Source organism: Vigna umbellata, chromosome 5 (assembly GCF_029865625.1).
Source record: "Vigna umbellata cultivar VRB3 chromosome 5, Vumbellata_1.0, whole genome shotgun sequence".
NCBI classification, from domain to species: domain Eukaryota; kingdom Viridiplantae; phylum Streptophyta; class Magnoliopsida; order Fabales; family Fabaceae; genus Vigna; species Vigna umbellata.
The window spans coordinates 43,797,141-43,869,229 of NC_142169.1; the positions used below are offsets into that span (position 1 = coordinate 43,797,141).

Here is a 72,089-nt window from a genome sequence, read left to right on the forward strand (position 1 = left end):
ATAACCATGGGTTTTCCTCTTTAACAACTAAACATGAAATATTTTTATTTAATACGTTTTCTAAATCAATTAAATAAATATTATTATGTCTAACTCCTTTTAAAGCAATGTCAGAAGAATCACTCTTAAAAATAGTGCAAGAATTCTTCTCAAAGGTTACCTTGAATCCTTTGTCGCACAGTTGACTTATGCTAATTAAGTTATGCCTTAGTCCTTCTACATATAGCACGTCTTTGATCATCAAGGTGTCTTTGCTTCCTATATCCCCTTTTCCAAGAATTCTTCCTTTGTTGTTGTCACCATAGGTAACGAAGCCTTGTTCCTTTTCTTTAAAGTTTGTAAATTTCGTCCTGTCTCTTGTCATGTGTTTTGAGCAACCACTATCGAGACACCACATGACTTTTCTTGATTTTTGTAATACCTGCAAAAGAAAGGAACAAACAAGCTATTTTAGGTACCCAACTTCTTTGTATGGGTCCTTTTGGGTTAGATTCAAATTATTTAGCAACCCAAACATATCTACCACTTGGAACACCATAATGCTTAATTTTACATTTATTTGAAGTATGATCCTTTTTCATACAATAAAAGCATGATACAACGTTTGTGTTCCTATAAGTTGTTCCTTTTTCTACCCATGTTCTACGGGTTCTATTATCCTGTTTGTTTTTAATTTTAGGAACATACTTATTTTTAACAACCTTATTTTCGTTATTTTTACTACATTCTCCTAAGGTTGTATTTTCAGAAAAATATTTGAATTGTGTGCAAGACTCACATTCATTATTAGCAATATATTTTTCTTTTTCATAATACAAAACTTTACTTTTTAAATTCCTCATTTCTTCTGCTTGATATAAAAATTTATTTTTCAAACTTCTGTTTTCTTCAGATGAATTTGTAAATTCAGTTTTCAAGACATCATTTATTTTAGTTAGATTTTCAGAAGTAAACTTCAAATTTTTATTTTCTTCAAGAAGGTTGTCAAATTCAGATTTTAAATTTTTAAAATCCTTTTTCAGCTTTTTATGAGAAATATTTAATTTTTCAGATTCAATTAACAATGTAGCATATGTTTCATGCAACTCATCTTCATCAACTTGACTATTATTATCAGAATAATGTGAGCTACTTACTTGGCTGACATTATCATCATCTGCCATTAAACAGATGTTTGCCTCTTCATCTGACTCGCTTGAATCTGAAATGGACTCATTATCGTCTTCCCATGCAATGTATGCTTTCTTTTTCTTGAAGAATCTTTTCTCCTTTTTGTCTTCACCTTTCTTTTGATTTGGGCAGTCTGCCTTTAGATGCCCCTTCTCTCCACAGCCATAGCATCGGTAATTTGAGGAAGATGCTTGATTATCTTTCTTTTCGTATCTAAACCTTCCTTTACCTTTAGACTTCATGAACTTGTTTAATCTTTTGATCACTAGGATTAAGTTTTCCTCTTCGTCTGAATCTTCATCTTCCGATTTAGCTTTGCTTCTTTCAACCTCTGATTTTAATGCCAAACTCTTCTTGTTGGTTTTTGCTTTTGCTTCTTCTTCATCAAGTCTTCCAAGATCTAATTCATGTTCCCTCAACTTTCCAAATAGTGTCGCCATAGTCATGGTGTTGAAGTTTTGTGACTCCGAGATTGCAGTCACCTTAGGTTGCCACGACCTGTCTAAAGACTTCAAGATTTTAATGTTTAATTCATCAGTATCAAATGACTTACCTAGTCCAATGAGATGATTGACAATGTTGGTGAAGCGTTTTTGAACGTCGGAAATTGTTTCTCCTTGCTCCATCCGGAACATTTCATACTCTTGAATTAGGGAGTTCTTTCTTGCCCTCTTTACGTCATCCGTTCCTTCATGTGTCACTCTGAGCACGTCCCACATTTTTTGAGCAGTTTTGCAGACAGAAACCCTGTAGAACTCATCAACAGTCAATGCTGATGCAATAATATTCCGAGCTTTTACATCATTCTGAATTCTTTTCTTTTCTTCAATGGTCCATTGACCACGGGGCTTTGTTTCCTGTATATTGTTAGTAGGAACAGAAGAACCAGATGCAATAACATCCCAAATTTCACAATCAATAGATTCAATAAATATTTGCATTCTTACCTTCCAGAATGCATAGTTCTCACCTGTGAATAGTGGGGGTCTATTGATTGATGCACCCTCTGCAAAGGTTTGATGTGATCCTGCCATTTGAATGACTATCAAAGCAAGCTCTGATGCCAATTGTTAGAATCGCTGCAACGGAATTATTAGCGTGGAACAAACCAAGAGGGGGGTGAATTGATTATATACTTTTATTGTGCCTTTTATTATTTTTCTCTTAATTTTTCTTACTGGGCGAATGATTAAATATAAATGACAGAGTAAGGGAAAGAGAAAAATTACACAGGTGATTTTATCCTGGTTCAGATCACTAGGATCCTACGTCCAGTCGCTTATCTCAAACAAGATAAACCTTTTTCACTAACACAAAACACTTACAAATATTAGTCACAAAGAAAAACAATTTGTAAGAGTTTAGAAATACCACCTCTCTTGAAACCACAAGAGATGAACTTACACTTCCTTTGAATCTTCACAAAGGATGACCACCTCCTTCGAATGCTTCACGAAGGATGATTCTCTTCCAGGCACTTCCTCGGACACACCAAGGATGAACAACCTATTCCTCTGTCACCGAGTAGCACTTCAGGACTTTGCAGACAAGAGTTTCCTTAGCTTCAACAATCTCACAGAGTTCTCAAAGAGTTCAGAGATCTTTAGCACAAGGGAAGAGTTATTTTTGAGATAAAGAGTGAGCCATTTTATAGACTCAGCCTAATACCCTTCCATTCTTCGAAAACGGGCCATCTAACGCATTTAATCGATTAACATAAATATTAATCGATTAATAATGAGTACAACGGCTAGTTTTTCAAATCTGAAACCCCAACGGCTAATGTTAATTGATTATTCTCAGGAATAATCGATTAACTAAATAAATCAAATATAAATTACAAGAATCAACCCTAATACATATTTGAGCACTATTACATCAACTTTGATTATTATAAAAGCTTTATAAAATACAGAGATCTTCAATTTGTCTTTATGAATCTTGACTTGTGCGAATCTGTTCATCATCAAAACTTCATCTTTGATATTTGCTAACAGGGCTTTCATGAGATAACCCATTGAATTGATTGCTCTTCACCAGTTGGATCAATGCTGGTTTGACCTCCATGTTAGCTGCATTGACTCTAGGTCTAGCTATACTGTTAAAGTGCTGAGGTCCAGCTGTATTGGTGTAATCAGCAAGAGTTCTTCTGATATTATTGTTCTCCATATTTTCTGTGCTATGGTCAGAACCTTGTGGTGATGGTTGCAACAGAGTTTCCGGAGGAGGGAAAAGTTCTCTAGATGTTCGGATTCTTCTCCTCCGTCTACTCTCGTCTAAACCTTCAACAAGAGGTTCTGCAGTTATCTTGCTCCTAGTTCGAATTGTCTCCTGCATACACAAGAACACAAAACCCTAGAATATTTGGTTAGCACAAAAAAATATAGGAGAAGATATAAGATTCAAAGAATAAAATAAAATAAAATAAAATAAAATAAAATAAAACAAAAACAGAAAAAATAAAAACAGAAATTCAAAATTAAAGTCAAAGATAATCAATAATCACACAAATTAACCAGTTAAACCACGAGTCCCCGGCAACGGCGCCAAAAACTTGATGACAAATTTATGAACACCGAAAAACGGCGCCACAAACTTGTTTAACAATCGGCAAGTGTGACCAAATCGTTTCAAGTAATAAACTCGGTAAGACCAAGTATCGTTCTCCCAAAGGACTCACGGCCTAGTTTAGTTATGTGATTCGTTGATTATTTAAGACTTAAGAACGAAATAAGTGGAGTTTAATATGCAAAACAGAAAATAAACATGTATGCATGAATTTGATCAATGGCTAAAACAAAATACAAACACTTCAATGGAATATATGGATGAGTATGTTGTTGGGGTTATCAATTTCATCTTATCCACTCTCATATACTTTAGGAATTCCACATTCTTTTCATCATTGTTAATGCCACTCTCTAAATTACCTTGCAAGAAGGCCTTTCCCTAATTACGAGTTCATACGGTTCCTAGCATTCCTAATAATTAGTTCTTTTAGTGCAGGAGCTTAACGGCAACCAATATACAATTGGGAGAAATTCCCCGGATCTAGACTTCCCCGTACGTTCCCGTATCGACAAAATCAATAATCATGCATTGAATGAGTTAAACAAAGCAAGCATTGAGCAAAGAGGAAAAACCCTAACTAATGATGCAAGAAAGCATAGGTCTTAAATATAGATGCAAAAACAAATTCCATATATGAGAGTTTCACAAGACTACATTGATTCCCCAACAACAATACAAGGTTTAGTTCACGATATTCATGGTGAAACTAGATGAACAATAATGAAAGAATGAAAGAGATAGAAAAACCCGAGAAAGAGAAGAGGAGAGCTGTCACCATCTCCCAATCTACCCCCAAGGGGTGAAAGAGAGAGTGTTTGCTTTGTTTCTGCCAAAGATACAAACCCTAGGACGTCCTAAAGCTTATATACTATTCTAAAATTACAGAAAATTTAGGCCCAAGCCCATAAGTGTGCCGCTCAGCGGTAAAGTACCGCTCAGCTGTAAAGTACCGCTCAGCGGTAAAGTACCGCTCAGCGGTAAAGTACCGCTCAGCGGTAAGTGCGTGAGTTGGTTTCCTCCCCTCAGCGGCCATTTTGCCCCTCAGCGGATCCCCCGTGAGCTTCTGAGTGCCGCTGAGCGGCAATTGCGGCTTCTCCTTTTGCACTTTTTGATGTCTTTTCTGATTTCATCTCTCTCCTTCTTCACTTCTTTCACCAAATTCACCTTAAAACCTGCACAAAAACATTGAAATCAAGCATAAACCTGTGCAGCTCTCTTATTTTTGAAAATATGAATAAAAGCATGATTTCAAGCTAGTTTCTAAGTGTTAAAGGTTGCTTTTAGTATCAATTTCAAGCATGAAAATAACAGTTTTTCAACTGTTATCACAAATCACATAATTGTTTAGGCCGTGAGTCCTTTGGGAAACGATACTTGGTCTTACCATTTATTATTACTTGATACGATTCAGTTACACTTGCCGAGGGTTAACAAGTTTTTGGCGCGGTTTTCGGGGAATCGTGGTTTAACTATTCTATTTGTGTGATTATTGATTCACTTTTACTTGATTTTTTATTTTTATCTTTCTATCTTTTTGTTTATTTTATTTATCTTTCTATCTTTTTAGTTTTTCTTTTGATCTTTTTAGTTTTTATTTATATCTTCTTATCTTTTCAATTCTATTTTTTTTATTATCTTTCTAATCTATCTTTTCTATCTTTTTGTGCTAACAATTGTTTCTAAGAACTTGTTTTCTTGTATATGCAGGATACAGTTCGAACTAGGAGCAAAATCACTTCGAAACCTCTTCTTGAAGGCTTGGAAGAAAGTAGAAGGAGGAGGAGAGTTCGAACTTCAAGAGAATTATTCCCTCGTCCGGAGATACTTTTACAACCTTCACCACAAGGGTCAAATCAAAGCATTGAAGATATGACCGAGGAGAATAATGGTAGACGCACTCTTGCGGATTACACCACTATGGTTGGCCCTCAACATTTTAACAGTATAGCAAGGTCGAAGGTCAATGCTGCAAACATGGAGGTGAAGTCGGCGTGTACAACTGGTGAAGAGCAACCAATTTAATGGGCTATCACATGAAAGTCCATATGAACATCTCACCACATTCAATGAGATTTGCAACACTGTGAAGATTAATGGGGTGCCGGATGAAGCAATAAAGTTATGGTTAAACTCTTTTCAAGAGGGTAGCTTTACTGAGTGGGAAGTTGTGGTTGCAAAGTTTTTAAACAAGTACTTTCCACAATCTAAAGTCAACAAAGGGAAGCAAGAGATTTCTTCTTTTCGACAAGGCATGGAGGAGACATTAGGTCAAGCATGGGATCGGTATAAAAGCTTATTGAGAAAGACTCCCACGCATGGCTTTGATGAAGCAACACTAGTCCTTCTTTTCCTTGGAGGTCTTGGTTCACAAACCAAGTTGATGTTAGATGCCTCAGCTGGAGGTAATATCAAATGGAAGACTCCAGAGGAAGCAACCGAGTTGATAGAGAATATGGCTACTAATGATAACGAGTTGCACAATGAAAGAGGAAGTCTAATTCAACAAAAAGGGGTTCTACAATTGCAATCAAATGATGCCTTGCTCGCTCAGAATAAGATTATAACTCAACAGTTCGAGAATTTAACAAAGACACTTGCTCAATTGCCAAAGGAGCTAAAGGGAGTTGCACAGGTTCAACAACAACAATGTGTGAACTATGTGGTGGTGACCATATCAATAATCAATGTGCTTTTCCAGTGGAGGCTTTAGAAGATGTAAATTTCATGGCCAATCAATTTCCATACCTCCAAGGCAATTACAACCAAGGGTGGAAACCTCACCCAAGCATGGGTCAAGGTCAAGGACAAGCTGGACAATCAGGACAATTCAACAGGCCACAACAGCAACCATCGCTATGGCAACAAGTGTCTGCACTCAATGAAAGATCAACAAAGTTGGAAGAGACTCTTCAACAATTTATGCAGGTGACTATTTCCAACCACAAGAGCACTGAAGCGGCCATTAAAAACTTGGAGATGCAAGTTGGCCAAATAGCTAAGAAATTGGAAGATATGCCTGATAAGAGTTTTTGGGCTAATACTGAGGTTAACCCTAAGGAAGAGTGTAAAGTTTTAGTGAGTGTGGATGTTGAAAGAGTTGAGTTAGAGAGAAAAGAAGAAAAAGGAGAGAGAAAAGAGAGAAAAGAAGAGAGAAAAGGAGAGGATGAGAGAAATGAAAAAGAAGAACAAAGAGGAGAGAAAAATTTTGAAATATTTGAAAAAATTCTTCCTTATCCAAAAGGTTGTGAGAGAATAGAGAAAGAGAGACAATATGGGCGTTTTAAAGATATCTTTAAGCAATTGGAGGTTGATCTACCTTTGAATGAAGCATTGCAACAAATTCCAGCTTATGCGAAACATATAAAGCAAGTCTCCACAAAGAAAAGATATATAGATGAGGAGATTGATGAGTGCAAAGCTATTAAGAAGAAGCCACTTCCTCCAAAAGTGAAAGATCTAGGAAGTTTTACCATTCCTTGCGTCACACCTTTGACCGGATATCACCATTCACAATTTCCAAATTGTGGTAGAACACCATAAATAGATCAGGGTACCAGTCACCCTTCATTTGAATCAATGTAGCGAGTTGTTGAGTTTCCAGCCATCCAGGAAAGAGAAAGCCTTCTCTTTCGAACAAACTTAAGTTTAGATACTTAGGGGGAACAACAATCTTGTTTCTTCCATCCAGAAATCTTATTCTTGTCTCATCATCACTGATCTAGCCTGAGGGATCAGGATCTCTGGCAGTTGCCACTACTTTTCCTCTCCTTTCACTTGAGCGAAGATTAGAGGATGCCATATGATATTGAACTCTTGAACACTCTTCTTCTGTTCTAGGGTTATGAAGATTACACAAACAAAACACACTAAATGCAAACACATTCAATCAGGCCTATTTAAGTTTTTCAAAATAGTAAAGCCCAAAACAGAGATTATTAATCGATTTCATTAAAGACAGAGTTGACTTGTGTTTGACAGAGTATTACCAAACATAGAGAAACACATTCGCAGATTATAATAGACTCAATTCATAACATAATCGATTAAATTTTGCGCAACTATATTTTCAAAGAATTCAGTCAATCAAACAACACACAATAAACATGCATATAATAGTCAATCATACAAATGGTTATGATGCATGATGCATAAGAAATTTGTTCTAGTTAGCTATGTCCAATAGTATTCCAGTAAAAACAAGCATTTGTAATATGCTTACTGAGATCAATAAACTTCTTTGAATTAATCCTATTACTCTTTGCTTTGTAGCCAATACCTTGCCTATTAATTGCTCTTCCAAATGATCTTAACACAACATCAAGATTTTCTTTACCTTGTGTAAATTTAGCTAACGTGCTAGTTAAGTAATCAATTTTCTCAATGTGTACATCACAATTATCACATTTTTCTCAACAATTTGTATTTTGGTCTTAATTGTCTTTGTAGATTTTAAAGCAATTTCAAGATATTTTCAAGCTTTTCATTATCCTCTACTAGATTATCAATTCTATATTCATAGTCTCTTCTCTCAAAGGATAATCAATTTACCTTATATTGGAATCGCATGGCCTCTGCATGTATTTCCTGAAATGCATCCAACAACATGTGGTACTTGACCTCTATTGGTTCATTATCAAATTCACTATCACTATCATCATCATAGTGTGCAGATCCTGCCATGAAACATAAATTTGACTCCTCTTCAATGCTACAATCATCATCACTTGAAGAGTCTCCATCACTGTTTTCCTAGGCAATATATGATTTCCTTTGCTTTCTGTTCTTGTCCTCAGGATACTTAATGAATTCTTTCTGCTTGTTCTTCAAGTCTGGACTTTCAGGCTTGATATGACCATCCTTTCCACATTCATAACATTGTATCACGTTGCTTCTTGAACTCTTCTTTCCTCCTTTTGAAAAGCCTGCATTGTTAGTTGCAAAATTTTTATTCTTCATGAATTTGATAAATTTTCTCACCATCATATTCATGATTTCCTTTTCTGGTACTTCTGCATCTGATTCAGCTTCAGAATCAGCATTCTTCGAGGATTTCTTGCTTGCAATCAATTTCTTTTCTTCAGCCTTCCAAGTTCCAGTCCATGCTCCTTGAGCTTGCCAAACATAGTTGCCATATTCATGTTAGTCAAATCTCTTGATTCATATATGGATGTTACCTTTGGCTGCCAGCTCCTATTGAGATTTTTTAGAATCTTTATGTTGATCTCCTCTTTATAAAACTCTTTACCAAGAGTCATGAGATGATTTACTATGTGTGTAAATCTTTTTTGCACTTTATAAATTGTCTCACCCGCCTTCATTCTGAATAATTCATACTCTTGTACAATGGAGTTTTTCCTGGCACGTTTCACTTTGTTTGTGCCTTCATGTGTCACCCCAAGAACCTCCCACATTTCTTTGGCAGTCTTGCATTGTGATATCCTGAAAAATTCATCCATTGTTAGCGCAGAAGCAATTACATTTCTAGCTTTAACATCATATTGTGCTCTACAGTTCTCATCTTGAGTCCACTTAGAAAAGTTTTTCAAAACAGTTTTTCCATTCACAATTTGAGTGGGTTTGATGGAAACCCATTTAGGGAATTCCATTCAAAGGAGTATCAACTTAATCTAAGGCTAGGAAAGGGAAGTTGAAGAAGAATTTTAAAAGGTTCTTTCTTGATTTTCTTTCTTTATGTCTTGGAAGGATTCCTCTTTTAATACTATATGGTTGTTTTGTTTGTAGGATACAATAAAGGTAAGAACTATGGCCAACCAATCAGATTTGGGAAAAACACTCTTCAAGGAATCAGCATCAGGGCCGCTCAAGCGCTCTAGCTCACGTGGGCTCCAGTGCCCTCAGACAAGGGGGGCTCTAGCGCTAGCGAAGCAGCCTGAAGCAAGTTTTGGCAGCACTGTCCATGTGACCCAGCATGCTTCTCGTGACCCAACTGACTTAGCCTCCAAGCTCGTTTTTTATTTTGAATTTTGGAGGGAAATTAACTTAGAATTGAGGCCCTTCACCTATAAATAAGAAGGCCTCCCCTTTGTAATTCTCACTTTTGGATGTAATGAAATGTTGCAGAATTGCTTGCTTAGCCTCTTATATCCCTTAGTCACCTCTAAATTTCGAATTCAGATACTCTCCTCTAGATTCCTTCCTTAGTAGGAAGGCTTTCTGAGCTTAGAGGCTCCAAACACACACCATACTTTCATTTACACTTTTATCAAACACCTTACATGCACCAACCTTCATTGCTTCATTCTTCATTCCGCTGCCACTTTGATTTTAGGAAAGTTGTCCTAGTGTGATGCCTGGACGTTCTTCCATCATGTGGTATCATGAGCTTAGGTAGTCCACGCACCAAGAGCTAAGCTATTTCATCCATTTTCTATTCCAATTCTGTTTATGTTTTTGCATTCTGTCCAGTTTTTGTTCCAACTCTGTTTCCATTTCTTTTTTGTTTCTGTTGTTCTTAATTTGGTGTGTTTAATCATTGTTCAGTGTGCTTCCATTTTGTTAGCATGTTTATCCTTTATTTAAAACGGTGAATTTTCTTTGTTTGAGTCATTTCCTGCTTTAATTTTCAATTTCAGTGTTGTCTTGGTCATGTGCAAGTGAATATTGCAGTTTTAATTTCTATCACTACTTTTGTATTCTTTTCTGCTGGTTTAATTCATTTTGCTTGAGCTCAAGTGCTAGATAAGTAATATATAAACCAATAAAGGTAATGAGAATCTGTTTTAGCCTTGGTGATACAAGCTAAAGCACTAGAAATCCATTTTGATTTCAAATCTGTGTTGAACTCTACTACAGAATTTCAATTCTGTTTTTAAATCATGAATCTGTTTTCCAGTTGATTTCTTTTGATTCTGGTGCTTTATACAAATTTGGTTGATGATATTGAATGATGCTAAAAGTGTAGCAGACCATTACAAGCAATGAAATGCAATTTGCATAGCTTGGTTGCTCACAATTAATAGCATTCCACTATTTCAGCTTTTAATCCAAGCTTTTCACCGTGCTAAGTTTCTTTGAATTGTCCAATCTGAGTTTGGTCATGCTAAGCATCTCAATTATATCTTAGTTCCATAGAGTAACATCATCTTGAGTCATTTTCTTTTTGTTGTCCATTCTTGATTCCTTGAAATCTGATTTCTAATGGTATTTTTTGTGCATTTTTGCTTCATAAATAGGCTATATAGCAAGGGTGAATTGTTGAATCTTGCTATTTCTATGCATTTACAAGGCTTGAGTAAGTTTAAATTGTCATTTCAAAGTTTCTTCACTGTTCATTTGGTCATTTTCCAGCCTATATGCAGATTTGCCTTTTAAACCTTCAAATTGTGCTTTAAATGGAAGTGAACCAGTGATTTTGCATTGAAGTCTGTTTTTGATTGGTTTAATAGTTTGCACATGCTTAAATTCATTATACAAAGTTGTTTGAAGAAGCAATTCAGTTGTTGAATCACTTCCACACAATCACTAATACAAAAATCGCATACAACGTCGAATATTTTGGGCTTTTAACGGCAAATTCGCGAACGACATCATATCAGGAGACGTTAAATTGACGTCGAATTTTAAAAAATTCGACGTTAAATTAACGTCAAATTTTGTCAATATACGCCGTTAACTTAACATCGAATTTTGTCAATATTCGATGTTAATCAATTTTTTTTAATTCTTTTTTAATTAATTGTGATCCTTTTTAACAATAAGAAAGTGATGTTGAGCACAAAGCACTTGTTGCCAAAGATTCTCATATGAGTGATGTTGGGTTTTCTTCCTTTAAACAGCTCATAAGGTGTAAGCTTCAACATTGATGTAATGATTGTTTTGTTGAGCACGTATCATATTTAATTTTTTTTAATTAATTGTGATCTTTTTAATTTTTTTTGTCAATAAGGTGTAAGCCTAAATGTAATCTCTTTCATTAAACTAGAATTAATGTTATTTTAAAATATCACATGTAAAAATCTTAATCATCTTCTAGTTAAAGTGTTTCATATGTCAAAATTAGAAAGTTCTAAGATAAAATATTTCAATTTTAATATATGACAAACATATATTTTGACATCTAACCACTTTCAATGTTAATGTCAATTTAATGAAAGATATTATACTGAATCATTTTACCAAAATAAAAACTCAATTAGATAAAAACAATATAAAAAACAAAAGAAATCAAAGATATAAATATAAGAATCATTAAACCTAATAAGTACGAAAAAGACTGTTATGTAAAAGTTTTTATTTTAATTTATAAGAGTTTGTTATATCTAATTTATATTTTGAAAGTTTTTGTTTTTCGAAAGTTGTAGTCATTCTTGGTAACCATTATTTTGTAAAGGTTTGCCACCTTATTTATTTGCAACTATTTTATTTATTTGGAGAGATTTAAAACCTCCATTTGTGTTTTTATTAAAATAATATTTTCTTCATATAACAATATGTTAGGAAGCTATAATATTAAAATAAAACTAAATTATATTACAATATCCTTTCCGTTCAAGGCCTTTCCAAATGGCACACAGTTCAACCAAAGAAAACATCTCCTTGAGGCACTTTAGAGACAAAAGCACATTGTTTTACCCCTATAATCACGAAGCAGCACTCCCAAACTAGCACTGTATCTGTTGATAGAACCATCAATGTTTAGTTTTGTAAATCCAAACTCTGGCTTTGTCCACTCACACCATCTTATGTATCTAGAAACTGGGTTGAGAATGTTAGCAATTTGGTTGAGAGTCCTTATCCGAACCATCCCTGTGATTCTTTTCTGAGTAGAGGATAACATGTGTGTGCTATTTGTTTCACGGAACTCTACTCTTAGCTCTTTTTCCTTATCCCTCAAGCAATTTTCACTGGTAGTACTAATCTGACATATGCTCGAAACCCTGTGATAGTAGAAGCAGAATAAGTATTAGGAGCCCTTTTAGTCTGAAACAGTTCAACCATTTGTGAAAAGTTCAATTATTCTTTACAGTAAAAACCTCTATAATATAAAGTGTGCGCATTTTCACTCCATAGTCAAATTGCGTTAGGGATACCATAATGCAACAGACTTGGCTGCTAAAGATTCAATCATGTTTATGATGTCTATCAATTAAGTAAAATGCTCGGTTTTACTTAATTGAGAATATTATTGTATAGATTTATTAGCTTTATAGCTAATACATATTATGATCTTGATATAAGGTTACGAGAAGTGCAGCTTTTATACAGAGACATGTAAATAATTTGAATGTATATAAAATAGTAAACATCAGACATATTGACGTTAAAATATTCAGAGAGCTGATCAACAAAGGTCTTTGTATCGACGTCACATACATCCTCCTCCTCGCAAACGGCAAATGAGAATTACAACACAGATCCAACAAGGAATAGTTATTCAGAAAGAAAAAAAAATAAAAAACATAAATTGAGAAAACCGGGACTGTAGTAATGGGAAACACAACAATAATACTAATGAATATCAAAATAATAATGAAAAGAGACTGGAAAAACAAAGCCCTTAACTGTTGAGAAAGATAAACAAATGAGAAGAGTTATTTTAATTTTGATACATTAGAAGGATAACAAAGATACAGAACATAAGCATTCGAATAAAACCAAAATGTCAAAGTTGACATTCTTACCTTAGCTTTGGAAAAATCTATCAGCTCGACTTCAAAATGAAGTTCATCCTCCTAGGAAAACCATCAGGGGCGATAATAGGACAATCATCCTCACCATAATGCAACTGATGCTTCATCTTGAACTGCAAGAATAAATAATACAATCTGATAAGGATCAAGCAAAATAATACCCAAGAGAAACCATTGGAAGGCCCCATAAAACATTAAAATTTGACTTTCATTATTCCCGTAGGATTATCGATTACTCAAACCATTAATATATTCAAGAAGACAATAATCATTTCACAGATTATTCCCCAAATCCATAAGAAAACCCACATATAGGCGCTGCAAAACAAAAGAAAGAAAAAAAACGTTCAAGAAAACCAACAATTGAATTCATTAAAATAGAAATACCAGGTAATAGTCAATTTTCCTCCTGTATCATTATAATTGTAGAAGTGGTAGACGATATGCTTAGAACTTCCATTGTCAGATTTTAGAACTTATGGACAGACGGCATTCCGTTCTCAGCCTCAAACCCAATAATCCCAATGATCTCTTTCTCATAAGCTCTCCATCGTTCACCAACCGTCGTCATTCCGTCAAAACCATATCTGCTATAATCAACCCTTTTTCCTTCCAGAAGCATCAGTCGCCGCCTCCGCCGCTGCAGCAGCAAGTCTACCAACCCTTCAGCCCTCCGCCAGAACCCCTCCATCACAATACGGCAACCTCGACATCGCCGGCCGCATCGAAATCCTCGCCAACCGTCTCGGCCTCTGGTACCAGTACGCGCCCCTCATAATCTCCCTCATTCGCAAAGGCTTTTCCCCTACCACCATCGTGGAAACCACCGACATCTCCGGCGTAGAGCATAATCGCCTCATAGTCGCCTCGTAGGTCCGCGACTCCTTCGTCCAGTACAACGCAGACCTGGAACTCCTCGCCGCCTCCGAGACCGGCGGCGCCGAGCTCCTCTACAACGCCTATGGAGATTGAAGAACTCGCGCAAAATTTTGGAGGGAAAGAATAAAAAAGAGTAAAAGAATTATCATAATTTGTGTAGGTTACGAAGAAATTAAAAGGAAAAAGTTTCTTTTACAACCCAAAGTTGCCAACTTTTCACAACGATGGTGTCTGGGTTTGTAATATTTTATTAAAAAGGTATATTAACGTATTTTTGAAAATGCATTTAAGATTCTTTTATTCATTTTGAGGTTTCAGTTCGACTTCCTCTCTCCCTACCATTTTTATTTCTGTCTTCTTCATTTTTTTTTTACCATTTTCACTTTTTGTGGAGTATTGTTTTGATCTTCCTATCCATCTAAAAGAAATTTCGTTGTTGTTTTCGACTTGACGGTATTTTTCTTTTCTTCGTCTCTCTCAACAATTTTCGCTTTGTCTACAACATTGCTTTCACTCTCATGGGTCTTCCTCTCCATCTAAAACGAATTTTTCACTCGAGTTGGAACTTGGACATGTTTTTTTATACAAAAGATGATCATTATAAATGTTGGATAATATGTACTGATAATATATTATATGAATAAAATTTTAATTTTGATCTAGTATCATACATTTTGTACTAATATCGTTGGACTATAAACATTGAAACTTTTATTTGGTTATGGGTGTTTGGTACAAAAATTGATTCTATAAGCGACCTTGATAGACCTGTTGGTGCCTAAAAAGAAGATCCAATTCAATTAAGTAAAATGTTTTTGGCTACTGCCCACACCTCCTGCAACACAAGTTTTGGTACAAAATCATATTTTTGTTCGTGTAATTGTTTAAAGAGTCCTTATAATACATTACAATGGCCAAAAACTTTACAAGGTATAATTTGAAAGGTCTTTGAGTTTAGATTCCAACAAAACAAGAATCAACTCATTTGGAGTTCGGTGGAGAAAGTTATGAGCAAAACAACGAGTAAAGGTAAGATTTGGCAGAAATATATAAAGGGTTAATTTTAAGGAATAAAATGTACGTATTCAGATGTCCAAATATTACAAATTAGTAGTCATTAGAAATATTTTTGAGTCTAGTTTCTAATAAAAAAGAATCACATCATTTAGAGGTCGGTGGGAAAAGTTACTTAAAATGTCTTTGGCTATTTATGTGCCATCGTTGGCTCCTACAACAAAGTTTTTGTCCAAAACCAGATTTTTGTTCGTGTAATCGTTTACAAAGTTCGTGTAATCGATTACTATGGCCACAAAGGCCTAAACTTGATTACTAAGGCATAATTTGAAAGGTCTTTGAGTCTAGATTCCAACAAAACAAGAATCAACCTCATTTGGAGTTCGCTGGAGAAAGTTATGAGCAAAACAAGCAGCAAAGGTCAAAGTTGGAAGCAATATATAAAACCTTAACTTTAAATAATAAATTGTACCTACTCAGATATCCACAAATTACAAATTAGTAGTCATTGCAAATTTTTTTCAGTCTAGTTTCTAATAAAAAAAGAATCACATCATTTGGAGGTCGGTGCGAAAAGTTATCATTAAAATAGCTAGCAAAGGTCAATGTTCACAACATGTTAACTTGGTCAAGAAACATTGGGTCTTTCCTCTACCAAGGACTTCCCAAAACCAGTTTTCAAGTTCTACTTACACTTAAAAATTAAAAAGAACTCTCATATATTCAAGAAATATGAAAAAAATTACATAAAATGTCTTTGGCTACTTATGTGCCCATAGTTGGCTCCTACACCACAAGTTTTTGTCCAAAATGAGATTTTTGTTTGTGTAATCATTTACGGAGTCCTTCTAATCGATTACAATGGCCAAAAAGGCCTAAACTTGATTACTAAGGCATAATTTGAAAGGTCTTTGAGATTAGATTCCAACAAAATAAGAATACACTCATTTGGAGTTCGGTGGAGAAAGTTATGAGCAAAACAATAGTCATTAGAAATATTTTTTAGTCTAGTTTCTAATAAAAAAAGAATCACATCATTTAGAGGTCGGTGGGAAAAGTTATCATTAAAATAGCTAGCGAAGGTCAAAGTTGACAACATGTTAACTTGGTCATGACACCAACATTGGGTCTTTCCTCCACCAAGGACTGCCCAAAACCCAGTTTTCAAGTTCTACTCACACTTAAAAATTAAAAAGAACTCTCATATATTCAAGAAATATGAAAAAAATTACGTAAAATGTCTTTGGCTACTTATGTGCCCATCGTTCGCTCCTACAGCACAAGTTTTTGTCCAAAATCAGATTTTTGTTCGTGTAATCGTTTACGGGGACCTTGTAATCGACTACAATGGCCAAAAAGGCCTAAACTTGATTACCAAGGCAGAATTTAAAAGGTCTTTGAGTGTAGATTCCAACAAAACAAGAATCAACTCATTTGGAATTCGGTGGAGAAAGTTATGAGCAAAACAAGCAGCAAAGGTCAAAGTTGGAAGAAATATATAAAGCGTTAAGTTTAAGAAATAAACTGTACCTACTCAGATGTCAAAAAATTACAAATTAGTAGTCATTGCAAATTTTTTTGAGTCTAGTTTCTAATAAAAAAAAGAATCACATCATTTGGAGGCCGGTGCGAAAAGTTATCATTAAAATAGCTAGCAAAGGTCAATGTTCACAACATGTTAACTTGGTCATGAAACATTGGGTCTTTCCTCTACCAAGGACTTCCCAAAACCAGTTTTCAAGTTCTACTCACACTTAAAAATTTAAAAGAACTCTCATATATTCAAGAAATATGAAAAAAATTACATAAAATGTCTTTGGCTACTTATGTGCCCATCGTTGGCTCCTACACCACAAGTTTTTGTCCAAAATGAGATTTTTGTTTGTGTAATCATTTACGGAGTCCTTGTATTCGATTACAATGGCCAAAAAGGCCTAAACTTGATTACTAAGGCATAATTTGAAAGGTCTTTGAGATTAGATTCCAACAAAATAAGAATACACTCATTTGGAGTTCGGTGGAGAAAAATATGAGCAAAACAACCAGCAAAGTTAAGAGTTGGCAGAAATATATAAAGCGTTAATTTTAAGAAATAAACTGTACCTACTCAGATGTCCAAAAATTAAAAATTAATAGTCATTAGAAATATTTTTTAGTCTAGTTTCTAATAAAAAAAGAATCACATCATTTAGAGGTCGGTGGGAAAAGTTATCATTAAAATAGCTAGCGAAGGTCAAAGTTGACAACATGTTAACTTGGTCATGACACCAACATTGGGTCTTTCCTCCACCAAGGACTGGCCAAAACCCAGTTTTCAAGTTCTACTCACACTTAAAAATTAAAAAGAACTCTCATATATTCAAGAAATATGAAAAAAATTACGTAAAATGTCTTTGGCTACTTATGTGCCCATCGTTGGCTCCTACAGCACAAGTTTTTGTCCAAAATAAGATTTTTGTTCGTGTAATCGTTTACGGGGTCCTTGTAATCGATTACAATGGCCAAAAAGGCCTAAACTTGATTACCAAGGCAGAATTTGAAAGGTCTTTGAATCTAGATTCCAACAAAACAAGAATCAACTCACTTGGAATTCGGTGGAGAAAGTTATGAGCAAAACAAGCAGCAAAGGTAAGAGTTGGCAGAAATATATAAAGCGTTAACTTTAAGCAATAAACTGTACCTACTCAGATGTCAAAAAATTACAAATTAGAAGTCATTGCAAATTTTTTTGAGTCTAGTTTCTAATAAAAAAAGAATCACATTATTTGGAGGCTGGTGCGAAAATTTATCATTAAAATAGCTAGCAAATGTCAATGTTCACAACATGTTAACTTGGTCATGAAACATTGGGTCTTTCCTCTACCAAGGACTTCCCAAAACCCAGTTTTCAAGTTCTACTTACACTTAAAAATTAAAAAGAACTCTCATATATTCAAGAAATATGAAAAAAATTACATAAACTGTCTTTGGCTACTTATGTGCCCATCATTGGCTCCTACACCACAAGTTTTTGTCCAAAATGAGATTTTTGTTTGTGTAATCATTTACGGAGTCCTTGTAATCGATTACAATGGCCAAAAAGGCCTAAACTTGATTACTAAGGCATAATTTGAAAGGTCTTTGAGATTAGATTCCAACAAAATAAGAATACACTCATTTGAAGTTCGGCGGAGAAAGTTATGAGCAAAACAACCAGCAAAGGTAAGAGTTGGCAGAAATATATAAAGCGTTAATTTTAAGAAATAAACTGTACCTACTCAGATGTCCAAAAATTACAAATTAATAGTCATTAGAAATATTTTTTAGTCTAGTTTCTAATAAAAAAAGAATCACATCATTTAGAGGTCGGTGGGAAAAGTTATCATTAAAATAGCTAGCGAAGGTCAAAGTTGACAACATGTTAACTTGGTCATGACACCAACATTAGGTCTTTCCTCCACCAAGGACTGCCCAAAACCCAGTTTTCAAGTTCTACTCACACTTAAAAATTAAAAAGAACTCTCATATATTCAAGAAATATGAAAAAAATTACGTAAAATGTCTTTGGCTACTTATGTGCCCATCGTTGGCTCCTACACCACAAGTTTTTGTCCAAAATCATATTTTTGTTCGTGTAATGGTTTACGGGGTCCTTGTAATCGATTACAATGGCCAAAAAGGCCTAAACTTGATTACCAAGGCAGAATTTGAAAGGTCTTTGAGTCTAGATTCCAACAAAACAATAATCAACTCATTTGGAATTCGGTGGAGAAAGTTATGAGCAAAGCAACCAGCAAAGGTAAGAGTTGGCAGAAATATATAAAGCGTTAACTTTAAGAAATAAATTGTACCTACTCAGATGTCAAAAAATTACAAATTAGTAGTCATTGTAAATTTTTTTGAGTCTAGTTTCTAATAAAAAAAGAATCACATCATTTGGAGGCCGGTGTGAAAAGTTATCATTAAAATAGCTAGCAAAGGTCAATGTTCACAACATGTTAACTTGGTCATGAAACATTGGGTCTTTCCTCTACCAAGGACTTCCCAAAACCCAGTTTTCAAGTTCTACTCACACTAAAAATTTAAAAGAACTCTCATATATTCAAGAAATATGAAAAAAATTACATAAAATGTCTTTGGCTACTTATGTGCCCATCGTTGGCTCCTACACCACAAGTTTTTGTCCAAAATCAGATTTTTGTTTGTGTAATCATTTACGGAGTCCTTGTAATCGATTACAATGGCCAAAAAGGCCTAAACTTGATTACTAAGGCATAATTTGAAAGGTCTTTGAGATTAGATTCCAACAAAATAAGAATACACTCATTTGGAGTTCGGCGGAGAAAGTTATGAGCAAAACAACCAGCAAAGGTAAGAGTTGGCAGAAATATATAAAGCGTTAATTTTAAGAAATAAACTGTACCTACTCAGATGTCCAAAAATTACAAATTAATAGTCATTAGAAATATTTTTTAGTCTAGTTTCTAATAAAAAAAAGAATCACATCATTTAGAAGTCGGTGGGAAAAGTTATCATTAAAATAGCTAGCGAAGGTCAAAGTTGACAACATGTTAACTTGGTCATGACACCAACATTGGGTTTTTGCTCCACCAAGGACTGCCCAAAACCCAGTTTTCAAGTTCTACTCACACTTAAAAATGAAAAAGAACTCTCATATATTCAAGAAATATGAAAAAAATTACGTAAAATGTCTTTGGCTACTTATGTGCCCATCGTTGGCTCCTATAGCACAAGTTTTTGTCCAAAATCAGATTTTTGTTCGTGTAATCGTTTACGGGGTCCTTGTAATCGATTACAATGGCCAAAAAGGACTAAAATTGATTACCAAGGCAGAATTTGAAAGGTCTTTGAGTCTAGATTCCAACAAAACAAGAATCAACTCATTTGGAATTCGGTGGAGAAAGTTATGAGCAAGGCAACCAGCAAAAGTAAGAGTTGGCAGAAATATATAAAGCGTTAGCTTTAAGAAATAAACTGCACCTACTCAGATGTCAAAAAATTACAAATTAGTAGTCATTGCAAATTTTTTTGAGTCTAGTTTCTAATAAAAATATAATCACATCATTTGCAGGTCGGTACGAAAAGTTATCATTAAAATAGCTAGCAAAGGTCAATGTTCACAACATGTTAACTTTGGTCATGAAACATTGGGTCTTTCCTCTACCAAGGACTTCCCAAAACCCAGTTTTCAAGTTCTACTCACACTTAAAAATTAAAAAGAACTCTCATATATTCAAGAAATATGAAAAAAATTACATAAAATGTCTTTGGCTACTTATGTGCCCATCGTTGGCTCCTACACCACAAGTTTTTGTCCAAAATCAGATTTTTGTTTGTGTAATCATTTACGGAGTCCTTGTAATCGATTACAATGGCCAAAAAGGCCTAAACTTGATTACTAAGGCATAATTTGAAAGGTCTTTGAGATTAGATTCCAACAAAATAAGAATACACTCATTTGGAGTTCGGCGGAGAAAGTTATGAGCAAAACAACCAGCAAAGGTAAGAGTTGGCAGAAATATATAAAGCGTTAATTTTAAGAAATAAACTGTACCTACTCAGATGTCCAAAAATTACAAATTAATAGTCATTAGAAATATTTTTTAGTCTAGTTTCTAATAAAAAAAGAATCACATCATTTAGAGGTCGGTGGGAAAAGTTATCATTAAAATAGCTAGCGAAAGTCACTGTTGACAACATGTTAACTTGGTCATGACACCAACATTAGGTCTTTCCTCCAACAAGGACTGCCCAAAACCCAGTTTTCAAGTTCTACTGACACTTAAAAATTAAAAAGAACTCTCATATATTCAAGAAATATGAAAAAAATTACGTAAAATGTCTTTGGCTACTTATGTGCCCATCGTTGGCTCCTACCGTACAAGTTTTTGTCAAAAATCAGATTTTTGTTCGTGTAATCGTTTACGGGGTCCTTGTAATCGATTACAATGGCCAAAAAGGCCTAAACTTGATTTCCAAGGCAGAATTTGAAAGGTCTTTGAGTCTAGATTCCAACAAAACAAGAATCAACTCATTTGGAATTCGGTGGAGAAAGTTATGAGCAAAACAACCAGCAAAGGTAAGAGTTGGCAGAAATATATAAAGCGTTAACTTTAAGAAATAAACTGTACCTACTCAGATGTCAAAAAATTACAAATTAGTAGTCATTAGAAATATTTTGTAGTCTAGTTTCTAATAAAAAAAGAATCACATCATTTAGAGGTCGGTGGGAAAAGTTATCATTAAAATAGCTAGCGAAGGTCAAAGTTGACAACATGTTAACTTGGTCATGATACCAACATTGGGTCTTTCCTCCACGAAGGACTTTCCAACATCCAGTTTTCAAGTTCTACTCACACTTAAACATCAAAAAGAACTCTCATCCATTCAAGAAATATGAAAAAAATTACGTAAAATGAATTTGGCTTCTTATGTGCGCACAACTGGCTCCTGCAGCATAAGTTTTTGTCCAAAATCAAATTTTTGTTCGTGTAATCATTTACAGAGTTCGTGTAATCGATTACTATGGCCAAAAAGGCCTAAACTTGATTAACAAGGCATAACTTTAAAGATATTTGAGTCTAGATTCCGACAAAACAAGAATCAACTCATTTGGAGTTCGGTGGAGAAAATTATGAGAAAAACAACTAGCAAAGGTCAGGGGTGACAAAAATGTGTAAAACATTAACTTAAAGAAATTAACTCCAAAAATCACAAATTAGTAGTGCTTGGAAAGTGTTTTGAGTCTATTTTCTAATAAAAAAAGAATCACATCATTTGCAGATCTATGGGAAAAATTACGATTAAAATAGTCAGCAAAGGTCAAAGTTGACAACATGTTATCTCACTCAAATTGCCTTTGGCTACTTATCTGCCCACAACTGGCTCCTGTAGTACAAGTTTCTGTACAAAAGTCACTTTTTACTTGCGTAATCGTTTACGAGCAAGTTGTAATCGATTACCAGTGTTATTTTTGGGTACACAACTTTCAGGATTTCACCTAAGTTGGTCATCTCACAAACATTTTTTCTTTCCTCCATCACAAACATGACTACTCAATCAAATTGACCACTTTCTTCATTCACATTCCAAACAAAACCTCATTTCACAATGATAATAAAGAAGGGAATAACAATTCAATTAACATTAACAATAATTAATAGAAGCAAAGATGCATCTTTTATAACATTGAACAAAATTGGTACATTACACTTATTTGTTCATCTATGTACAATGTTGTGACTTTCTATAACAAATCAATACAAAAATCACTCATGTTGGATTCTAAGCGCTCTATTTTCAATGTACGGAGTCCTAAGTGTTTTGGTCTTGTAATGCTTTCGTGATCCGCTAAAGCACGCATAAAACTTTCTCTGCGTTTAATTTTTTGTATGTTTTTTGGTGTTGGTTGGTGCTCCTTCTTATCCTCTCCAACTTTAGTAGCTGGTGTCTTCACAGAAGAAGAAAAAATTTCCTTGCTTGAAGTACCAACATCATCATCAACCTGAAATTTAACAATATATATCATAGTATACAATCATTCATATTCTCATCAAAGATCACTGAATATATCATAACATACAAAACTCAAACAAGAAACCACATACCAATCAAAAATGCAATCAACAAAATCGAAAACCCAAATACAAATTGAAAACGCAATCAACAAAATGAAGAAACCCATTTACCTTGTTCGAAGGACCATGATCACCGGACATTGCTATTGCGCACTAAAATGGAGGGAGAACGAAACACAACACCTGCAACAAAGCTTCGACGACGGAAATGGAGAGGGAGAACACAAAACGAGATAGAAAACGATGAAGAATATGACAAAATGAAGAGAGATGAAACAACACAAGAAGTATTTTTGGAAGCTAAAAACTCTGGACCAAAAGCCCATTTCCACTACAATTATAAATTAAAATTTATTTAAGAACGCACATATGTGCCACCACGTGACGTTGTAAAAAAGTTGGCAAACTAGTGTTGTTAAAATATCGGGATCCAAATTAAAATTAGTTTTTAAAAACCTCCGCAGAATCATTTAAATTATAATAATAAAATCTCGATCTTCTTAAATCATATTAATTGAAAAAAATTTATATCATTATATCACATATTCTATAAATCTATAACTTTTGTTCTCGCTAGTTACATATTAATATTCATTAATATTTTTATATACTCAATAGGCATTTGACGGATTTCCTGTTTCCCTTATTACTTTGAACGTGATGATTAGCTATGATTGAGGCTTTCTAGAGTTGCTCCAACGGTTCTTTGTGTTTTAGCTTTTGTTCTATTATAAGTCCACCATAACATTCTTCAATCTTTATCATAGATTTCATTTACACACTGTTTGATAAAGGGAACCATGAAAGAAAAAAGTGCCTAATTGAAAAGACATTATAGAAGAAATGAGAAGACATTTTTCTATGTTTTCATAATGGAAATTAGACCAATTGGGTTTTTGTGGGTCCTCAGTGCCAATACTTAGTGAGTGGAGCAAGTTAATCACTGAAATTGGAAGTTGCATTGTCAAGCAAAGGAAAAAAACACAAACTCTTCTGTCTCCCACCCTCAAAAGAAAGATTAATAGCTCACAACAAAAAATCTCATTCCATTAAGGAAGGTTGACAACAAAAATCACACATGTGAATCACACCATTCGTTTTTCTATTAAAGATAAAATCCTTAAAGACTTTATATTCACGAGATTTCACTTAATTTTCTATTTTTTTAGATAGTGAAATAAAATGTATTGTTTTCCGTTTATTTTATCTGTCTTTTTATGGAGTTTCTCATTCTTTTTTACTTAAAAATTTTTCGCTTTCACTTTATTCTCACATGTTTTCAATCATTTCACTATTTTAACCCATCCTTACATTTCTTTCCCTTTGTAACAAATGAGAGATGAAAATATGTAAACAGTGATGCGTGAGAGAAATGAATTAAAGGAAATTTTAAAAGTATACGTTTCACTCTATATCTTATTTCCATTTATTTATGTGGTGTATGTCTTTTTTATTTTTTATTTTTGTATTAATTAAATACTTTTATTTTCTTAAACTTTTCATTTATTATCATTCTAATTATTTATTTTTTATTGTAAATTTCGGAATAAAATTACCTTTCTTTCGTGTCTTTTTCTTTTTTGCTTCTTCAAAAGTTTGTATTACGTCTATTAATATAATATATGAACATTAAATAAAGTAAAGAATTATCAGAAAACAGAAAAGAAGCACAAAAAATTGATATATAATTTTAGTTTTACTCGCTGACCCTAACATATAATAAATCTTTCTTATTAGCATTCAATTTCATTAATGGTGTGTTCGTTTGAGGACGGATTTGCGAGAGAAGTGATGTTCGGTTGCGCTGATTTGCAAATAGAGAAAAACAACGATTTGCGAGATTTCACTATGCGGTTCATTTCGGTATTTTGTTGTGATTTGCGATGATTTAGGCATAAAAGACTTAAATGCCTTGTACTATTTGATCAATTACACGACAATATTCAGTCATCCATAATATAAATAAAGGAAAATATTAATGTTTGAACGTTCTTCGATTCTTCAGTTAAATAATCGATTCCAACCATGTGAGTAAGCCCATGTGATTAAGTTGAAGACAAAGAGAGTGGTTAATGGATGAGGAAGAACGCGGTTGGTGATGAGGAGCAACTGCATGGAGATGAGGAAAGCTTGAAGAAGAGATGTTTATGGGCATGTATTCGGTTCCACATAATACCGTATCCGGTTCTAGCATTTGGAAGAAATTGCAAAGCAGGCGTATTCGATTACAAACTTGGCATATCCGGTTCCAGACAACGTTTTTTCGATTCTACGCCGCTGTCAACATGCATGGGCTGATGTCGTTAACATGTTCTTGGTCTCCCATGGAAGCGATGGTGGCTTTGGGGTTGAGGAGAAGGCCGCAGAGGATGGAGGTGTGTTCATACCACTAGCATTGGTCCGTACACAGGCCCAGAACAATATTTGGCTTTTCTCCCTACAGTTTGATGAACCTGGTTGGGAGTCTTTGCGTTTACGCCGCAATTTGCAAGCACGAAGGAATTCCGTTGAGATTTCCCGGCACCAGAGGCACCTGGGAGGGTTATTCCTTTTCTTCCGATGCGGATTTGATTGTGGAGCAGCATATTTGGACCGTTGTTGACCCCTATGCGCGGAATGAAGCATTTAACTGTTCGAATGGTGATATATTCAAGTGGAAGCATCTTTGGAAGGTGTTGGTTGAACAGTAGTGGGAGTCGAAGATGTGGCAAGCCTTCTAGGTGTAGAAAGTGTACCAAGCCTTTTGCTGTGAGAGGGAGTTAGAGGACACACGAGAAAAATTGTGGTAGGCTTTGGTTCTAATAGAGAAAAGAAGAAACCCTAGGTTTCTAATCTGAAGGTAAAAAGACTTTGGGTTTGGACCAAGAATATTGTGTGTGGCACCCATGGCTTTCATACATACACTCCATGTTGCATGTTTTGGTATTGTCAGGGATTAAACCAACATATTTTCCATGCACTTTTTTTTTCGTCCATACACCTCCACTATTTGTGTCAATCTTATAAATTTATATTTGGTAATAAATTATATTACAAACAAATTCTACATTTAAAAATAAATTCATTTTATTAAGTTATAATTTTTTTACTTTTTAAAAATTAATTTTAATAATTTTTAAAATTTTTACTTTTTATAAACAATTTTACAATTAAATATAACATTAACAAATATCATTTTATATTACTTTAATAACTAGGGGCATTTTGGTAATATTTAATTTCTACAAATTAAACCAATTTTTTAAATCTGTCACATCAATCCAATCATATATTAATTTTTACAAACTTTACTTCCAAATCCACTCTCAATTACCCACAAATCCACTAAAAAAAATAATAAAAAGATTACCCTCAAATCCATTCAATTACTCTCTCCCAAATCATCTCCCATAACATGAGCACACCCTTAAGACGTTCATATTATCCATGCTTATTTGCTATTGTATTCAAACCTAACGGTTGATTAGTTAGGTAATATATCTTTCTGGAAGGTAATATTTCAGCACTCGTTATATTTTTATATCCACCATTTTAATTTTTCATTGTTTACTTTTTACAAATATAAAGAATTATTTATTTTAATAATTATATTATCTGTAGAAGGGAGTTATCAGCTAATTCATTAGAGATGTGAAAATAAGTTTAACTCACATCATCATCACAGCAAGTGTGACTAGATTGAAAAAAATAATAATTTTCTTTTATAAAAATTTGAATTAAATTGAAGTCAATTTATTTAATTCATAAGTTAAACGATTGAAAGTGAGTTCATTCATAAATCATCAACAATAATCATTACTGTCACGCCCCATTTAATGCCACTGTGTCCTCATTAATACATCCACGCCCCCCACGTGCGGTTCCACTAATGTGCACTTTCATTCTCTGAATCTCTCTGACATATGTCACCTCGGAAGGTTCTGCACTCAATTCTGGAAGCCAGGTGTCAGCACAGGAAGGAACGTCCGTATGATTTGGTAAGAGAATTAAATTTTTCTGAAACACTCTTCCCCTCCTCTGCGTGCACTTTCATCTTCCTCAGAAATTCAAAATCTCCATTTTTCTCCTCCTTCTCTCTAGAACCCCTCTCCTTCTCTCTTCTGTAACTCACCCTACGCTGCTCCGTTCACGTTTCAGCACCGTGAGAACCATCCCTGCACCGTGAGCTTTCCATCAAACCGAACAGTTTTGGATTCTGAAACGGTTTGAGGAGTTTTGGGGTTTGAACGTTAAGGGTAGAAGAGTATACTGGAATCTTGTTTTCTTTCTGAAGAACGAACGCACACTGCTTAATCCGGGTAAGGGAAGCTTAGTAATTTAATTCATACTTGTATGTTGTATGTAAACATGATATGAACTGAATGTATGAGATGTATGTCGATTGAGTATGCATGGTCGAACGTTGCTTTACTGAATGAATATGATATATGTTGGTTGAAATGTATGATATGAGTGATACGTATGAATACGAAAAATGCATGCTTAGGAACGAGAGAATGTAAGTGAAACTTGAATATCAACTTCCCTATGATAACGTGTGTCCGACATTAAACGGTTCTCGACCGTTTGGTGTTCTAGTAAACTTCTTTGAATTGGAAAACTTTCATTTGGGAAGGATTCTGGTCGAGCGTGAGCTATGTAGGTCTTTTACTTAGAGCTCATAATGAGCAGTGTCGAGCATCCTTGTAATACAGATCCTTCATCTGTGTCGATCAACAGTGTCGAGCACCCTTGATAATACAGATCATTCATCTGTGTCGACCGATAGTGTCGAGCAACCTTCTTAATACAGGTCGTCCATTTGGGTCGACCGACAGTGTCGAGCACCCGTGTTAATACAGATCGTTCATCTGTATAAAAGTGAAAATAAAAGTGAAAGATTATGAATGATGAACATTATATGAGATGAAATAAACGGTTGTGGATTTTTAACGAGCGTTCCAGGGAGGGACGACTCTTGGTTGGAAATTGAGATTTGTAAGTATGAACGTGGTAAGCTTAGATGGTGGTCCATCCTGATATTCCGTGAGTGCTCGTTCTCAAGTAGAGAGGAGTATGTCATACGTGGGAATGGCAGGAGGTCTAGTCCATAACTGTAACTTGGACAGAACAGACTAACCTCAGGTGGCTCCTGATGAGCATTCCAGTTACCCCACCTGAGTGCACGGACGCCTTAGCTACACAGGATTCATACAGTCCGGACGGTCGGTCTAGTATCAGGATTTTGGATGAAATTTATGTATGAATTGAATGTATATGTTGTGAATGTACTTGCTGAATTTGTTAAGTATGAAATATCTGTTTGACCTGAATTAAATTCAATAAGCTTACCCTTGCATTTCCATTGTGTTGTCTTGTATATGTATATCCGTCTTGTCAAATGCAATGATCATCCGTGTGGATGTGAGCAGAAGGTGATACTTCCCTGGAGCAAACACTGGAAGAAGGATTCATAGCTGAGGAGAATCTCGTGGAAGTAGAAGTGAAGGCCGAACAGTGAGACGTTCGGTTTTTAGTTAGTGTATTTAGGATAATGGGCCGCTGGTGAGCGAGCGCCCTCTTTCTGATTGTAAATATTAGGACGCTCGGTAATCGTTTTTAAAACCGTTCGTCCTTATTCTTTTGTAAACGCTCGTTATTCTTTTGAGTATATGTAAGGCCGTTCGGCCATTTTTGCACACTCTCTCTTTAATTGTAAAACTGCTTTATAATATTAATACATGTTAATATTCTATTATATAGTTGCTGACTGTATAATTTTGGGATGTTACATTATTGGTATCAGAGCAGTTTTGTTCTATAAAAAGGACACTGTAGGATATGAGTGCACTGTGTTTTTGCTGTGTGCTTATTATATGTTTGGTGAGTTATTGTTTTTAACTCTTAAACATTTCTAACGTTCGTTTTTCTCTGGCTTAGAGAACAAATGGCGCCTAGACTTCCTCCTCCTCCACCACCCAATGGATCAGATACGTCCGACAGTGCCAGATTGTTGGAAACTGTGATCGAACGGTTGCAACAACAAAACGCTACACTAATGGAGCAGAACGCAGCTGCTTTAAGAAGTCTTGAGGCCGCACGCGAGAACTCCGAAGCTACTCAGAGACAATTAATGGAACTCATCGCCGCCACCAGAGGCACGCCAGGAGCGTCCTCTTCCAGTGCTGTTCGTCATACCGAGTGGAGTTTGGAGAATTTTCTTCAACACCATCCAGCCAAGTTTAGTGGGAAGGGCCTCCCGGATGAGGCAGATCAGTGGCTGCAGGACATGGAAAGAATTTATAATGCTAAGAGGTGTCCAGATGAGAATCGTTTGGCTTTCACGGAGTATTTACTTACTGGAGAAGCAAGCCATTGGTGGGCGAGCGTGAAGGCTTTATTGACGGACGCTCACAGTCCTATTAACTGGGAAGTATTCAGAGGCAAGTTCTATGAGGAGTACTTTCCGGATAGCGTTCGTTTTGCTAAGGAAGTGGAATTTCTGCAATTGGTACAGGGAGGGAAGTCAGTTTCTGAATATACGAACAAGTTTAAACACTTGGTTCGTTTCAACACCATGGCAACCAGTGAGGAGTGGCAATGCAGAAAATTTGAAAATGGGCTGAGGAGTGATTTGAAGGTACTGATTTCCAGCCTGTGTATCCGTTCGTTCCCTGCAATGGTTGAGAGGGCTAAAGTGTTAGAGAAAAATATGGCTGAGGCAGAACAACAGAAGAAATTACAGGTGTCAAGAGGACCATTTCTGTCGAGACCCAATCAGGGTCGGAACAGGACCCCATACGCTCGTCCAGCTCAGTCAAGTGGTTCGCAAGCTATGGTAGTTGCTGGACAAGCAAACCAACAAGGGCCGGTTAGATGTTTCCAGTGTGGAGGACCTCATTTTAGATCATCATGCCCTCAATTGATTGGAGGAAAGTATTGTAATCGGTGCAGAAGAAATGGACATCTGGAGAGTGAATGCAATATGGGCGGACGCGTTGTAATGAGGCCGCCGAACGCTGGGAGGAACCAGCAAGGGAGAGGTGGACGAGCCCAAGCTGTTGGACGTGTGTATGCGATCACTGGAGCGGAGGCAGCGAGCTCAGGTACGCTCGTCACTGGTACCTGCTTAGTTCATGGAATACCTTGCTGCGTGTTGTATGATTCGGGGGCAACACACTCCTTCATCTCGAAGGCGTGCGTTGAAAAACTGGGGTTAGCAGAGAGTGAAATGCAGTTCGACTTGGTGGTGTCAACCCCAGCGGCTGGTGAGGTGAGAACGTCTACAGTATGTGTTAGATGTCCTCTTGAGGTTGAAGGGCGTAGATACAAGGTGAACCTAATATGTTTGCCTCTCAAGGACTTAGAAGTGATTCTGGGAATGGATTGGCTGACTACCAATCACATTCTCATAGATTGTGGAGCCAAGGAATTGATTTTTCCTGAAGATTACGAAGAAGACTTGAATGTGACGCTCGGTCAGTTGAAGGAAGATATAATGGAAGGCGCCAGTTGCTTTCTAATCATGACTCACGCGGATAATGAATCTGAAGGTTCTGAACGAACGCATTCTAAGTGGAGAGAAGCACGTTCGGTAGTAGATGAATTCCCGGACGTCTTCCCGGATGAGGTGCCTGGATTGCCTCCCGTTCGTGAAGTTGAGTTTACCATTGATCTGGTAACGACCGCGGCTCCCATATCCGTTCAACCATATAGAATGGCACCCGCTGAATTGGTTGAGCTTAAGAAGCAAATTGAAGAATTGATGGACAAGAGGTTCATCCGTCCAAGCGTATCACCTTGGGGAGCGCCCGTGTTATTGGTGAAGAAGAAGGATGGCAGCTCTCGGCTTTGTATTGACTATCGTCAATTAAATAAGCTGACCATCAAGAATAAATACCCACTGCCTCGGATTGACGATCTACTGGATCAATTGCATGGAGCGAGCGTCTTCTCAAAGATTGATCTAAGATCGGGCTACCATCAGATTCGAGTTAAAGATGAAGACATTCAGAAGACGGCCTTTAGATCTCGGTACGGACACTATGAGTACGTAGTGATGCCGTTCGGCGTGACGAACGCTCCAGCAGTTTTTATGGACTATATGAACCGCATCTTTGGGCCGTATTTGGATAAATTCGTAGTGGTATTTATTGATGATATTCTCATCTACTCCAAGAACTATGAAGAGCACGAAGAGCATTTGAGGTTGGTACTTGGAGTGTTGAGAGAAAAAGAGTTGTACGCTAAGTTATCTAAATGTGAATTCTGGATGAAGGAAGTACAGTTCTTGGGTCACGTTGTATCCGAGGGTGGAATTTCAGTTGATCCAGTCAAAGTGCGAGCGGTCTTGGAATGGGAGAGTCCGCGCTCGGTTACAGAAGTTAGAAGCTTTGTGGGACTTGCGGGCTACTATAGGCGTTTTATAGAAGGGTTTTCTAAGATAGTGGCACCGTTAACGCAACTGACCAGGAAAGATCACCCGTTCGCTTGGACCGATCGATGTGAATCTAGCTTCCAAGAGCTGAAGCAGAAGTTGACGAGCGCTCCAGTTCTAGTAATTCCGGACACGGCCAAACCTTTTGAAGTCTACTGCGATGCGTCCCACCAAGGTTTGGGCTGTGTATTGATGCAAGAAAGACGAGCGGTGGCGTATGCCTCTCGACAATTGAAGGTACATGAGAGGAATTATCCAACGCACGACCTGGAGCTGGCAGCGGTCGTCTTTGCCTTGAAGATTTGGAGGCACTACTTGTATGGATCCGTTTTCCAAGTCTTCAGCGATCACAAGAGCCTCAAGTACCTCTTCGATCAAAAGGAACTAAACATGAGACAAAGGAGGTGGCTTGAGTTCTTGAAGGACTATGACTTCGAGTTGCTTTATCATCCTGGTAAAGCGAACGTTGTGGCGGACGCATTGAGCAGGAAGGTGGTGCATCTGTCGTCCATGATGGTATGCGAGTTGAACTTGGTGGAGAGCTTTAGAGACCTAAGGTTGCAGTTCAATTTGGAACCGGACAGCATCAAATGCTGTAACCTTAGGATATCCAGTGACGTATTTGAACGGATCAGAACGAAGCAGCTTGAAGATGAAGAATTGGTGAAGATAAGAGACGCGCTCGGCACAGATCAAGCAAAGGAATTCAATGCTGGGACGGACGGCCTATTACGCTATATGGGTAGGACGTGCGTTCCAAATGATGGAGATCTGAAACGAATTATATTGGAAGAAGGGCATCACAGCCGTCTTAGCATCCATCCTGGCATGACTAAGATGTATCAAGATCTCAGAAAGTCATTTTGGTGGCCGGGAATGAAGAATGACATCGCTCGTTTTGTGGCGTCTTGTTTGACCTGTCAGCAAGCGAAGGCGGAGCATCAAAGGCCGGGCGGCCTACTACAACCTTTGGAGATTCCCGAATGGAAGTGGGATAGCATTTCAATGGACTTCGTGACTCACTTACCTCGCACAGTCAAGAATCACGATTCTATTTGGGTGATAGTGGATCGTCTAACAAAGAGTGCTCACTTCCTAGCTGTCAACCTGAAGATGTCGTTGACTAACTTGGCAAAGCTCTACATCAAGGAGATCGTTCGTCTACATGGAGTGCCGTCCAGCATCATTTCTGACCGAGACACCAGGTTCACCTCTCGGTTTTGGCAGTCGTTGCAAAGCGAACTGGGCAGCAGACTCCAAATGAGTTCAGCATACCATCCTCAGACGGACGGTCAATCTGAGAGAACAATTCAGACGCTTGAAGATTTATTGCGAACGTGCGTACTCGATCACATGGGCGTTTGGGATGAAGTCCTGTCGTTAGTAGAGTTCACCTACAACAACAGCTTCTAGTCAAGCATTGGAATGGCTCCTTTTGAAGCCCTGTATGGACGTAAATGCCGCACCCCACTTTGCTGGTTTCAAGAAGGAGAAAACATATTGACTGGACCCGAACTCGTTCAACAAACGACTGAAAAGGTGAGATTAATTCAAGAGAGGTTGAAGACGTCCAGAAGCAGGCAGAAGTCATACGCAGATAAGAGGAGACGACCCTTGGAGTTCGAAGCTGGCGATCACGTTTTCCTGAGACTGAATCCAACTACTAGAGTAGGCAGGGCGTTACGACCAAAGAAATTATCTCCCAAGTTCGTGGGGCCGTATCAGATTCTAAGGAAGATTGGACCAGTAGCGTACGAGCTAGCCTTGCCTCCTCAACTATCCAACCTTCATCCGGTGTTCCATGTTTCCCAACTCCGCAAATACATAGCAGATCCCTCGCACATATTGGAGCTAGAGAACGTTCGTCTTCAACAAGACCGAACGATAAAGATGAAGCCAGTTCGAGTTGAAGACGTTCGCACTAAATTCTATAAGGGAAAGGACGTTCGGTTGGTGAAAGTAGTGTGGGACGAAAAGACGGGCGACTCTACCTGGGAAGTGGAAGACGCTATGAAGGATTTATACCCTCACCTCTTCCCCGGTAAGATTTAATTTTCGAGGACGAAAATTTTTGTAGTTAGGGGGATTGTCACGCCCCATTTAATGCCACTGTGTCCTCATTAATACATCCACGCCCCCCACGTGCGGTTCCACTAATGTGCACTTTCATTCTCTGAATCTCTCTGACATATGTCACCTCGGAAGGTTCTGCACTCAATTCTGGAAGCCAGGTGTTAGCACAGGAAGGAACGTCCGTATGATTTGGTAAGAGAATTAAATTTTTCTGAAACACTCTTCCCCTCCTCTGCGTGCACTTTCATCTTCCTCAGAAATTCAAAATCTCCATTTTTCTCCTCCTTCTCTCTAGAACCCCTCTCCTTCTCTCTTCTGTAACTCACCCTACGCTGCTCCGTTCACGTTTCAGCACCGTGAGAACCATCCCTGCACCGTGAGCTTTCCATCAAACCGAACAGTTTTGGATTCTGAAACGGTTTGAGGAGTTTTGGGGTTTGAACGTTAAGGGTAGAAGAGTATACTGGAATCTTGTTTTCTTTCTGAAGAACGAACGCACACTGCTTAATCCGGGTAAGGGAAGCTTAGTAATTTAATTCATACTTGTATGTTGTATGTAAACATGATATGAACTGAATGTATGAGATGTATGTCGATTGAGTATGCATGGTCGAACGTTGCTTTACTGAATGAATATGATATATGTTGGTTGAAATGTATGATATGAGTGATACGTATGAATACGAAAAATGCATGCTTAGGAACGAGAGAATGTAAGTGAAACTTGAATATCAACTTCCCTATGATAACGTGTGTCCGACATTAAACGGTTCTCGACCGTTTGGTGTTCTAGTAAACTTCTTTGAATTGGAAAACTTTCATTTGGGAAGGATTCTGGTCGAGCGTGAGCTATGTAGGTCTTTTACTTAGAGCTCATAATGAGCAGTGTCGAGCATCCTTGAAATACAGACCACTCATCTGTGTCGACCAACAGTGTCGAGCACCCTTATACAGATCATCTATCTGTGTCGACCGACAGTGTCGAGCACCCTTATACAGATCATCTATCTGTGTCGACCGACAGTGTCGAGCACCCTTATACAGATCATTCATCTGTGTCGACCAACAGTGTCGAGCACCCTTATATAGATCATCCATCTGTGTCGACCGACAGTGTCGAGCATCCTTGTAATACAGATCCTTCTGTGTCGATCAACAGTGTCGAGCACCCTTGATAATACAGATCATTCATCTGTGTCGACCGATAGTGTCGAGCAACCTTCTTAATACAGGTCGTCCATTTGGGTCGACCGACAGTGTCAAGCACCCGTGTTAATATAGATCGTTCATCTGTATAAAAGTGAAAATAAAAGTGAAAGATTATGAATGATGAACATTATATGAGATGAAATAAACGGTTGTGGATTTTGAACGAGCGTTCCAGGGAGGGACGACTCTTGGTTGGAAATTGAGATTTGTAAGTATGAACGTGGTAAGCTTAGATGGTGGTCCATCCTGATATTCCGTGAGTGCTCGTTCTCAAGTAGAGAGGAGTATGTCAAACGTGGGAATGGCAGGAGGTCTAGTCCATAACTGTAACTTGGACAGAACAGACTAACCTCAGGTGGCTCCTGATGAGCATTCCAGTTACCCCACCTGAGTGCACGGACGCCTTAGCTACACAGGATTCATACAGTCCGGACGGTCGGTCTAGTATCAGGATTTTGGATGAAATTTATGTATGAATTGAATGTATATGTTGTGAATGTACTTGCTGAATTTGTTAAGTATGAAATATCTGTTTGACCTGAATTAAATTCAATAAGCTTACCCTTGCATTTCCATTGTGTTGTCTTGTATATGTATATCCGTCTTGTCAAATGCAATCATCATCCGTGTGGATGTGAGCAGAAGGTGATACTTCCCTGGAGCAAACACTGGAAGAAGGATTCATAGCTGAGGAGAATCTCGTGGAAGTAGAAGTGAAGGCCGAACAGTGAGACGTTCGGTTTTTAGTTAGTGTATTTAGGATAATGGGCCGCTGGTGAGCGAGCGCCCTCTTTCTGATTTTAAATATTAGGACGCTCGGTAATCGTTTTTAAAACCTTTCGTCCTTATTCTTTTGTAAACGCTCGTTATTCTTTTGAGTATATGTAAGGTCGTTCGGCCATTTTTGCACACTCTCTCTTTAATTGTAAAACTGCTTTATAATATTAATACATGTTAATATTCTATTATATAGTTGCTGACTGTATAATTTTGGGATGTCACAATTACCTACATTTTTTTTCATATGTATTTTATTATAATTATTTATTATTTTAAATTATGTAGGTTAACAATGAAATTTTTAAAAGATTAAAATGTTGTTTAAGATTAAGGAAGTAGTTAAACATTTTGATTCTCCTTATCAAATCAAGTTGCTTTACTCTATAATAAATAAAATAATTAATAAATAATAAACAAATACAAAGATTGAATACATATTATAATAAATATATAAAATAAATTAAAAAACAAAATTCGAATAAGTCAACCTATGAGTCATAGTTGGTAGAGTCAAATTGAAAAGTTTGTAGTTCACGTTACAATAAACTAGATAAAACAATAATTTTTAATTTAACTAATGGTGAGATACCCTATTAAACGAATTTGATATCCCTAGGTAGGAGGATGCAATAGGAAAGCTTATTTTGTTTTATTTTTATTCTTGTATATAATTACTTCATAGGGGTGTAGCAAAAACCGAATCGATGGAAGAAAAAGGGTCCAACCAACCCATTACGTCATCATAATTTTCCCTATTCATTTTCATGCTTTCATCCTTCACTTTTTCACCTACTACAACAACATCCTCCTTAACCCTGGATTTCGTCTCCATCAAAACAACACACTTCATTACACCTTAACTGTTTCTTTCTCTCACTTTCCTTTCTGGTTTCTGTCTGAAATTGTTGGATTCATAATAAACATCTTCACCCTACAAGAACACCATCATCCAGTCTATATTTAGAACCAGGTTTTAACAACTCTCTGTTGTTACTCATTCAACTGGGTTAGAAAGCTCTGTTCTAGTTCTGTTTAACCCTTTACTTGCTTTCTCTCTTTTCAGTGATTGGAAGCTTGTTTTGTAATGGAAAAGGTGTTTTGAATTTGGAAATTCATTCAAAAGAGTAGTGGGAAATCGGATTAAGTACCCTATCTTTGATGAACTAAAATATCTATCTGAATTCTGCTTGTGTTATAGTTTATTGTTCTTGATCCTTTTTCTGGCAAGTTATAGAACAAAGTTTGAAGTGGTAACAGCAGGTTAGAATGAATTCATTCGATCAGAGTCATCAAACTACCAGCTTCAGGTACAATCCAAACTCGAACACAATGAATCATTCAGATGATGATGCTGAGTTCTCAGGGATTCTTGATATCTATGTTCATCATGCTAGGAACATTCATAACATATGCATCTATGATAATCAGGATGTGTATGCCAAGTTCTCTCTTACATACAACCCAGATGACACTCTCTCCACTAGAGTCATAAAAAGAGGTGGAAAAAACCCAATATTCAATGAAAACTTGAGGATGAAGATTACCCAGATGGATGCTGTTCTCAAGTGTGAGATTTGGATGTTTAGCAGGTCAAGAAATCATTTGGAAGACCAGCTTTTGGGATTTGCTTTGGTCCAAATTTCACAAGTTGTTGGCAAAGGAAAGGTGACTGAAGATTATAGCCTTTCCTCCACTGATCTTTTCCATTGTCCTGCTGGAGCTGTCCAATTAACAGTGTCTTTGGACACATGTTTTCCAACAAGTTCCAAGGTGAATTCCTTATCACAATCAGCTACTAATTCATCCATATCCTCAGAAGTTGTCTTGCTTGATTCAACAATCTCTGAAGATATTGCAGACCCAGTTGAGTATTCAAGAATTGAATTTCCAGATGTCGGTGTTATGAAGGAGAACCAGAAATTGGTTTCTGAGTACTTCAATTTGGACTTTAATGGTTCTTCTGCTTCAAAGCCTAATTCAGTAGGATTTCTACCATTTCTTCAACTTGGTGATTCTCCTCAAGGTAATGATTATGAAATGACCGTTACAGATTCAGATGAGAATCATGAGTCCATTCCTCCAAATGAGAGCACTCAGAATTCTTCGTTCCCAAGCTCCACTACTACAAGCTTAAGTGATGATAGAAACTCATCTGATTCAGTTGAGGACAAGAGTAAGTTGAGGGGTGAGTCAAGAAATTTTTTCAACGTTTCAGTCAAGGTTGAAGGTTATGAGAACTCTGGTGCTAGTCCAGATAACCCAACTTCCAAGAAAGAAAGTGGAGCCAGAGATGATAAGCAATCGAACTTCCCGTCAAGCAAGGAAAAGGAGATCAATAGTGAAAGAAATAATGAATCAGCAAGGTTTGGTCAAGTTTTTTCTGCTCCACTGAGGAACATCAATATGGAGGCTGAGCAATCAGCTATGCAACAGCAAATAGTTGACATGTATATGAGAAGCATGCAACAATTCACAGAGTCTTTGGCAAAAATGAAGATCCCAATGGACCTTGATAAACCTGAAAGTGATGGCCATGGTGACGTGATTCAAAATCATAACAACAGCAAGTTCGAAATAGATAAGAAAATGGATGGATCACGTGTATTTTATGGTAGCCGAGCTTTTTTCTAGTTATATCTTCATGCTATGTATGCTTGACAGATTAGTATGCCCTTTAAGTAAGGAAGAAAATCTATTCGGAGAGCTCAATTCATGAATAGATTTCAGTATCTTAGTATATTAGTTTCTGGTTTTTGACACCCCAAATTTACAGATCAACTTATATCTTGATGCACAGCCAACATGAATAGTTCTGTCATAGGAAGACGCGAGAGTTTAGTTTATTGTAACATGGGGTAGCCCAGTTTCTCTAAATATTTACTATGAGTTAACCTGTGTTGTTTAATCACCCCTTTACATTCTTCTATTTCAGTGCATCACTGTACTGCATTAAAGTGATTTATTTCTCTGTAATTCATAGGAATGCTTTTGTCAATTTCCTGTGATATTGAAATAGTCCAGAATCTTGAGATGTGTTGATTCACTTTGTAGTAAAAATTAGCAATTCATTATGAGATGATGATAGCAGTAGTAATTTAGTAAATTGTTTAGCTGAAGTGAAATGCAAGAAATCGTCTATTGTCATAACTAATAATGGTTTAGAGTTGAAACTAAGTTCATCATTTTATTGCTTCATGCATAATTAACATTTTGAGTGAATTGAAAGACTTTGATAAAAATGTACATTAGTGGTTGATATTAATTAGAACTAAATTGGCACGCATGCATGCTATTCAACATGTCTCAATCTCCTTTCTGTCATGAGGCTGGCATCACCATGCTCAAGTCATATATATGTATATATAGCTACAAAAATCTTACCTGCTTTTTGAAAGTTTTGTTGGATGCATTAGGAGAACTGTTGGGAAGGGTTTGATGCCTTATTTTGCAATTATTGCTATACCTAGTTAGAGAAAACCTAGTTGTAACCATAACCAATCTGATAATGGCAACTATTATTAAGCTGTTTTTTCTCAACAATCTAGAATTGAACAATTTCAAGTGCTATTTTATCGACAGCCTCAAATATGGGTCCCAAGTGATTGAGAAATTTGAGCCGAAACTTATATATGACATTGTAGTTCTGGTGGGTGGTGGTGGGGCAATTTACGCCAATTTTGTCAACATAATATGCAACAAATCCGAAAGGTGTGAAAGAAATGCATTTGAGGAAAGGATGACAAGAGAAAGGGAAACAATAGGAGGAATCCCAAGAGTAAAGTTTCTGGATATAGTTATTCTATGACAGAAGAATACCAAAAATGAAATTCAATGGATATATTCTATATATTAAAGTTAACTTTAAATATACAATTATTTTTTTTTATACGGAAAGTATGATGTCTAAAACTACATTATAAGTCTTTATTGAAGGAGAAAAGGGACTAAAGATTTCGAAGGGACCAATACTCAAAAAATATAAAATTACACAATGAAAGAACCACATGCTAGTTCTATTCCCATAGAAATCATAACTACAAAATTTGGCACATCACTCTAGTAATTATAATTTCCTAGTTTATCTGTAAAATTGTTTCCTTCTTTAAAAATATAAGAGGAGCAAAACATTAAAAGAGAGAAAATAAGCAGACATTTACGCCATCTCGCACAGAGCTTCCAAGGAACAATATAGTCATTATTAAGTTTTTAAGATGACTAATTGAGAGTCACATTCGAGCTAGATATAATTCCACCACTTTTTCTCCACTATTTCCAAAGTCAAAATAATAGCAATAATTTCAACATGTATAACGGTTCCTCTCGAATGTAAGATGCAAAACCACCTAAGAAGTTGTCTTTGTACCCTGTGGAAAGCATCACCAGTATTACATTTATGCAGTGAGCAATGAGTGGATGATAGTTAACTTCATCAGTAATAGTAGGAAAAACCCTTGGGATAAAAAACTAATCCATGAAAAAGAGATTTTGAGTGGATTCAACTTCTTGACCAATAATCTACAAACAAAAACCGTTGTACAGACACAACCTGAGATTACCATCAGAAATTCTGATATGAAAAAGTCTCCAGTTTATAAATAGCTTGGTGAGGTATTACACTGGACCAACGTAAATTGGAGCTGACATCATTAGACAGACCAAACATATTGGAGCTATAAAAGATAACACTCTCTTAGGGATAATAATAGCATCGAAGCTCGTAGCCCCTTCACATTTTAGTCCTTAAAATGTGTTTAAGAGGCTCGACGGACTAAAATCTATTTAAATTGTTTTTAGTCTGAATTCTTAAAAAATGTGATACTATTGTCTATTGAAACAAGCTCCTAACCGAAAAATAAGGTAACAAGAGTTTGTCTTTGAAGTCATTTTTTCATTCCCATAAATGCTGTTAATGTTATGACCTTTAAATTTATTGATATATTATCGTTAGAATCACTGTATTTAAGATATTATCCGCTTTAGTGTCACTATATTTAAGATATTATCCGATTTAGTGTTACTAACTTTATCACTTTCTAAAAGTTGTTTAAGAAAGTTGGAGAAGTAATATATATTTAAATTGTTTTTTATTTCAACTCTTTAAGTTATGTAAACTATTTAAAGTGATAACAAGTTATAATCTTAGAAAGAATACAACAAGTTAAATATATTTAGATCTCAATACTAAACTAGAGACCTATTTAGAATAAACAAACCTAATTTTCTTTCGTCTTGTTTAACAAGATCCACTATCCCACAACTCCTAAATAAAAAGTTAAATTTCAATTATTTCTAAGTTTTAAATGTAAATCTACACCATCACCCATCACTATAGGGGATACAAACATGGCCAAAGCCTCTTAATATCTTTGGAAGAGCCTTTTGACTCCTACAAACATGGCCAAAGCCTTAGTATCTTTGGCAAGAGCATTTTGACTCCTACCGTGGGCTAGAACCCATAACCACAAGGTTAAGAGCTTTTGTGCTATAGTGGTCAGTCCCCCAATTAAATAAGCCTTAAAGTTAAATAGCCCTCATGCTAAAGTAGTAAGTTAAACCCTAATTAAATAATCCTTTGTGCTAAACAACCTCCATGCTAATTGACCTACCTGTCCACGTCCCAATTTATTCACATCAAATCTCATGAATAAATATTTCTTGGACCCTCAAGGCTTTAACTCCCCCATAATCCGAGTATTGTTAGGCTTTTCATCTTGAAGGCTTGAGCCTAGGAGGTTGTGGTCCATTTGGGATAGCAAGTCTCCGTCTTAGGGTGAGTACAAAATATTAGACATATTTGGCTTTCATTACTAGGCTCGAGACCCATTTAAGGTAAGAAACCTTAATTTTGTTTCATCGTGCTTGACAAGACCCTCTACCACTAAATAAATGGTAGATTTCAATTGTTTCTAGGTTCATAAATATACCTCCACACCATTACTATAGGAGAGACATACATTGAATGCTTTTAGCCAAATCCTCCCAGTATCTTTGGCAAGAACAATACCAAATGTCCTTCACTAAGTTAATGGTTGTACCATCACTAAGGCCCCAACCAATGTCTATTTAACATTTTGAAATATGCTTGACTATGACTAGTCACATGGAGGAAGGTTAATAAATTCTAATTGGCCAACCATTGTGAAAATTAGAGTAATGAGTAATTTTGGTCCAATAAGAATCAAAGTGAAAGGAGTCTTAAGTTCTTCTAATAATAATACCTTTGTTGAGATTGCATACGGAAAACAATCCAAGACCTCCTTTCTTAGTAGGTTTGTAAAGTTTTTCGCCAGTGACTCTATGACAATTTTTCTCTTACTAATATAACCAAACCAAATAAATTTGTGAGTCCAGGTCTCCAATTTTGTTTTATTTTTTTATTTAGGTGGGAAGGTGAAATATACTTGCAAGTTTTAGATAACTGAGGTAAACAATTCTAGGAAAAGATATTACTTGAAGATTTGAAAGTATCACGGATTCCAAAGAAAGAATGGATTCCGAATCATATTGAATTATGAGAAAATTTTGTCAAAAAGTTTACAATAATGAATCTAAAGGACCAATTCATCATTTTTTATCTATTTATAGTTATTAACTTCTAACTGTGTCTAACCACTTCAACACAAAACATAAAAATTAAAGTTTCTATTGTTAACAAAATTCTCCCTACCTCGTTAACAAAATCATTGTACTCAAGGATTAAACTCTAGATAGTTCTTTTGGAGATCATAGAAGAACTCTCACATAGCATCTTCAAGCAATTGATGCTTCCATTTAACAAGAACTTTGGTTACTGCTTTCTTGCTTCTCTATACAGTCATTCAATCAAGAATTAACTTGGGTTCCTTGGTTCTGATTGTTAGCACTAGACGATACAAGACACCCAATTAAACAAAAGTGTTACAGGCCATAGTCACATATAACTCCAAACAAAATCAAATTCTCCCTTAATGTAGCGTAGGTGAAACCTGAGTATCAATCCGAGGAACTCCGTAGCTAATTTGTGTGAGTCTAATCATGAAAATAAAGCAAAGGATGGGGAAACTACAAAACATGATAACTAATCTAAAAAAAAGGAAAGAAACTCATGCAAAGGAACTAAAAACAAGATAAACAGATGCACTGAATGTGACAATGCATATCAGCAAATTATGAAGGAATGCTCAAATCAATGCACAAATGTGGTTAAAAAGATGTATGATGAGTGAATAATATGATAATCATCATGAAAATATGAATGGAACATGATTTGGGTTCTAATTCTACCTAAAACAGTGCAGAAATGCGAAATACCAAACTGTTATTGCCTAAAAGTTAAAACAGAAAATGAACAAGGTGTTTGATGAAATGCCTATTAGAACTATAATTGTGTTTTATGCAAAACTAATGAATGGAACATGTTTATATACCCAAAATTATACATGATATGAATTAAGAACTATAAAAACCCTCAAAATTCACATAATACACTTTTAAACAAGATTTGGCAACAAACCAGGGTGTATCAGCGTTTTAACAGCTTGTGCAATGCATGGTTTGTTATGCAGAATGTGTTTCTATGATATACAATGGATGGAATCATGATATGAATATGCAAACAAGTATAAAACAATGTCAATTGAAGATTAAAACTGAGAAATAACAAAAAGAAGCAGTACAAAACAAAGTTTCTATAAAATTAGCAAACTACCTTACTAGAAAACGTAACTAAACTGTAAAAACTAGAAAACTAAGAATTAAATAAGTAATTAAATGCACAAGCATGAATCTAATATGAAAAAAAATCATGAAATAGTACTTAGAATTGGAAGTAAACAACATAAATTAAAAATCAAAATTCAAACCCAAGATAGAAATAGTGGCATGAGAGTTGACTGTCAAAACGGTAAAACCGATGAAACAATCAGAACTAAAATTAATGCTTGGAATGAATTTCAAATTATTAAAATGTAATTTTGAAATTGAAATCAAACTTGAAAGTAACTGCACAAAGTAAATCACATGTAAAACTGGAAATCAAAGAAAGGCATAAAGGCAATAATGTAAACTGATAAAGCCTATCTAACTAGAACTTCAAAATTGAATCAATGTCCATTAGGCTTCCAAACCTCCAAAAATTCGAGTGTTTTAGCGTCCCAACAACCAAAGATCTGGTTCCCTAAAGCAAATGGAAGAAATAAAAATAGGACAAAAATTGTTCTGTTAGCATAAGTGCCGCTCAGTGTTGTCTCTAGTAGCGCTAAATGCTAACTTTTTGCTAATAGAATAAACAATAAAATGGTAAAAAGATGGAAGTATGAATAGTGAAAGAAAAGCTATAAAAAACACACACAAAAATACAAACAATAAAAATAAAAAATCAGTGGTCAAGTGTGAACAATGATGGGTGTAAAGAGGAATAATAAATATGACCCAGCCCATTACACATATATAAAAAACTCAGTGGAGAAAATAAAGTAAGGTGAAGTTCCGGGAGTGTCAATAATAAAACTAGATATGCAAAAAGTAGAGCCCAAAATCAAATGAAAACAAGGACAGGCGCAGAAAGCAAAGAATATAGGTGGTGCAGTAAGTAAATTTCGCAAGCAACATTTAAAACAAATAAAGAGAGATGAGTGAAGAAGAGGAGTGTTGCTCCCTACACTACCACAGACTGCACCTTCCCATTCCTGTTTTGCACTTCAGTAAAATTTAACTATTAGGATTAATTTTTTTAAAGACCCACCCACTTCATTAATGACATATTGATGGTCCTCCTATATGAATTGATGCAGTAGCACACAAGCTTTCAACTTCTTTCTCTCTAACTGTTTCATTGTATTTTGAGTGTGGTGGTGTTGTGTGTGTCTCTATAAGTGTGGTGTGCTTAGTGGGAGATTGCAAAGGTTAGTAGTGATACAAGGAATTGATCCAGCGGTGGCAGAGGTCGTTCTTGGTGGTGGTGCTTGAAGGTGCAGTGGTGGTGGTATCAACAACAACAGAGGAGTTTTGTCTCAGGTGCGTAAAGAAGATGGTAACCCTACAACAGATGTCAATATCCGATGAAGGTAAAACAGATGTTGATATCCATTTTACCTTCAACGGATGTTGATATCCGTTTTACCTTCAACGGATGTTGATATCCGTTGACGGATATTCACATCCGTTGAAGGGTACCAACTTTTAAACTTTTATTTTATTATATTAATTTATTGTTATTAATTTTATATTATTTTTTAAGATATCTTAATAATGTAATTTATAAGTAGATATATGTTTATGTTTTTGTATTTTTTTTCTTGTTTAAGGATATCAACATGTTATATATAATTAGTTTATAAATTTAAAGTTTGTTTATAATATATTACTTTATTATTATTTATGATGATAGTTTAATATTGTGTATATATATTTTTTATGTATGATTTTCGTATTTTTTAATTGTTTAACAATTTTATAATTATATACAAAATAACTTAGTTTAATTATATGAAATATACAATTTAATTATATTAATATTTTTATATTTGTTTAGTTAATTATTATTTATGTTAATGAGACTCATTATAATTTTATAGGTGATTATTGTTTAAAATGGATGAATATCTTCATATGGATTCTCAAATTGATTCTAGTTTTATATCCAGTTTCTCTTCATTCATCAATGAAGTTGTAGAGGGAGATTTGACATAAATTTATCACAAATGAAATATTTCGTTCTCGGGAGCAGTTAATTGAATGGGTAAGAGGGATGACTTATGATTTAGGATTTGTTGTGGTAATAGTAAGATCTAACATGGCTATTGGTGTATGAAAAAAAAAACGTTTGTCATACTTGGATGTGAAAGAGGGGGGAAATATCGGAAATACAAAGTTGATGCGGTGGCTAGTGTATACGACACTCTTAAATGTGAGCTCCGTTTAGGTTAAAGGGTAAACCATGTTCAGATGGGAACGAATGAGTGTTGAAGGTGATGTGTGGACATCACAACCATGAGTTGGCTGAAACTTTACTTGGTCACCCTTATGCTGGGAGGTTAAATATGAGTGACCAATCATTACTAGTTGATATGACAAGAGTAAAGTTACACTTGCAAATATTTTATTAACCCTCAAAGAAAATAATGATCAAAATGTCACAACAATTAAACAAATCTACAACGCAAGGCAAGCGTATAAACAATCATTGAGAGGGTCCAGAACTGAACTATAACAACTTATGATGTTGTTGGACCAGGATAAATACATTCATTGGAGTAGGTGTGCCGACGATTCAAAGGTTGTTACTGACCTCTTTTGAACATATCCTGATGCGGTGAAATTGTTAAACCCATTTAATCTTGTATTTTATGGATTCCACATATAAAACAAACAAATATAGACTTTTGTTGCTTGAGATTTTGGGCATGACATCTATAGGGTTAACCTTCTCAACCGCATTTGCTTTCTTGTCTACTGAAAGACAAAGTAATTTCACTTGGGCTTTGGAAAAGCTTAAAGGTTTATTTTTAACAACTGAGGGTCGTCCAAAAGTGATTGTCATCGACCAAGACTTGGCTTTGATGAATGCCATTGAAAATGTATTCCCTGAGTCATATCATATGTTATGACGGTTTCACATCCTTAAAAATGTTAAAGCTAAATGCAAAATGTTAGTTGATTCTACTAAGGCTTGGGATGTGTTGATGGAGGCATGGGAAAACGTGATGGATTTTTGCTGATCAGAGCTTGTTTACTGAGTATGTAAATGGTCTTCAATACGAGAGCAATTCATGGCCTCTGTTCTTTGAATATGTGAATACGACTTGGATTATTCCGTACAGTACATACTTTATAAAGTTATGGACGAACAAAGTAATGCATTTAGGGAACACAACCACAAATAGGTATGTTGTAAAGTTATTTTACTTATTTGTTTTGTAGATAAATAATTTTTTCACTTATTGATGGTTTTTTTTTTTAATTTCTAGGTTGAGTCTGCTCATTGGAGCATGAAGAAAAATCTGGGCAATAGTATGAGTGATTTGTGTTCTTGTTGGGATGGTATTCATCACGTTGTTATCCTACAACACAATACGATTAAGGCATCATTTGAAAGAAGTGTGTTGCTCATGAGTGACCCTTATAAAGGATACAAATATAGAAAATTTATTGGGTGTGTCTCTCGATATGCATTGGATCTCATTGTTGAAGAATTGGAAAGAGTGCAACAGATAGGATTGGACTCATCAAAGTGTGGATGCGTACTAAGACATACATTTGGTGTCCCTTGTGCATGTAAATTAGCACGCTATGATCTTGGGATGATCCCTCTGGGTGAATTTCATATAATGTGGCGAAAATTGCATTTCTCAAATGTTGAATTAAATGAAACTGAGCCCCAATTATCCGTTAAAAGTGAGCTGAAACTAGTTGAAGAACGATTCAATGTCGTTAACATTGGAGGTAAAGTCACCATCAAGTAGAAGTTACTTGACATTACTTGTTCTGCAATGACATTAATGGTCCCTCCATTACATAAAGTCAAGACAAAGGGTGCACAAAAAGGTAAAGTTCAACGAAGAGAAAGGTCTACGATGCGGGATCCATCATATTTTGAGCATGTGGACGCCTTTCATTCAACCTATGAATCTTCATCTACGTGAAGTAAATTATAATCAAAGCCAAAGGCAGTGAAGAAAAGAAGAGTTCTAATGATAGACCAGTTTCATTCTATTAGTCACCCCTTCATTGTGGAAGTTGTTGATGTTGTGGCTGATGGTCACTGTGGATATAGATGCATTGTTGCGTCATTGGGACTCAGAGAAGATTCATGACCCGTTATCATAAATGATCTATACAAAGAACTCAGTCAATGGCGTGATATAAATGCAAGCCTAGTAGGAGGCTATGATAGACTAGAAGAAATAAGAAAGTCTTTGTTGGTGCAATCACATTCAGCGATAAGTGTTTCCCTTTTTATGTATTTTATTTATTATATTTATTTTTTCTAACAACTTGTTTTATTCATTACAGGCTAACAGGTACAAGTGGATGACATTACCAAACATTGGTTATGCAATTGTTAACCGATATAATGTCATCTTAGTGTGTATGTTATATTGTCAAAATTATACCATCTTCACACTACGTTCCACACCACCTTCTGATATAACTCAACATCGCTTAATTTGTATAGGACACGTTCATGAATGTCATTTCGTGCAGGTGATTGTATTATTTTGTGCTTTCATTTTAAAAATACTTATCACTCAATTAACTATTGTAATTTGTATAATGCAGGTTAAGCTACAAGAAAGTTGTCCTTTGCCCATGGTGGATATCATCTCCTCAACCCACTGTTATCTTGAGGCACGAGCGTGGTCATTTATTTATACTAGTAGGATGCAAGCATTTGCATAGTTGATGGGCGTAACGACATCTTATATTGGCTTAGGTGACTCATGAATTTTATATTATGTCTGAAGATATGCAAAAATGCACTATTAGTTGTTGTTAATTAAGTACTTATTAATTTACTTTAAAGCACATAAATCTCGTATTATCTCTATAAAGAATAAGAGAACATGTAAATCAAAATGAAAACGTTAATAAAAAGTGAAACCGATATCACTATTCATTAGATTCTTAAACGAATTAAATTAAATGAAAAAAGGAAATACAAACTGAAAGTCCTAATACAAAGTGAAACAATGAAACACAAAGTACTACCAATTAGACGTTGACCATCTACCATGTACATGCTTCTGACCTCTCCTAGTCGGGGAATATTCCTCGATGCCCTCATTAGCAATCTGAAGCAGGTCTACCGACATCTGATGTGCAATAGTTCCCTGGGTCACATGACGACACGATATCATGGACTGTAACATTCTCACCATTCGCCTAAATCTAGCTTGCTTTATAATTATGTCAAACAATTAAATAAACAAGATGAAGAAAATTTAATATTATAAGAAATCAAAAATAACATACCAGGGCGATATATGGTGTAGGTGGAGACGGTCTAGATGGGGTCATGCCTCCTGTGGAACATCGTGGCGCTGTGAACACACAAGAGTCGGTCGTGCTTCATCTACAACATCAATAATATAAGGATGCGACACCCTCCTTAACCACTAAATGTACCGATCGACACAGTTAGAAGGGGATGTTGCATGTCTCACATTACTCACAACGTGACCTCTGAAGTGTAACCAGGCATGATCAATGGCTACTATATCTGCATTTGGAATGAAAGTGGGTGATCGTGAAATGTCATGCTGAAACCCAAATTGCCTCAGCACACGCTCAGACAAATGACGACAAAGGGTGTCACCAATCTCAATTTGTCCAGAATACATACAGATGCCAAGAAATGGCTGAATGCCCCGATGTGCCTCACACGGATGCCATACAACTCCACTGTATGTCAGGGCATCCAATTGTCACTGAATCTCTGCGAGAGTGAAACTCTGCATAGGGCTCTGCCACCTAGTGGCACGCCTCCTTCCCATGCTAGGGAAATGATCGCATATCCAACTTGTAGAAAAAGATAGGCCAATACTCTCAACCAAGAGGGGGGGGGGGGGTGAATTGATTTGACTTTAAAAATTATGTTCTTTCAAAATCTTTGATATTTTGTGGAATGAAATATGAAAAATATAATGAATCAACAAATAAAAAAGATAAGGAAGAAAAAGATTAACACACAAATTTATACTGGTTCGGCCAAGCCTACACCCAGTCTTCCTTCAACAACCTTAGTTGAAGGGATTCCACTATATTAATAGAGTTCTTACAAGCAAGACATACAAAGAACAATCCTCTTAATGTACTCTCCTTCCTAACTCAATACCAACTATAGCTACCTAGAAAGATCACCCACTTTCTATCTCCTTAGAGCAATCCCGACTCTAAGAATACCTTAAGAGCAATCCAAACCCTCAATGAGAACAATAACAATTCTCTCCCGCCTAGCACAATGACACAGGAACTCAATCTACAGATTGAAAAAGATAAATCTGATCTTCACAACAAGGATGCTTCATCTTTTGTACCATTTTAATTATAGTTTCAAGTATTTTCTAACATTGTATCACAAAACCTTTGAGGTTTAATTGGTTTTCATTTTTGCAACTTAAAGTGGCTTGGAAAAATACTTTTCAAGCAATTCCATCTGCACAATTAAACATTGTAATAACTTAGTTACCACTTCTTAGTGTGAAAGTGTGTCAAGGGGCTTAAAGTGTCACTTCCACTTTCACATAGGACCGCTTAGCATTTTCCATTTGCATTGTTTTTGTTTACTTTGCTTGATTTTCTTTTATGTTTTAAGTCTCCGTGATACATAGGAATGTGTTTCATTTAGATAAACCTTCATTTGGTTTCTAGTGCATTTCCATCTTGCATTCAAAAAGATTTTGAAAGATTTATACCTAGAAACTAAGGTAAGAAACAACCAAAGACACTTTGGCTAGGAAGAACAAGGTTCTTAAGCTTGTCCATTTGTGACTCACCTCTCCTTCTTGGGAGCTATTTAGTTACTTTTACCTCTAGAATCTTTCTAGAAATCCTTCACCAAAAATCTAAAAAGTTGGTGAAAAGTTTTAGACTCTCTACTTGTGCAAGTTTTTCAAACTCTTGTGAAAACCTTTCTTACTTCACAAGTATGAGTCATTCAAGTGTGCAAGGAAGTATTAAAAATTAGGTTTAATAGTCTATTTTGTCCTCAGTTTCGTTGAATAATGTCGATTTAGTCCCTTAGTTTAAAAGTGTTTGAAATATGTCCTGACTTATTAAATTTTGCGTCAAATTCATCCCTTCTGCTAAATATAACCAAACAGAGTTAATGGAGTGATGATCAGACAATAGTTAGTGGTAACGTGTCATTATTATTTAGTTGTGTGCGTGTTGCGTGTTATTTAATCCCTCTTGTCACATCAGCTTTGCCTTCTCCACAAAAACCCTTATGATGCCACGTGAACCCTAGCCGCTGCCACTGTCCTACCAACCTTGCTTCTGCATCGCAATCGTGAAGTCGTCGTGAGGACACCATCAACACCACCACCAACCCTATTCATCTTCACCTTAGACGTCACCATAGGTTCATCTTCTTGCGCAACCTTCCACCACGCCAGAAACCTCCATGGAAACCCCAAACGCGACCAAGCAGCGCCTCCCTTGTGATGGACAAATTTATGAACACCAAAATATGATGTCACAAACTTGTTTTTCAATCGGCAAGTATGACCGAATCGTTCAAGTAATAAACTTGGTAAGACCAAGTATCGTTCTTCCCAAAGGACTCACGACCTAGTTTAGTTGTGTGGTTTCTTGATTAGCTAAGACTTAAAGACGAAATATTTGGGTTTTATATGCAAAAGACGAAAATTAAATATGTATGCATGAAGTTTTGATCAATGACAAAAAGCAAAAGATAAACACTTTCAATGAAATTTATGTATGAATATGTTGTTGGGGGTCAATTTCATCTTATCCACTCTCATATATTTTAGGAATCCAACATTCAAATCATCATTGTTAATGTCACTCTCTAATGTACCTTTCAAGAAGGCTTCTCCCTAATCACGAGTTCATACAATTCCTAGCATTCCTAATGATCAGTTCATAAGTGCAGGAGCTTAACGACAACCAATATCATATTGGGAGAAATTCCCCGGATCTAGACTTCCCCGTACGCGCCCGTATCGACAAAACCAATAATCATGCATCGAATGAGTTAAACAATGCAAGCATTAAGCAAAGAGGAAAAACCCTAACTAATGATGAAAGAAAGCATAGATCTTAAATAAAAGATGTAAAAACAAATTCCATATATGAGAGCTTCAAAAGATTACATTGATTCCCCAACAAACATACAAGGTTTAGTTCACCATATTCATGGTGAACCTAGATGAACAATAATGAAAGAATGAAAGAGATAGAAAAACCCGAGAAAGAGAAGAGGAGAGCTGTCACCATCTCCCAATCTACCCCCAAGGGGTGAAAAAGAGAGTGTTTTCTTCGTCTCTGCCAAAGATACAAACCCTAGGACGTCCTAAAGCTTATATATTATTCCAAAAATACAGAAAAATTAGGCCCAAGCCCATAAAAGTGCCAAAAAACCAGTCCAAGCCCATTTAGAATGGCGCTCAGCGGTATTTTACCGCTGAGCGGTACTAGCGCATGATCCATTTTGCCCCCCAGCTGCTGTTTTGCCCCTCAGCGGTGATTTCGGCACCCGAAAAGTGCCGCTCAGCGGTATTTTTCCGCTCAGCGCCACTCGGTCAGACGTTTTCTGCGTTCTGGTTGGTTTTTCAGCATTCTGGTTGACTGGTTGACTTTTCTGGTTGACTGGTTGACTTTTCTGGTTTCTGGTTGACTTTTCAGCACTCCAATCATTCGGTATTTCAATTCTTCTTTCAAATCATTCAATTAGCCTACAAAATCAAGGGAATCTTGCACAAAACCATTAAATTCACTTTCAACTCTCTTATTCTCAAAACTAAAGAAAAAATATGAGTTCAAGCTAGTTTCTAAGTCTTAAAGGTTGCTTTTGGTATCAAATTTAAGCATAAAAATAACGGTTTTTCAACCGTTATCACAACCCCAAACTTAAAACTTTTCTTGTCCTCAAGCAAACAAGATGTAACTCAATTTTCCATCAATCCATATAATGGTTCACCACATTCAAAAATCTTTCTTTCAAGACAAGTAAATACTCAATTTAGCTCATCATCAAGACTTCAATCAAGATGTGCACATGCTTTTAGTGATCACTCAAACACATACTATCCAACAAATGCTATTTTCATGAATGATCAATTAACTAAGCAAAGATGTTCTTATGTGTTCATGGAATCTATCCTCACTAGATAAAGTGTTTCACTCAAACACACAAGTGTATAGGAGATATTCACTCATTCACTCTACTATTACAATATCACATGAATCAACTTTGCCTTTCATTTAACCACAATCAAAAACACTTACCAGCAAGCATCATCACAAGGACTTTTCTATGGCTTATAACGTGGCTGGGCTAACAAGAAAATTGGTTTTTCTAGATCACAAAACCCTTGAGTTAAGAGAATCATAACAACACAATTATTCTTATTTTTCCCAACTTGCCTTTGCATTGAGCTTTGCCTTTCTTTTATTTCTCTTTTTCTTTTCACATTCTTATTTCTTAGCTTTTAGCTCAATGCTTTTCCTTTTTCATGCTTTCTCAACAACCCCAAACTTGAACATTTATCAATACCACATAACATTTTCTACTTAACTCAAGGTAAAGCTTTTCAACAAGGTTTTTCAATTTATGTTCAAGGCTAAGGGTTCAAAGGATAGAACACATAGTGTTCTCTTTTAGTGGGCTCAATTTATGAATTTGGCTAATAGAAGGGTTATCAACAAATGGCCTTGATCATATGATGCAAACAAGCAAGTAATTCAATCATAGAAAACCTGGGCAAAGTCATTCATGCTTTCACAGTAATAGTATTCAACAATAACAACTTTGGAGCTCAAAACCTCACATATAAGCTCATTCACATTCCACATATAACATCCTGCTTAGAATCATAATCACAATCATAACATCTTGCATTTGTTCACAATGCTTGTGAACCACTTGTATAAGCATATAATGTGCACATTCTCAACATCAATCAATATCAAAGCATCATCAAGCATTACTTATCAAACAACAATCATAAGCAAACCATCATAATAGACAAAATTTCCAATTGAGTACATCAAACCCTATTCTACAAACATAAGTGATTGATAAAAGAAATCCTGCTCTAGTGCTTTGAAAAACTCAGCCCCATCAATGATGCTCTCTCCCAACCCCAAACATAGATGGAAAACTAGTGAGACAGTGAGTGGAAGGGAGATTTTCTAAAGAGGAATGAAAGGAAAAATGTAGAGAACCTTTGGAAAAATGTTTAGGAGTGTGTGTGCAGAGAAGAATCTAAAAATAGAGGCCAAAGCATGACTTAGGGTATAAAAATACCCTAATGGGCTCGGGTTCCGCTAAGGGGCAACCTAAGCCCCTTTTACGATACCACCGCTCAGCGGCACTTTCGTGTTGTGCTTTTCTTCTTCCTAGCTTACCCTAGGGGCCTTCTACTCATGCCCCTCACTTGCTCCCTGCAATTAATTTCTCAAATCACTCAAACATTCAATCCCTATCATGCAACTAAAGCAGAATCAAAACAAACAATACAGATAAAATCAATCAACTAGGTTGCCTCCCAGGTAGCGCTTGTTTAACGTCACGAGCCTGACCCAAAATCCACCAACACCCATCAGTAGGTGTAATAAACTTACCAACACCCATCAGTAGGTGCAAAATTTTCTTACTAACACCCATCAGTAGGTGTTACAAACATAGTACCCTTCAGTAGATACTTAACCACCTAGCATCCTTCAGTAGATGCTATCTCCAACAAAATAGTTACAGAAATAAATTCCACAAATTAAAAATTACAAAACCAAAATAAAATCAAAAGTTCTTAAATCATTGGGTTGCCTCCCAGCAAGCGCTCTTTTAACGTCATTAGCTTGACCCAACCTCAAGTTCCTTCTTCTTTTTCTTCTTTCTACTGAACTTCTTCAGAAATTTGATCAAACCAGGAACCTGTTGCGATGTCTCAACCATAGGAACTTTAATCTCCAATTTCTCTCTCAACCACTTCTTTCTCTTTTTCTTCATCTTTATTTCTCTCACTCAATTCTTCTTTTTCTTTTCTCTCTATCTTTTCCTCATCGCCCCCTATTTTTTTCTCATCAAGAATCTTGTCACTTTCAGTGATAATGGCTTGCCCTTCCTCCTTAGGGTTAACTTCAGTATTAACCTCATCATTCAATCTCTGACTAATGGAATGAAGCTGCATCTCCATCCTTTTACATGATTCTTCAATGCTTTTCTGAGTAGCGTCAAAATTTTTCAAAAATTGTTGAAGGGTGTCACCCAAACTTCCTGATAGAAAGGTTTGTTGCTGTTGCTTGTTAAATTGCCCAGTTTGTCCAGCTTGCCCACTTTGTTCCTGACCAATACTTGGGTGTGGTTTCCACCCTTGATTGTAGCTCCCTTGACGGTACTGATTGGTCATGTAGTTTACATCCTCTACGGCTTCAACTGGAAAGGCACATTGACCATTGATATGGTCACCTCCACACAATTCGCATAACTGGGATTGTACCTGTGCAACAGTCTTTAACTCTTGTGGCAATTGTTCAAGTATCTTTGAGATATTCTCCAATTGTTGAGTTATTAACTTGTTCTGAGCTATCAAAGCATCATTGGATTGCAACTGTAGAACTCCTTTTTGTTGAATAGGAGCTCCTCTTTCACTGTTCCACTTATTAGTAGTCATGTTTTCAATTATTTCTATGGCTTCCTCTAGAGTCTTCCATTTGATATTGCCTCCAACTGAGGCGTCAAGCATCATCTTGGTTTGTGAACCAAGACCTCCAAGGAAGATTAGGACTACTTCTCCTTCGTTAAATCCATGCTTGGGAGTCTTTCGTAATAGGCTTTTATACCTGTCCCATGCATGCCCCAGTGATTCTTCCATGCCTTGTCTAAATGAAGAGATCTCTTGCTTCCCTTTGTTGATTTTAAAGCTTTGTTGCTGCCATTGTTGTTGTGGTTGGTTCTCAAATTGTCCGGCAACTTGCCAAGATTGGCTTTGATCCATGCTTGAGTCATGTTCCCACCAGTGGTTGAGATTACTTTGGTAGAATTGAGTGCCTATATAGTTAAATTCTTGACCAAATTGCATTCTGCAGACATTAGGCACAAAACCCTAAAAACAATTGTTAGCACAAAAAGATAGAGAAAAAAAAAACAAAGGATATAATTGAAAAGATAAGAAGATAGGAAATAAAAACAGAAAAATAAAAACAGAAAAATAAAAACAGAAAAATAAAATAAAATAAAATAAAAACAGAAAAATAAAATAAAATAAAATAAAAACAGAAAATAAAATAAAATAAAATAAAAACAGAAAATAAAATAAAATAAAATAAAATAAAATAATAACCAAAAAAAATAAAAACAGAAAATAAAACAGAAATTCAAAATTAAAGTCAAAGGTAATCAATAATCACACAAATTAACCAGTTAAACCACGAGTCCCCGGCAGCGGCGCCAAAAACTTGATGGACAAATTTATGAACACCAAAATATGATGTCACAAACTTGTTTTTCAATCGGCAAGTATGACCGAATCGTTCAAGTAATAAACTTGGTAAGACCAAGTATCGTTCCTCCCAAAGGACTCACGGCCTAGTTTAGTTGTGTGGTTTCTTGATTAGCTAAGACTTAAAGACGAAATATTTGGGTTTTATATGCAAAAGACGAAAATTAAATATGTATGCATGAAGTTTTGATCAATGGCAAAAAGCAAAAGATAAACACTTTCAATGAAATTTATGTATGAATATGTTGTTGGGGGTCAATTTCATCTTATCCACTCTCATATATTTTACGAATCCAACATTCAAATCATCATTGTTAATGTCACTCTTTAAAGTACCTTTCAAGAAGGCTTCTCCCTAATCACGAGTTCATACAATTCCTACCATTCCTAATGATCAGTTCATAAGTGCAGGAGCTTAACGACAACCAATATCATATTGGGAGAAATTCCCCGGATCTAGACTTCCCCGTACGCGCCCGTATCGACAAAACCAATAATCATGCATCGAATGAGTTAAACAATGCAAGCAATAAGCAAAGAGGAAAAACCCTAACTAATGATGAAAGAAAGCATAGATCTTAAATAAAAGATGTAAAAACAAATTCCATATATGAGAGCTTCAAAAGATTACATTGATTCCCCAACAAACATACAAGGTTTAGTTCACCATATTCATGGTGAACCTAGATGAACAATAATGAAAGAATGAAAGAGATAGAAAAACCCGAGAAAGAGAAGAGGAGAGCTGTCACCATCTCCCAATCTACCCCCAAGGGGTGAAAAAGAGAGTGTTTGCTTCGTCTCTGCCAAAGATACAAACCCTAGGACGTCCTAAAGCTTATATATTATTCCAAAAATACAGAAAAATTAGGCCCAAGCCCATAAAAGTGCCAAAAAACCAGTCCAAGCCCATTTAGAATGGCGCTCAGCGGTATTTTACCGCTGAGCGGTACTAGCGCATGATCCATTTTGCCCCCCAGCTGCTGTTTTGCCCCTCAGCGGTGATTTCGGCACCCGAAAAGTGCCGCTCAGCGGTATTTTTCCGCTCAGCGCCACTCGGTCAGACGTTTTCTGCGTTCTGGTTGGTTTTTCAGCATTCTGGTTGACTGGTTGACTTTTCTAGTTGACTGGTTGACTTTTCTGGTTGACTGGTTGACTTTTCTGGTTTCTGGTTGACTTTTCAGCACTCCAATCATTCGGTATTTCAATTCTTCTTTCAAATCATTCAATTAGCCTACAAAATCAAGGGAATCTTGCACAAAACCATTAAATTCACTTTCAACTCTCTTATTCTCAAAACTAAAGAAAAAATATGAGTTCAAGCTAGTTTCTAAGTCTTAAAGGTTGCTTTTGGTATCAAATTTAAGCATAAAAATAACGGTTTTTCAACCGTTATCACCTTGCAACAGTCTAACCCTGCAATACTAAACCACGAAACAACACCAACCTTCTTGTTAATCAATCCCAATACCTAAAAACAGAAACGAAAAAGCAGAAGCCATCGCGCAACCATCCCTCCGCCAGCCAACCCCAAACGCGAAAAAAACCCTAATAGCAGCTCCACATGATTCGCTCCATCATTCATCTGCTTCATCCCGAATCTGAAAATTCGGAGAACGCATAAACCCGTAAGCAACCGTGAGCCTTCGCTGAGCGAGTGTCTTCTCATCCATGCCTCGCGATATCCATGCCGCTGATAACAGTTGAAAAACTGTTATTTTCATGCTTAAAAGTGATACTAAAAGCAACCTTTAGACTTAGAAACTAGCTTGAAATCATGCATTTTGTTTATATTTTCAGAAATAAGAGAGCTGGACAGGTTTATGCTTGATTTGAGTGTTTTTGTGCAGGTTTTGAGGTGAATTTGGTGAAAGAAGTGAAGAATAAGAGAGAGGACATTAGAAAAGACAAGAAAGAGTGCAAAAAGGAGAAGTCGAAGGCACCGCTCAGCGGCAAACTACCGCTGAGCGGCACTCAAGAGGTGACGTTGGAACCGCTGAGGGGCAAAATGGCCGCTGAGGGGAAGAAAGAAGACGCGCAATCACCGCTGAGCGGTAAATACCGCTGAGCGGCACTTTTTGGGCTTGGACTTTTGTAATCTTTTGTAACTCTAGATTAGTATATAAGGGCTTGCACGTCCTATAGTTAGACATCTTTGGCAGAAACGAGGCAAACACTCTCTCTTTCACCCCTTTGAAGGAGGATCTTGGATGCTCAGGCTACCTCTTCACCTTTATTGGGTTTATTCTTTCATACTTTCATTGTAATTCATCTAGGTTCACCATGAATATGGTGAACTAAACCTTGTATGTTTGTTGGGGAATCAAAGTAATCTCTTGAAGCTCTCATATATGGATTTGTTGAGTACATCTTTGAATTAAGACATATGCTTTCTTTCATCATTAGTTAGGGTTTTTCCTCTTTGCTCAATGCTTGCATTGTTTAACTCATTCTAATGCATGATTATTGGTTTTGTTGATACGGACACGTACGGGGAAATCTAGATCCGGGGAATTTCTCCCAATATTATACTGACAATATTATATTGGTTGTCTTTAAGCTCCTGCACTCATGAACTAATCATTAGGAATGCTAGGAATTGTATGAACTATTTGATTAGGGAGAAGCCATCTAGAATGGTACATTAGAGAGTGGCATTAACAATGATGATTTGAATGTTGAATTCCTAAAATATATGAGAGTGGATGAGATGCAATTGACCCCCAACAACATATTCATTCATATATTTCCTTGAAAGTGTTTATCTTTTGTCTTTGTCATTGATCAATTCATGCATACATATTTAATTTTCGTCTTTGCATATTAAAATTCAATTATTGTGTTCTTAAGTCTTAGCTAATCAACAAATCACATAACTAAACTAGGCCGTGAGTCCTTTGGGAGAACGATACTTGGTCTTACCAAGTTTATTACTTGAAACGATTCGGTCATACTTGCCGATTGTGAAACAAGTTTGTGACATCATATTTTGGTGCTTACAAATATGTCCATCAAGTTTTTGGCGCCGTTGCCGGGGATTCATGGTTTAACTGGTTAATTTGTGTGATTATTGATTATCTTTGACTTATTTTTTTTTATTTTATTTTAAATTTCGAATTTTTATTTTATTTTATTTTTCTGTTTATATTTTTCAGTTTGTATTTTATTTGATTTTATTTTATTTTTTCTGTTTTCTGTTTTCTGTTTTCTATTTTTATTTTCTGTTTTTTTTTATTTTTCGGTTTTTATTTGATTTTATTTTATTTGATTAGATTAGATTTTATTTTATTTTATTTTATTTTCTGTTTTCATTTTTCTTTATTTTATTTTATTTTTCTGTTTTTATTTTTCTGTTTTTATTTCCTATCTTCTTATCTTTTCAATTATATCCTTTGATTTTTTTTCTCTATCTTTTTGTGCTAACAATTGTTTTTAGGGTTTTGTGCCTAATGTCTGCAGAATGCAATTTGGTCAAGAATTTAACTATATGGGCACTCAATTCCACCAAAGTAATCTCAACCACTGGTGGGAACCTCACTCAAGCATGGATCAAAGCCAATTTTGGCAAGCTGCTGGACAATTTGAGAACCAACCACAACAACAATGGCAGCAACAACCCTTTCTATCAGGAAGTTTGGATAGGTTGGAGGACACCCTTCAACGATTTTTGAAAAATTCCGACTCTACTCAGAAAAGCATTGAAGAATCATGTAAAAGAATGGAGATGCAACTTTGTTACATCAATCAGAGATTGAATGATGATGTTAATACTGAAGTTAACCTTAAGGAGGAAGGACAAGTCATTATCACTGAAAGTGACAAGATTCTTGATGAGGAAAAATTAAAGGGAGATGAGGAAAGGGTAGAGAGAAAAGAGAAAGAAGAGTTGAGTGAGAAAGATAAAGATGAAGAAAAAGAAAAAGAAGTGGTTGAGAGAGAAGAGAGAAAGAAAATTTGTGTGAAAATAAAGAAGTTGAGGAGAAAAAGAAAAGGGAAGAAAAACATAAAAGAAAAGAAAAAGAGAAAATTTAGGGAGAGAAAAAGGAAGAAAAAGAAGATGAGAGGAAAGAAGAAGAAATCATATGAAAAATCACATCCTCATCTAAAGAAGAATCATAGGAAGGAAAAGAAATTTAAGTGCTTTATGGAAATCTTCAAGAAATTGGAGATTAAAGTTCCTATGATTGAGACACTGCAACAGGTTCCTGGTTTGATCAAATTTCTGAAGAAGTTCAGTAGAAAGAAGAAAAAGAAGAAGGAACTTGAGCTTTATTGGGTCAAGCTAATGACGTTAAAAGAGCGCTTGCTAGGAGGCAACCCAGTGAATTTAAAAACTTTTGATTTGGTTTTGTAATTTTTAATTTGTGAACATTATTTTTGTATTTATTTTGTTGGATATAGCATCTACTGAAGGATGCTAGGTGGTTAAGTATCTACTGAAGGATACAATGGCTGTAACACCTACTGATGGGTATTGGTAAGAAAATTTTGCACCTACTGAAGGGTGTTGGTGGATTTTGGGTCAGGCTCGTGACGTTAAACAAGCGCTACCTGGGAGGCAACCCAGTTGATTGATTGTTTTCTGTTTGTTTATTTTTAGGATTTGCATAAGCATTTTTAATATTGAATTGCAGGGAACCTATGAGGGGTATGCTAGGAAGGCACGTAGGTCAAGAAAAGAAGGAGAAGGGCACATCACGAAAGTGCCGCTGAGCGGCAATTACCGCTGAGCGGTACTATCGCAGATGGGCTTAAGTTCCCCTTAGCGGAACCCGAGCCCATTGGGGTATTTTTAAACCCTAAGCTGCGCGTTTTCATATTCTTTCAAGCTCTTCTCTGCACTAAGACTCCCACATATCTCCTCTTAGGTTTCCCACATCTTTTTACTCTTCCCTCTTTAGAAAATTTCTCTTCCACTCACTTTTACACTAGTGTGCTATCAAAGTTTGGGGTTGGAAGAGAGCATTCTAGTTTGGAAGCATTCTCATATCATCTAGCATCTCCACCCAAGTAAGTAAAATGCATTTTGTTCATTCTAGGGTTCTTGAAATTGACTGTGATTGTCAAAGCATGAATATTTAGGGGTTTTGATTTCTATGCATGATTTGATGATATATTTGATGTTTGAACCGATTAAACTGCTTGATTATGAACTGGAAAACTGAAAGTTGCATTTGGGTGGAGTTAGGACAGTTTAAAAACGAGATTTGCAAAAATCTGCAGATCACCGCTGAGCGGCATTTACCGCTGAGCGGCACTCTGCCAGATTTGCTTTTTCTGGTTTGTTGCGTGTTTGAATGTGGCACTGGTGGCGCTGAGGGGAAATTCTGGCCCTCAGCGGTGGTTTAGCTTCAAAAGGAGTTTTGTTTTGTGTTTACTAATGATTAACATCATGTTCTGTGAATTTGGATTTATGTTTGAATGCAGGAATGACATCCTCTTCAGGAAAGAGATTGAAAACCATGGCATGGAGGAGCTGAAGCAGCTGAAGCTTCAGCCCGAGACATGGATGAAGATGAAGCTGAGGAGGAGGATGCATTTGATGAAGATGATGATGAAGAGGAAGAGGAAGATACAGAGAGCTCGGACTGATAAGGAGCTGAGATAGCATTTACTGATGAATGCTATCATATGATTATGCTTTTGTGGTTTAAGTTTTCTGAACTTATTTGTTTTTGTTTTTAGATTAGGGTTTGATGTACTCTATTGAACACCTGGTTTGTTATGATGGTTTGCTATTAACTGTGATTGTGTGATAAGTAATGATTGAATGATGCTTATGATTGATTGATGTTGAGATGGTGTGCACATTAAAATGCTTATACAGGTGATTCACAAGCTTTGTGAACAAATGCAGGATATCATGATTGTGATTGTGAAATTAAGCAGGATGTGCATGTCAAATGTGAATGAGCTTATATGTGAGGTTTTGAGCTCCAGAGTTGTTATTGTTGAATGCTATTACTTTGAAAGCATGAATGACTTTGCCCAGGTTTTATATGATTGAATCAATTGCTTGTCTTGCATCATATGATCAAAGGCCGTGTTGTTGAAACCCTTTTTATTGGCCAAATTCATAAAGTTAGCCTTCTAAAAGAGAACACGTTGTGTTCTATCCTTTGAACCCTTAGCCTTAAACATACACTGAACACCCTTGATTGAAAATCTTTACCTTGAGTTAAGTAGAAGATCTTGTGTGGTATTGTTAAATGTTCAAGTTTGGGGTTATTGGGGAAACATGAAAAAGGAAAAGCATTGAGCTAAGAGCTAAAAGTAAAAATATGCAAAGAAAAAGCAAAGAAAAGAAAAAGAAGCAAAGCTCAATGCAAATGAAAAAAAAAAAAAGGCAAAAGAAAGTTGGGAATGAATAAGAATAATTGTGTTGTTATGATTCTCTTAACTCAAGGATTTTGTGATCCAGAAAAACCAATTTTCTTGTTAGCCCAGCCACATTATAAGCCATTGAAAAGTCCTTGTGATGATGCATGCTTGTGAATGTTTTTGATTGTGGTAAAATGAAAGGCAAAGTTGATTCATGTGACATTGTGATAGTGGAGTGAATGAGTGAAACACTTTACCTCTTATACATTTGTGTGTTGAGTGAAACACTTTACCTAGTGAGGAAAAATTCCATAAGCACATGAACATCCATGCTTAATTGATTGATCATTCATGACAAATAGCATTTGTTGGAACTTAAATGACTTTGTGAACACTAAAGCATGTGCACATCTTGAATTAACTCTTGGTCATAAGTTTGAGTGAAGTTATTACTTATCTTGAAAAGAGGATTTTGAATGAGTGAACCATCATATGAATTGGTTGGAGATGGAGTTACATTTTGTTTGCTTGAGGACAAGCAAAGTTCTAAGTTTGGGGTTGTGATAACAGTTGAAAAACTGTTATTTTCATGCTTAAAAGTGATACTAAAAGCAACCTTTAGACTTAGAAACTAGCTTGAAATCATGCATTTTGTTTATATTTTCAGAAATAAGAGAGCTGGACAGGTTTATGCTTGATTTGAGTGTTTTTGTGCAGGTTTTGAGGTGAATTTGGTGAAAGAAGTGAAGAATAAGAGAGAGGACATTAGAAAAGACAAGAAAGAGTGCAAAAAGGAGAAGTCGAAGGCACCGCTCAGCGGCAAACTACCGCTGAGCGGCACTCAAGAGGTGACGTTGGAACCGCTGAGGGGCAAAATGGCCGCTGAGGGGAAGAAAGAAGACGCTTAATCACCGCTGAGCGGTAAATACCGCTGAGCGGCACTTTTTGGGCTTGGACTTTTGTAATCTTTTGTAACTCTAGATTAGTATATAAGGGCTTGCACGTCCTATAGTTAGACATCTTTGGCAGAAACGAGGCAAACACTCTCTCTTTCACCCCTTTGAAGGAGGATCTTGGATGCTCAGGCTACCTCTTCACCTTTATTGGGTTTATTCTTTCATACTTTCATTGTAATTCATCTAGGTTCACCATGAATATGGTGAACTAAACCTTGTATGTTTGTTGGGGAATCAAAGTAATCTCTTGAAGCTCTCATATATGGATTTGTTGAGTACATCTTTGAATTAAGACATATGCTTTCTTTCATCATTAGTTAGGGTTTTTCCTCTTTGCTCAATGCTTGCATTGTTTAACTCATTCTAATGCATGATTATTGGTTTTGTTGATACGGACACGTACGGGGAAATCTAGATCCGGGGAATTTCTCCCAATATTATACTGACAATATTATATTGGTTGCCTTTAAGCTCCTGCACTCATGAACTAATCATTAGGAATGCTAGGAATTGTATGAACTATTTGATTAGGGAGAAGCCATCTAGAATGGTACATTAGAGAGTGGCATTAACAATGATGATTTGAATGTTGAATTCCTAAAATATATGAGAGTGGATGAGATGAAATTGACCCCCAACAACATATTCATTCATATATTTCCTTGAAAGTGTTTATCTTTTGTCTTTGTCATTGATCAATTCATGCATACATATTTAATTTTCGTCTTTGCATATTAAAATTCAATTATTGTGTTCTTAAGTCTTAGCTAATCAACAAATCACATAACTAAACTAGGCCGTGAGTCCTTTGGGAGAACGATACTTGGTCTTACCAAGTTTATTACTTGAAACGATTCGGTCATACTTGCCGATTGTGAAACAAGTTTGTGACATCATATTTTGGTGCTTACAAATTTGTCCATCACTTCCATGACCACTACCGCAAGAATCCTCCCCTATGATCAACAGAGAGCTCGCGAACTCGCAATCTCCTCGCGCGAGTTTCTTCTTCAACCTGCAGAAAACCATATTCAGAAATCAACCTCAAAAGTTGTGATGAACCCTGATCGCGTGAAGCTATTCAAAACCTCCATGGCTAAATCGCGAGTTTTCCTCCATGCACCATCAACAACTATCTTTCTTTGGGACCAATCACTAATTCACAAAACCGAGTTCTAGGCGCAAGAGCTTCCTTTTTCCTAATCAGAAACCCTAATTTTGGGTAGGAAAGGGTGTGACACTTGACAAGATCTCATTGGTCACGTTCATCTGAGTCAAAACTGATCTAACACGTCAGTACACACAACTAAATAATTACACGTTACCACTTACTACTGCCAGATCATCACTCCCATTAACTCCGTTTGGTTATATTTAACGGAAGGGACAAATTTGACGCAAAATTTAATAGGTAAGGACACATTTCAAACACTTTTAAAACAGGGGACTGAATTAACATTATTCAGCAAAACTAGGGACAAAATAGGCTATTAAACCTAAAAATTATTGTGAGAATATGCCATTAAGTGAGCAGCTTCATAGAAGTCAAGCTCAACTTAATAGAACTGAAGTCGGGATTAATAGAACTCAATCTGAGTTTCACCAAGCTTGCCAAGAGATAAATGAGCTTAGATAGATTATTACTAGCCTCACTCTTAACCAAAGAGATCAAACTCGAGCCGAGTCTTTCCATAGGCAAGCTTCTAAATTATGTGATCAAGCTGACTCCCTATCCTTGTGAATGCTGCTTGATTTCTTTTATGATGAGAATCAAACATCTGCATTATCTGTTGAAGTGTGTCATCCATCTTAGCCCATCTTTCTGACATAGAGGGTTGTTGCTATCATTGTTGTTGTGGTTCTCTATAAAATTGTCCAGCAGCATACCCAAATTGACTTTAATCCATGCTTGAGTGAGGTTCCCACCAGTGGTTGAAATTGCCTTGGTGGAATTGAGTGCCCATATAATTAATTTCTTGTCCGAATTGCATCCTGCAGACATTAGACACAAAAACCTAGAAAACACTGTTAGCACAAAAACAAAAATAGAAATAAAAGATATGAAAATAAAATAAAATAAAATAAAATAAAGTAAAATAGAATAAAGCCAAAATTAATTAAGAATCACATAAATAGAATAGTTTAAACCGTGAGTCCCCGGCAATGGCGCCAAAAACTTGTTGACAATATTTTTGATCTCCAAAAACGAAACCAAAAACTTGGTAATGGATCGACAAGTGTACCGAATCACACAAGTAATATAAAATGGTAAGACCAAGTATCGTATCCCAGAAGACTCTCGGCACTAAACAATTGCGTGATAACTCAATTAATTAAGACTTAAAAGAAATGAGATTGTTGGTTTCAAATGCAAAGGCATAAAATTAAATATGAATGCAAATTGATCAATAGTAGAGTAACACAAAGATGAACGAAGGTTGTTTATAAAATGAGTGATGAGTATGTTGTTAGGGTTTGATTTCACCAAGTTTACTCTCATGTATATAAGAATTTTTCTTTTTACATTAATATTAACGTCACTCACTAAATTACTTAGAACCCGATCCCCTCGGCGCAATAAACCTGCCTTAATTCCTAGTTCGTGCAATTGCTAGCATTCCTAGAAAATTAGGTCTGAAGATCAAGAGCTTAAGACGACCAAGTACTCATACCCGCATCCCTGAGAAATATTACCCTTGGGAGAATTCAACAAGAACCTGAATTGTAAGGAACCTCCCGACACTCATGCAATTCATTAATCATGCTACTAAATGAGTTAAATAGAGAAAGCATTGAAACATATGAATTCCCTAATAATTAATGAAAAAACATATAAATTAAGAATCAATTCAAATACATGAGAGTTCACAAGGTTACATCATTCCCCAACAACAAATAGAGTTTAGTTTCCCATAGACATGGAGAAACTATATGAATAATGGAAAAGAATGAGATAGTGAAACCGTAAGAGTAGAAGAGGAAGCTCCCACCTCCAGATCCGCCTTTAGAGAGTAGAAGAGTGTGTTGTTGTGTTGCTCCAGCCAGAGATACAAAACCTGGAGCGCCTGAGTCCTTTAAATAGAGTCGAAAAAGAGTAGAAACAGGGCCGGTCCAAAAGAGTCGAAACAAAGCAAAAAATGGGCCTATTCCACGACGCACGACACTCGAGCGCCCCTTTTTGGCCGCCCGGGCGGTGGAAGTCGATTTCTGGCGCCTCAGCCTCCACTGGGCGCCCAAGCTTCGCGGTTGACTTTTCTGGTTGACTTTTCTACACTCTGGTTGACTTTTCTGCATTCCAACTATTTGGTCCTTTAACTCTTCCTTCAAGTCATTCCAATAGCCTATAAAATCAAAGGAATTTGGTGATAAAATCATCAAGTATAACCTCAACTGATACATCCTAGGAGATGTGGAGAAGCAGATCCGTGAGATTGGAGGTGCAGGGAGGCTTGAACAGCTTGCGGAAACCAATGGAACAGTAGCATGGGCAGCTGCAGACTTGGAGTTTTGTGAGCAGATTGATGAAGAGTTTTGGATGTGAAGCAGCGGATGTTTGGAGTTTAAGGTGAATGGATATGGAGGCTAGCTTGGAGAGGTGATTCACAACTCAGAAGGCTTCCTAGAGTGGAAGGAAGTTGCAATGGAAATCAAGCTAAGAAGTGACTCTTGGAGAAGGAATTTGCTATGCATTTCAGCAGAAATTCTTTAATACAATCCAAAAGTGATTTACAAGCTTTTCCTATGAGATTTTATAGATTAATCTCAAGGCTCTAAGCACTCAACTTTCACGTGGCAGATCTGAACCCATGTGCTACATGTATAGCGTCTAAAACACGTGAAAATCAAGTTTTATGTGAAGAAAAACAATTACTCATGCAACCCCATAGAAGGATAAGTACACCCCTTTTGTATAGAAATGTCCTTTTTACCCTTCTCCATGTTTTGGCAGATTTGGCATATCTTCTTGTTCTCCAATTTTCCATCCAAAGATAGCAAATAGTACTTGACCTTGAGGAGAATATTCATCTTGGAGCTTTTTGGCCATTCCTCTTGTGATGGGTCCTATGGTGTTAGACCTTCTTGTATCATCCCCTCCCTCTTGAGAAGGATTTGTCCTCAAATCTGATGGTGCTTCTGAAGACTTATTTTTGGTGTTTCACAAGGGTTCCTCCTGGGTCAAATATCCATCTGCAATAAGCATCAAACATATCTCTAATTAGTTTTCTTTGACCCAATAATATATATAAAAGACTATGTGTAGAAGAAGGTTTCCTAATTTTGAAATTTTTAATGTTAATATAACAAAGAAAACTTTCTTCATTTGAAATTTTATTTGTATCTTGAGTTATTGGTAACCATAAAGGTAACCATAACCCAATTTGTGACTTTGCATGTGTTGAAAGTGATAACATTTTTAAGGATGGAGTGGCAAAGTCTTTGAAGGAAAAGTGAAATTTGGAAATTTCAAATATAAATGGAGAAAAGTGAAAGGATAGAAAACCTCCCCTTAAGAATCTAGCTTCTAGGGTAGGAGGAGATGTTGCTCTTATTTGCTTTTTCTTTTCTTCCATTTCTATTCTTTCAACTTCTTCTTTTTCTCTTCTTTGTGCTTCTTTTCTCTCTTTCTTTCTTCTTTTCTCTTCTTCTCTTCTTTCTCTTTCTTCCTCGTCTCTTCTCTTGTTTTCTTCCTCTTCTCTTCTCTCTTGCTCTCTTCTTTTCTCTCTTACTTCTTGCTTTTGTTTTTCTCTTTTTAATCTCTCAATTCTATATTTGCTTGTCTCTTCCCATAGCCTCCTAAGTTTGTCTAGAAACTCACTTTCCCTACGAGAGAACTCACTTAAATTTTGAATGAATGACTTACCTTTTCTAAGAAGCTCTCTCATAAGTTCTAAGTTTCTTTCAATTTCTCGAGGCACAAACTTTCTTCTCATACAAGCTTTCAATTCATTCCAATCATGAATGGGATATTGTCTACCTATCTTAACATGATATTGCCTATCATCCCACCACTCTCTTGCATGCTTTTTAAAACTAGAAGTGTAAAGATTAAGAATATAAGATTCATCCTCTTTAGAATAGAAGGATTCATATTTACTTTTTCTCACCATGAATGAATGCATGTCATTAATTTCCTTTTCCCAAGCTAGGTATGTTAATGCACCAATATCATCACCAAAGAATGGAATATTTTCACTAGCTTTTTTATATAAATCATCTTCAATCCTATCAAATTCATAAGATGAACAAGACTTCCTTCTAGCTTTATCATGTTCTCTTTTGATTCCTTTGTAACTAAGTTGCTTATCAAAATTAAAATTCCTAGAAGACCTATATGGATAACAAGACATCTTTGTTTCTAAAAGTTTTCTAGTGTAAAAGATATACAAGATTCACACTTAGACAAGTCCCAGGTAAGAGAGGTGAGTCATGAAGACTGCTTAAGTACCAAGTCTTGCCTCGCCAGAAATGTCTTAGGTTACTACTAGTTACCCTTTAAACTAAAATCACTTTTAAAATCAAAGGATACAACCTAAACTCTAAATTCGGACACCTAAGAGAGCTTCCTATTTGCACAAGATATATGCTATCTAGTCGAGAATGGGAAAAGCAATTAAAGTGAGGTATCCTAGGTGAGGCTTAGACTTTGGATCTAAGACACACTCACCGCCTACTCAATTTTAGGTTATGAGACTTCTTTGAGTATAGTTACAAATGAGGGAAGAGCACTTGTGAACTCTAGCACCTCACTTGCTTGGATTTGGAACTTACAACCAAAGAAAACAATGGAAATTACAAAGAAATTTGGTAAATTGGAAAGGAAAAGTTAAAAATAGGCTAAGGGACAATGTATGCAGCTTTGGTTGCTCTCAAAGAACTTGAATCTACTGGATTCCAAACAATTCTCTCAGCTGCAAGGTGCCTAAACCAAGAAATTAATTTTCTGCAGTATAGAATGTTGCTGCAGTCACGGTTTTTCCTTCTTCAAGGTTCAACTTCATTCACTTTTCTTCACCAATTGAACTTCCTTTGATGCTTCCACTTGCAGTGAGCCATTTGAGTTATAGTTCACCTATCCAATAAACCAATTAGTCACAGAAACTACCACCACAATTGCCAGCAAAATCACATCCAAGTGACAGCAACACCAGGACTTTTGTCAAACAGATGGTGTGCAGAGTGTTCAAAATTCAGAAAGCAAGCAATTAAGTGGCTATCAATCACGGTGGCACATCAAAATGATCTTAGGAATGGCTCTAGAACAGAATTAAAACGCAATAAAAGACTTTAAATCAGAATCACACACGAATTGGCTATGCATTGAAAATTGACAAAACTGTTTGATGAAATGCCTGAATGAGTTGCACCAGATTTTTGCACCAGATTTCTGCACCAGATTTTTATACAATTCAAACTTCGAAACTGATGATGCAATGGTCCTAAGTGCCTTTTAACATTTGTAATATCTCTTTTGAATTGTTATCTTAATATTTTAAATGGACCATGGCTTTTACTGCATCTAAAAATGATGAATCAAACAAAGTAATGCAGTGCAGAATTTGACAGAAAAACCAGCACAGTATTGCAGCAGAGTCAATTTTTTTCAATGCAGAAAAATAGACCAAATGAACAATACTGCACCTAGTTATTTTCCAAGGATTCAAACATGTTTTGATGGTGATTTATGACTTGTTGGAACTAATTGGATACATCAAAACTATATAAAACAGAAAATCACTACTGCAGTACCATATTTCAGCTAAATTTACCAACTAGCATGGTCAAATTTTGATTCAAAAGTAATTCTGACTTGAAAACAGCAAGGAGGAGTTAGAAATGGTATTTGAAATTTGCACAAATGCAGAAATTCAGTGTTGATGATGATTAGCAATGATCTAATACTAACCACACACAATTAAGCAAAATTGACTCAAGGAAACTCATGCATCTCGGCCAAATGCTTGGACACTCTTGCCACATGACAAACTATTTGGAATCAACTCATTTCATCTTCCAAATGGTTCAGACAATGGATCAACCAACTGCTGTTCAATAGAACAGTAAATGACCATAAAAACAGTGGCAATGCAGCACAAAAACAGAACTGAAATGCTGTCAGGATTTTAAAAAAAAAACTGCACAGATTTTGAGTTTGAATGATAGATCTAAACACCTGAGCTCATTTCTGAAGTATTCATTGCTCTTACTTGGTGTAGCCACATTCAAACAACTCAGATTTTTGGTAAAACTTGGTAGAAAAACCAGATTTGATAACAAAACAGCAAAGTAACTAACAAGACTTAAGACAAAAACAGAAATGATGTTTAAATGGTAAAATAGACTCAAACAATTAATAACAGCCGAATAAAATGAAGGAAAACTCAAACAACGACAGCTAGTAGCCAATGAAATTAAGAGTAGATCCTAAACAAAGCAATGATTGATGAAACATTGCAGAATTTTTCAGAAAACAGCAAGACAACCAGGAAATTTTTTTGACAGCAGATAAATGGAAGAAAATCTGGACTTATCTCACGGTTCTAGTTAGAACCTTGCTCTGAATACCACTTGATACATCCTAGGAGATGTGGAGAAGCAGATCCGTGAGATTGGAGGTGCAGGGAGGCTTGAACAGCTTGCGGAAACCAATGGAACAGTAGCATGGGCAGCTGCAGACTTGGAGTTTTGTGAGCAGATTGATGAAGAGTTTTGGATGTGAAGCAGCGGATGTTTGGAGTTTAAGGTGAATGGATATGGAGGCTAGCTTGGAGAGGTGATTCACAACTCAGAAGGCTTCCTAGAGTGGAAGGAAGTTGCAATGGAAATCAAGCTAAGAAGTGACTCTTGGAGAAGGAATTTGCTATGCATTTCAGCAGAAATTCTTTAATACAATCCAAAAGTGATTTACAAGCTTTTCCTATGAGATTTTATAGATTAATCTCAAGGCTCTAAGCACTCAACTTTCACGTGGCAGATCTGAACCCATGTGCTACATGTATAGCGTCTAAAACACGTGAAAATCAAGTTTTATGTGAAGAAAAACAATTACTCATGCAACCCCATAGAAGGATAAGTACACCCCTTTTGTATAGAAATGTCCTTTTTACCCTTCTCCATGTTTTGGCAGATTTGGCATATCTTCTTGTTCTCCAATTTTCCATCCAAAGATAGCAAATAGTACTTGACCTTGAGGAGAATATTCATCTTGGAGCTTTTTGGCCATTCCTCTTGTGATGGGTCCTATGGTGTTAGACCTTCTTGTATCATCAACTCTCTTATTCACAAAACTAAAGCAAAAACATGAGTCAAAGCAAGCTTCTAAGTCAAAAAAGGTGCATTTAGTATCAAAATTACATCACAGATAACAATATTTTAAACCGTTATCACTTCCCAAATTTCTTGTATTATTCCAAAATAACTCATTGATGTTGTAATTGGATTCTTATCCTTGAACTGGAAAAGTGTACAGCCTCAGCTTGCAGGGTAACTCTGCTATTTTGAACTCTGCTTTTATCATCTTCCTCCTTTCTATAGAATAAGTAATTGTTTATGTAATAGCCGTCGAAAGTGATCACGTCAGTGTTAGGTCCACGAGCTAGTCTCAATAGATTTTCAGAAACATTTGGAGATGCATAAATCTTTTTCTTAAACCAAGTTAAAATGGATTTGTTATGTTCATGAAGTGTCCACTTTTCGCTCAGATGTGGATGTGCAGACTTAATTTCATCAATGTGTTGTGAAATATAAGGAATAACATCCTCTGTGTTGTTTAAAATGTACAAATGAGCTTGATTGACTTCTTTCCACTAACACTTTCAATCTTTACTCCTCGAACTCCCTTTCCTTCATGTCTGTCTGAATGTCTATTCTTTGGAAGTCCTATTGGTTCACAACTTGGCATATAACTTGAGCCGAATTCAATGGCTTCCTCTGCAATGTAGCGCTCTATAATCAAAGCTTTCAGTCTCAATTGATTCTTAGCATATCCCTTTAAGACCTTCATGTATCTTTCAACCGGGTACATCCACCTTAAGAAAATCGGCCCGAATATTCGAATTTCTCTCACTAGATAGACAATTAAAGGAACCATGATATCCAAAAATGAGGGTCGGAAATACATTTCCAATTGGCACAATAGTCTGATGGCTCATTTTTCAAATCATCTAACTATCGAGGATCAACAAGTTTATTGCAAATGGCATTGAAAAACAAACTCAAGCGTGTGAGAATACCTCTAACAGATGCATGTAATATTGCTCGAATATCTACTGGAAAAAGTTGTTGCATTAAGACATGACAATCATGAGACT

The 72,089-nt window shown here is 36.1% G+C and overlaps 2 protein-coding genes and 1 long non-coding RNA gene across 5 annotated transcripts; 2 read left to right on the forward strand and 1 right to left on the reverse strand.

Moving 5' to 3' along the window:
- Positions 1-12,192: 12,192 nt before the first annotated feature.
- Positions 12,193-14,540, reverse strand: LOC148198428 (uncharacterized). Its single transcript, XR_015779951.1, has 3 exons — positions 13,779-14,540; positions 13,383-13,504; positions 12,193-12,638 (listed from the first exon to the last, which is right to left on the reverse strand). It is a non-coding gene; the product is annotated as an uncharacterized LOC148198428 (long non-coding RNA).
- Positions 14,541-28,787: 14,247 nt separating this feature from the next.
- On the forward strand, positions 28,788-32,578 carry LOC148198429 (uncharacterized). The gene is made up of 5 exons (XM_088115803.1): positions 28,788-29,946; positions 30,289-30,518; positions 30,720-31,514; positions 31,632-32,085; positions 32,505-32,578. Exons 1-5 carry the CDS (start codon positions 28,788-28,790, stop codon positions 32,576-32,578), a joined length of 2,712 nt encoding a protein of 903 aa, XP_087971929.1.
- Positions 32,579-36,043: 3,465 nt separating this feature from the next.
- LOC124828999 (uncharacterized) lies at positions 36,044-38,415 on the forward strand. Of its 3 annotated transcripts, none has more exons than XM_047302411.2 (2): positions 36,044-36,309; positions 36,403-38,415. In XM_047302411.2, exon 2 carries the CDS (start codon positions 36,606-36,608, stop codon positions 37,968-37,970), a length of 1,365 nt encoding a protein of 454 aa, XP_047158367.2. In that variant the 5' UTR covers positions 36,044-36,309; positions 36,403-36,605; the 3' UTR covers positions 37,971-38,415. The 3 variants fall into 3 exon arrangements, with proteins under 3 accessions (XP_047158367.2, XP_087971426.1, XP_087971427.1); XM_088115300.1 differs by having other exon boundaries at positions 36,045-36,646; positions 36,734-38,415; XM_088115301.1 differs by having other exon boundaries at positions 36,047-36,646; positions 36,768-38,415.
- Positions 38,416-72,089: the final 33,674 nt, after the last annotated feature.

Excerpts from the sequence above, each read along its gene's own strand:
- LOC124828999 (XM_047302411.2), top strand. The coding sequence starts at position 36,606 with ATGAATTCATTCGATCAGAGTCATCAAACTACCAGCTTCAGGTACAAT.
- LOC148198429 (XM_088115803.1), top strand. The coding sequence starts at position 28,788 with ATGGCGCCTAGACTTCCTCCTCCTCCACCACCCAATGGATCAGATACG. Across the intron at positions 29,947-30,288 it reads AGCGGAGGCAGCGAGCTCAG|ATTACGAAGAAGACTTGAAT; the intron begins GTACGCTCGTCA and ends TTTTTCCTGAAG. Across the intron at positions 31,515-31,631 it reads ATGCCTCTCGACAATTGAAG|AGCCTCAAGTACCTCTTCGA; the intron begins GTACATGAGAGG and ends AGCGATCACAAG.